The following is a 72089-nucleotide window of genomic DNA, read 5'->3' on the forward strand; positions in this document are numbered from 1 at the left end:
GTAGTAAGATCAAGCACATAATGAGGTTTAATGGTTTTGGAAAAGTTTTTTAAAGTTTTCTTAAAAAGCTTAATTTAGTACAAAAATAAATCTGTTTACTTGAGAAACAATAGGTTTATTTTTGCTCTGTTAAAAGGCTTTTCGAAATTCTGTTAGGGCACCAAAGGTAAAGCTCAGTCTGTTATTTCAGTTAAGTTGAGCTGGGAGTTTTGTTAACATTTAACCTATTGTTTTTAGAATCAATCTGTTGTTCTTATAACTACTCTGAAACTGTTTTTTGAAAAGTGGTTAAGAACTGTTCTCTATAAAATAAAATGCCTTTCTCACATGAAGATGCGTTGAGTAATCACAGTTTTAACAGAGATAAAACATTTCTTGTGTGAGAAAGAGAATTGGAAAGGTTTTGCAAAGGTTTTTCAATAGAAAATAGATGTGTGCTTGTTCTTAAAGAACCTTGTGCTGGATGAAGGTGTTGGTACTGTCTTCAAGAACCTTGGTTTATGTTCTTGAAACAATATTTCAAGTGTAATCTTGATGTGATTCCAATAGCAAAGAAGAGAATGATTCCTCATATTGTCAAATTGAACCAACAAAAAGAGGTAAAACTTAAAAACACCGAACAGAATTGGATAAGAAACAGATTGAACCGAACAAAATGAAATTAAAAGGCAAAGAACTGAAAATGATTGCTAGAAAATAAGAACAGCCGAACCATTAAACTCAAGAACACAAGACAGAATTTCAAGGAAACATGCTTAAACATGAACAATTGAAAGAGAAGGAAGGAAGGAGAAAAGAATGCTCATGAAGATGGATGTAAGGTTGGATGATCACGCCACTAGAAGGATGGTTGCTCCTAGATGAGTGTGCTGCCACCACTTGAGGACATCATGGATCCTTTAAGATAAGACTATAGAAGAAGGCTCAAAAGCTCTCCAATGCTCACTCAAAATTTGAGTATAGTTTCTTTACTCTAAATTCCAATCTGAATTTTACAAAGGGAGCACCTCTATTTATAGCCTAAGGTGCTGAAATGCAAACTACACAAATTCAAAATTCCCTCCTAAAAAGTTTCTAGAACCGGCGCCAATTACAAAGCATGAGGAAGGTGTGACCTCTTCCTTCACTTTGGCACCTCCTATTCTACTCCTACACCTATCCACTAACGCACCCCCCCTCCTAAAGCTCCTAACTAAAGCCTAAAAGATGCTATAACAAAAGAGGTTTCTAATGTTTCCCTCTAAGCACCTTCAACCAAAGAAATTACAAAAAGAGAAAATAATTGTCCCCTAGCTCCTAAAGCTTTGAACATGCTTCTTGTAAGCCTTTGAGGTGGTGGGCTTTGACCTCTATGGGCGTCCTCCATTTGTGCCTCTACCTCTTCTTGATCTTGTTGATTGGCCTCCATGTCTACTTGAGCTTGATCTCCATCAAATCTTTCCCTTATTCATTCTTGTAATAGGTATAAGTGTTAGTCACTCTTTGATAGTGTTTCTTGGAGTGCAAGGCATGCTGAAATAGTGTTTTTCAGCCTTGTTTGTTGAAGTTCTTGAAGGGTTCAAGAACTGCTGTGTATGCTGTAATTGATTGTATCTGTTTTAGTGGATTCCACCTTGGAGTAAGGTGAATTGGACGTAGCTCTTGATGAGTGAACCAGTATAAAAATTCTCTTGTGTTTCTCTTCTCATCCCTGCACTTATTTCTGAGTTTTCACATAATTTGTCAAGAAAGGAATTTGTTCTTTTGAATCTAAATCTGTTAACTCTAGATCTGATTAAATCTGCCATTCCAGCGTGTTAATCAATCTTCTAAACTGATATGAATCCAAATAGACATGACAATAAAATTGGAAATTTAGGGTTACGAAACGGAATAAATTCAAAACAGTAACAATAAAAACCTGGATAAAGGAAGGCGCCACAAACAAAGTTTGATAAGCCTAAGGATGATCGTCACAAGAATTAGTGGATTCTTAATAAGATCGCAAGATACAGGGAAAAACCCTAGCAGAGAAACACTCTCTAAAATTATCAAAATATTCGTTCCCGTAATCTGAGTTCCAATAGTGTATAAATTACAAAGGTCTTTTCTTGTTTGTAAGAAAATAAGACAATACTACAATCCTTATATTTCAAGAATGATCATTGTCCCAGTGGTTAGGTTGATACTCTGTACTTGGTCCTGAGTTCAAATCCTAACTCCAAATAAAATAATAATATTATTTTATTTTAATATTCCAATCTTGTTGTGCGTGGCCCTTGGGCTTGGATGTCCGCATCATTCCCTCCCTATTGAGAAAGACCTTGGAGGATGTCCGCATCATTCCCTCCCTCTTGAAAAAGACCTTGGAGGATGTACTTACTTGAAAGATCAATCTTGTAGGCATTGTCATTAATCATTTCTAACACTTGAAAAGGTCCATCCTGTCTAGATTGGAGCTTGGATTTTCTTTGTCTAGTTAACATTTCTTTCCTCAGGTGTACCCAGACCCCATCTCCAGGATCAAAGATTACTTTCTTTCTTCCTTTGTTAACTTGTTTAGAATAACCTTCACCTTTTTCTTCAACTTGTGCTTCAACCTTTTTATGTTGCTTTCTCACATAGTCAACCTTAGCCTGTGTATCTTTATGCTTTAAAACAGAAATGCTAGGCATAGTTAACAAATCTATTGGAGTTAAAGGATTTAATCCATACAAAATTTCAAATGGATCACAATTCGATGTGCTGTCAACAACCATATTGTAAGCAAACTCAACATGATGTAAACATAATTCTTGGATAGCCATCACCTTTTCATAATCTACATGAACTCCTTTGGCACTTACCACAAAACACAAGAACGCAATTTGTTCAGTACAAAATCTGCATTTATCAAGATTAGCATACAACTTTTCTTTTCTAAGAACATTCAAAACAACACACAAATGTTCCTCATTAATTCCAAACTAGTGTTATAGATCAAGATGTCATCAAAATACACCACAACAAATTTGCCCAAAAAATCTCTCAAAACATAGTTCATTAAACTCATAAAAGTGCTTGAGGCATTTGTTAGCCCAAATGGCATCACACGCCACTCATACAATCCGTATTTTTTTTTAAAGACAGTTTTCCATTCATTCCCATTCCTAATCCTAATTTGATGGCAACCACTTTTTAAGTCAATTTTTGAAAATATACAACCACCATACAATTCATCCATTAAATCATCTAACCTGGGAATATGGTGTTTATACTTAATGGTAATGTTATTGAGTGCTCTGTAATCTGTGCACATCCTCCAATAACCATCATTTTTAGGCACCAAAATTACTGGAACAACACATGGGCTCATGGTCTCTTGTACCCATCCTGTGTTCATCAATTCTTCAACTTGAGTTTGGATTTCCTGCAAAACAGAATCAACGCTAGGAAGAAAATTAATTTGGTTAGAAAGGTCATCAACCAAAGTGTTGTTTGTGCAATAAGGTAAATAAAGAGGTTTGCTAGAAAGTAGCAACTTCTTCACTTTATTCACCTTCAGTAATCCACTCATTTTTCTCTCATGTGTTTCTCTCTTTGTAAGTGTTTCACTCTTGCTCTGTTTAGGTGTTTCACTCATCTCTCTTTTCTCTTGGACTCTCTTTTCTCTCAATTTGATTTGATCCTCACACACCTCTCTAGGAGATAAGGGTTTGAAAATGATCTTCTTATTACTCTGCATGAAAGAGATTTTATTGGTGAAACCATCATGAATAGCCTTGGTGTCAAACTGCCACGGCCTCCCTAACAAAATGTGAGTTGCCTCCATTGGAACCACATCACACAAGACATTGTCATTATATTGTCCTATGGACAGGTTCACCTCTACTTGCTTACTCACTGTCATCTCTCCATCTTCACTAAGCCATTGAAGCTTGTATGGCCTTGGGTGCGATTTTGTCTCCAAATTCAATTTGGTAACTAGTCTTGAGCTAGCTACATTGGTGCAACTTCCTCCATCAACTATGAGTGAACATATTTTCCCTTGAATGGAACATCTAGTATGGAAAATATTTTCCCTTTGGGTTTGGTCCAAAGCTTGCATTTTGCTTCCCATAAGCCTTCGAATCATCAACAAATCACCCTCCAATGTATCCAACTCCACCTCTACCTCTTCCTTCTCTTCTTCACTTGAAGGTTCACTGACTATTTGTGTCTTTGATAAACTGATCATATTCTTTTTTGTTGGACATTCTGAAGCATAATGTCCTCTTCCCAAGCATTTGAAACATTTTACCTCACTTGTTTTCCTTTTAGGTGGTGAGTTACTATATCTATGAGGTGACTTCCCACTTGAAGATGTGACTGAACTTGAGGGAACTCCTTTATCCTTCATCGCCTTATCCTTCCAATTGAAATTTTTATTATTGTTAGAACTCCTCATGATTCCCTTCCTCTTGAGTTGTTGTTCTACTTGGTTAGCCTTGTGCAACAACTCTTTCACAACATACTCTTGCAGCTCCACAACATCCCTAATATCATGATTCAATCCATTCAAAAATCTTGCCATGATTGCTTCATTTTCTTCATTCTTTCCAGCTCTAATCATGGTTACCTCCATCTCTTTAAAATACTCTTCCACACTTTTATTTCCTTGAGTCATTCTCTGGAGTTTGAGTTGCAACTCCCTATTGTAGCTTGCTGGAATATATCTCTTCCTCATAATCCTTTTCATTTCTGTCCAAGTGTTCATCATGGGTTCCTCATATCTAATTCTCTCCCTTTGGTATTTATTCCACCAAGTTAAGGCATAATGTGAAAATTCAGCTGCTGCCAACTTCATCTTCTGCTCCTCATTGTACTCATTGCAAGCAAACACATGCTCCACTTTAATTTCCCACTCCAAGTAAGCATCAGGATCACTTTTCCCATTGAATGTGGAAATATTTAATTTTATTCCATCAATTCTCAGAGTTCTTTGTTCTCCATCATTTTCTCTTCTCCTCCTCCTATCTCCTCCTCTATTTTCTGGATTTACTTGTTGTGCTTGCTCCATTTGATCCAACCTCTCATGGAGTCCATCACTTTGTTGTTTCATTATCCTTTCCAAGTGTTGTGTTAAGGCTTGCATCTGTAGTTGAGACAATCCACTATCTGACGGTTCCCCTGCCATGCTCAAGTAAACAGATTACAAATAACAATAAGTTTGGGCCTCACACCACTTTCTCGCGTGTTTACACTCAACACTCGTGTTTCACACAATAAGGCTTTTTTTCTAATGATCACACTGCCTTTTACCACTCTTTCTCTACTTAAGGTTCTTACAAGAATCAAGCAATCAATGCAGAATCACTTTCAAAAGTAGCAATCAGAATCAATTAAAATAATAGTAAAGAACAAAATAGTGAAGAACAATTTCACTATCAACAAACAAGCAAGACAATTAAAAAAACAGCAAGCAAAAACAATATATAGAGAAAATAAAAAATATGTAGACAGGACACTTTTAGAACTTTTAACAAACACCAAGTATGCACTGAATAAGAACTATTTTTTTTTTCCTCTTGTTTTTTTTTTCTATTTCTGTTTTCCTCTTCTTCTTCCTTTTTTTTTCTCTTCTTTTCTTTTTTTCTATTTCTTCTTTTTTTTCTTTCTGTTTCTGATTTTTTTTTTAAATAACAAAATAAAATAAAAAATGAACAGTACCGTGAACAGTGACGTGAACAGTAATGAGGGGGAAAAAAAATTCAGGATGCACAATTATATTATGACTCAAACCTTTGCTCTGAATACCAACTGATATGAATCCAAATAGACATGACAATAAAATTGGGAATTTAGGGTTACGAAACGGAATAAATTCAAAACAGTAACAATAAAAACCTGGATAAAGGAAGGCGCCACAAACAAAGTTTGATAAGCCTAAGGATGATCGCCACAAGAATTAGTGGATTCTTGATAAGATCGCAAGATACAGGGAAAAACCCTAGCAGAGAAACACTCTCTAAAATTATCAAAATATTCGTTCCCCTAATCTGAGTTCCAATAGTGTATAAATTACAAAGGTCTTTTCTTGTTTGTAAGAAAATAAGACAATACTACAATCCTTATATTTCAAGAATGATCATTGTCCCAATGGTTAGGTTGATACTCTGTATTTGGCCCTGAGTTCAAATCCTAACTCCAAATAAAGTAATAATATTATTTTATTTTAATATTCCAATCTTGTTGTGCGTGGCCCTTGGGCTTGGATGTCCGCATCATAAACATAAATCAAGCTGTTGTGTGAATCTGTAATATGGCTAAAGTGTGAATTGTTTTCCTTGACTGAACTGTGACATTTGTCCATTCCTCTAGATGCTTTGTGTTAAGTAAAATTGATTAATCTTGTGATACAATCTGCAACTTTATAAGCTGTAAAAGTTAATCAATTTATTTCTGCTATTCCTGTTGGTTGATCTAAACCTTGTTGATCAAGTTCTGTTTGTGCTAAAGTCATTTGTAAAAACAATCTGTTTCATTTAAAATCAAACTGTTCTTTTCACCTCTGTTACACTGTAAATCAGTTTCTTTAGCGAAAATTTGATAAGCTCAATTCACCCTTCCCTTCTTCAACTTAGACACTGTTTAACTCTAACCAGTTCCATTGGGACGAGAGAATTTATTATTATTTTTTTTTTGTGATCAGAGTTTTTCTCGTACCTTTTTGGACCAGGTTTGTCTTCTACCATGTTTGCTTTGGCAGATAAAGTTTTGGCTTTTGCAGCAACACACTCCTTCCTGTTTGTGTCTTCAATTATGATATGGGTGATCAGATCTGATAGTGACATTTGTTTGTACTTGTGCTTCAGTTGTTGTTTGTAATCAGTCCAAGATTGCGGAAGCTTTTCAATCAAGATTTCGAACATGAATTCATTAGACAAGACTATGCTTTCAGCTTTGATATCTTCAAGCAACTTGTGGCATTCATTTATCTAGATTTTGATGTCTTTGTCTTCGATCATCTCCCAGCGGTAGTAGTTTTCGATCATGAACCTTTGTCTGACGATGTCTTCAGCAGCGTATTTAAGGATAAAGGAATCCCAAATATCTTTTGCTTCCTCGTAAGAGCAATAAACATCGAACATATCATTAGATAACGCACTTAGTAAGGTGTGGCATACCTTGTTTGCTGGATCCAAGCATCAATTTGCTTTGCAACTATGCTTGGATCAGGTTTTGAATTCATAAGTGCAAAAGAAACTTTGTACATGTCCAACACGGTGGACACACATTCTTGCCATCGTCTAAAATTATGACCAGTGATACTTCAATTTTTGAAACGTCCATAAATACTTTCGCATAAATGGTTTGTGTTGCGAAAACAATATTTGACGTTTCCAGAGCAGCGTTTTTGTTGTTGTTCACATTGTCAGTCATAAGTCCTTACAATTGTAGTAAATGAGGCTTTAAAACACAAACAAAATTGATTTTCTAAGGCGTGAATGATCATTGTTCGTAAGGACTTATCTGTGGTGTATTGTGTATGTCCCCCAGGATATAAAAGGAACATCCCAAAAATTTCTGAGTATCAGAATTAGCAAGTTACTCTTAAGAGAGTAAGAACACAATAAACCCAAAACAATATTTATAATAAAATAAAAGAATAAATGAGAGAGAGAAAGAGAAAAAGGTGAAAAGGTGAGAGGAAAAAAGGTGCACGGTCAGTGGTTGAGGAAGATGAAGAAGTGTGAGTGAGAGATGTGTTTCTAAAGTGGATGGAGCTCTCTTTATATAGGCAAAGGAACCAACAAATTTGTTGCAACTTCCACACCCACGTGCTTCCACTTCAGCATCTCAGTCTTAGAGAAAATCGGAGGAGATCGTCGTGGGAGAAGGAGGAAAACCAGCATGGATTATGGAAGAACAAGTCTAGAGGACAAGAATCTAGGAGAAACTCTAACTGCAATGGTGAACGGTTCTGTTGATTTATTTTTTTTTTTAAGTTTTTACAATTCCACAACCTCCGAATTTTCTGCAACGGCAATATCTAGCTGTTGCAATACGGGTATATGTGTTCAATTTACACACACATAAGTGAAAAAGCGTCGGAATAGAGATATTAATCACTTCATCCAAAAGTGTCATGTGTGTCAAGAAAATAAATATGACACAACTGCTAACCCGGGCCTTCTACAACCTTTACCTATTCCACAAACCATTTGGCAGCACATCACCATGGATTTTATAAAAGGCTTGCTGAATTCAAAAGATAAACAAGTCATCTTTGTGGTGGTAGACCAACCAAGCACAACTGCTCATTTTATGGCCTTAACTCACCCGTATACGACAAGGAATGTAGTTCAAGCATTTTTGGATAACGTGTTTAGATTTCATGGATTTATGGAAACCATAACTAGTGATAGAGATTCGTTTTTTTGTGAGCCAATTCTGTCAAGAATTTATGGCAGTACAAGGGGAGCAAATTCAACTTTCCACAAGTTATCACCCCCAAACATATGGGCAAACCAAAGTTTTGATATGTGCTTAAAAACCTATTTGGGGTGTATGTGTGTTAACTCATCGCACAAATGGGTTAAGTGGCTTCCTCTTGTTGAATGGTGGTATAATCATGGTTCTCAAACTCGCTAGTCTACGTAGACTCGTGGGAGCTCCGTAGACTTGTAAGAGTCTACTTTCATATTAAAAAAAAGTGTAAATAACTACATTTAGTCCTGAATAAGAATTAATAATATACCAAATCATCTAACTTCAAAGTCTCCAATAAAGAAGGTCATACAAATACTACAAAAGTTAAATTGTTCAATTCAAGTCATAGAAATTAAATAATTAGAAATTCAAATTTCTATGTCCAATCCTCTAATGATATCCTCTCCTCCATCATCTTCATCATCATCTTCATCTTCATCTTCATCTTCATCTTCATCTTCATCCACATTGACATCAAAAGTCAAATTTTCAAGATCAAATGCATCTAGAGTTGGAACTGTTATTGCCGGATTTAAGTGAACAACCCACGAGTCCGACGAACACTCTGTTGCGACCACCGCAACGCAGTACCGCGACGCCCCACCTGCAACAACCCACGAGTCCGACGAACACTCCGACGCGACCACCGCAACGCACCACCGCGACGCCCCACCTGCAGCAACCCGCGACGCCACCATCTGCAGCAACTCGCGGCGACCACCACCTACAGCAACCCGCAACGCAGAACTACCTATAGCAACCTGCAGCAACTCGCGACGCGACCACCACCACTGCAACTCACAAATCAATCTATCGCTGCCACACTCCACAGAACAGAACGGAAACACAAAACGAAACGCAAAAACCTAAGTTTTTTTATTTCATTCAGGCCCCCCATTCAAAACGACACAATTTTGTTTTTAGAAAAAAAAACCCAGCTGGACTCGCCAACTCGAACCAGAGTCACGAGTCCACACCGAGTCTACTGATTCCACACCGAGTCCACCGAGTTTACCTCAAAACCGAGTCTGCTACCGAGTTAACTCGGTAAGGCAAAGTGGAAACGTGAACTCGGACGAGTCAACGAGTTGACTCGCGAGTTTGACAACCATGGGTATAATATTGAAGGTACATTTGGCGGGGGGAGGGGGTAAATAGATAAAAATACGCACAAAATTTATGCTAGTTCACCTACAACTTGTGCTACGTCCAGTCTCCTTAAGCAACCTGCTTAAGAGCCTTTATCAACATAAGTATTCTCCACCTCTCTAGGTACACAAGTATTATCAACCTTTTTAGGTAACAAGTATTAAACACTTCTCTAGGCAACAAGTATTGAACACCTCTCCAGGCAGCTAGTCTTAATCCCCCCTTGAGACTAAGACCTCTTAACAAGTGAGAAAACATTCTCGACAAGAGAGCAAATAGTGAATGTTCACAGGGTAATCTTCACACAATGAAGGATTTACAATACAAGGCTCATTCCCCAGCTACGAGTGCTTTAAACAACAAATATGAAATATTCTCTCAACACACTAACACAATGAACGCCAAATCGTTTGTAGTAATCTTTGTATGTTTGTATGCCTCATTTTTTTACTTCTTCATCTTCAAGGTCTTTATATAGTTTTTAAATACTTATTCAATAATATTGTAATCTCTAGGTATCCTCAATTTTTGTGCATTATTCATCATCTTCATCATGTCAGATGTTAACTATGTCAACTTTTGCTTTGATTATATTCTTTTTGTCATTGAGCATATGAAATAATTTGAATTATTTCATTTATGATCTTTAATGTGAATCCTTAAATGCATGTAACTGATTCTTTAATCATATTCACTTGCTTCACTGTAATTATCTTAGACGTTTATTATGGAAATAATTTCTTTGCCATTTACTGTGTGTCTCTGGTTTCTAAATATCTTCCTTTACTTGTGATTCTTGTGAATGTTCATATAATTTATCTAATTGTCCTTGAATCACATTCTCCTCTTCGTGAATTTTGTTCTTCACTTTGTCACGTACTCATTCTTTGAATAACTTCTTTAATTAGCTTATAGTGAAAGTTGTATTGACTCGTAATTATGTCAAATGTTGAATTATGAATGTTTTTCTCACTTGAATTCTTCTTAATTGTATATTTTTTTAGATTTTTCTTCTTTGCTACAACAAATTTGAATGTCATCAATGACTTCCCATGAATTACACTTTGTTATAACGTCATTATGCTCATTTGATGCTCAATAAGAAAACTTGAGTTTGTTCTCCTTTGAATCTTGATGGTTCCTAAAATCATATTTAAAAACCTTTGTGATTACTAGTGATATTAATATTTTCAATATATCAGGCCAAATATATCTCTAAATAATATTCTCTTAATATCTTTAGAATTATCAATACATTCCATTTTTCATATATTAATTTAAGAAATATCAACATATTCAAGTTTTAGAATAAATCTTTCATAGTTTAATTTCTCTTGAATATATTCTACAAAATATATTTCGAAAAACCTTCAAAAGAAGAAGACACGTGTGTGCTTTTTTTTTCAAAATCCTTTTCAAACACAAATTTAAATATTTAATTAAAGTACAATTATGCTTGTGCAAAATATTTCTTAATAAGATATATCAATTTTGCTTAATGTATTAATGTAGAAGAATGTTTTCAATATATTTGGACAAAGTAGTCACATGAAACATTTATTGAAGTTCATTTGAAAATATTTTAAATCTCAATTAAAGCATTGTGTTTTGAAGAAAAAAAAAATACTTATATGATTTGCTTCAATAAAAAATACTTGTATGTAAAGCGAAATGATTAACTTTGGAAACTTTCCTGATTCTTGATTGTTCAGCACGTGGTCTTCGTCTGTCACATTAATTTTATCATTGTCTAGACACTCATGCTTTACAACATAACATACAATGCGTTTAGCAACATCATCTGATGTGTTTAGCTTTGAGCATATTGTGTTAGTCGTCGTGTAACACTTGAGTATGACGCTTGTTCTATTGAGTTTTGTTGCAGACTTCGTTTGATGTTGTCTCTAATATATAATCTATCAAGCCAGTTGCATCTAATACATTCTCAAAGTTTTATCATCTTAACTCAATGTTTTGGTTTTTGTCAATATAGCTTTTTGTTATCATCAAATATGAGAACGTCTAAGACTGAATCGTTTTAACAAATACCACATTCCATACAACTATAAAGGCTACTCCGTATGAAATTATGTATGGACAACCTGCTCTCCATTTACAATATTTTCCAAGGGAATCCAACATTGAATTTGTGGATAAAAGCCTTATCAAGAGAGAAGAAATGTTAAAAAGTCCTAAAATCCCATTTAAAACGCGCACAAGAGAGGATGAAACAACTAGCTGATAAACGATGATAAACGAAGATTAGAGAGACGTTTTAAAATTGGTGACATGGTTTATGTTAGGTTGCAAGCTTGCAAGCATATTTCAATTAGCTTCAAACCAAATGCTAAACTGAGCCCCAAGTATTTTGGTCCCTACAATATTCTAAACAAGGTGGGAGAAGTAGCTTACAAAGTAGACTACCAATGAATCTTAAGGTTCACAATGTCTTTCATGTATCACAACTAAAGAAACATGTAGGTGAAACGATGGTCTCAACTGAACTACCTTATCAAGCAGAGGAAATGTTAGAACAGAAAGAGCCTGAAGCCATCATGGACTGAATGACAATCAAAAGGAGAAGAATGGCCATCACAAAAGTTTTGGTGAAATGGAAGCACCAACTCCTGGCATGGGAGTTCTACTATGATTTGAAGAAGTATTACCCTCATTCCATTCTTGAGGGCAAGAATTTTGTTGTAGGAGAGGTATTGTTACATCTAAAGTTTTGGAATTTGATTAGCAAATTTGTTGCAACATGTAATTTTGGAATTTGATTAGTAGATTTGTTGGGACATTTAGCTTTGGGATTTGATTGGCAGATTTTTGGGACAATTTAGGATTTAACTAGCAGATTTGGTGGGATGATTGACTATGAAACAATTAATCAGAATATATATAAATAAGCAAACGATTGTAATGAGGGATATGAAAATTATATACATCTCATTTTCTTTCTCTCGTTCTCTTCCACATTCTCTATTGGCGTTTCTTTTTTCTTGGTGTAATCGGAATCCAATTTAGGGTTTCCTTTTCCAATATAGGGAATCCAATTTAGGGTTTCCTTTTCCAATAGGGAATCTCAAGAGAGAGGACTTAGATGCTCGCATAGACGTTTGCGTCAGACGATCGTATTAGACGTTGCTTCATCTTCCTCACGGAAGATCACTCTTATCATAGACGCAAACACAAATTATAAATCATGTCCGACCAATGAATCAAGTGAAATATAATACCATCCATCCAAAGACCACAAAAAAAAAATCATCAATTCAGCTCTCTAATTCTATCAAATGAATGAATGGTCATACAGAAACCTGTTATGAGCCACTTCATTCTGTTCTTCTCATTCAAACTATCCCACCATTTAGTAAACAGTTTCGATACCAAATGATCAATCCATATTTGTATGTACCAAAAGAGTGAAATATAAGTCATGTTCTAAACAGCTCGTGGAGTCCTATCAAAATTAGAACATGAAAGCAAGTATATTTGTGTTGAAATGTTAACAACAACTAGCCTATATTACTAACATCCTAACCTGTGGGAATAAAGGCACCTTCTATACAGTATTAAATGGAACCAAGCTCAATGAATGGGCAAGTACAGTAGGCTTGAACATGCACTGTGATTTCAGATCCTGAAGGGAGCATGCCTGAGCCATCTTGTTGTTCTTAACATCAAAGAGGTACAGATAGACACACTTCATTAGCAAGAGACCGTCTTTAAAAGCTAGAGGCTTCACCCACGGGCCATTCACCCTCTCCAACATATGCTCCTTCAAATTTATAAAGCTCTGAGGCCATTCTCCTTCAATCTCCTCCAGAGACTTGCAATACATTAGAATCCATCTATACTCATAACAATCCTCAAGACACCACACATGCACACCCTGCTCCGACACAACCACATAATGCAGCCTCCCTTCAGATTCTCCAATGCAGACTTCAGGAACAGCCATGAACTCCGACACCGGAACCGGTGCTGGAACCAACCAAGAGAGCTCATTCTCAACATCAAAAGTGAGGACTCCGTAACCATTGAGCCAATGCAAGACGCCCCCAATGTATATCCCTTCATTATTGACCCACTTGCTATAACATTGGCATGTTTCATTGGATTTCCACCATGCTCCTATCTCTGATGAGTACAGTTCAAATGTGAAGTACAATTTCCCTTCCTGCTCATCGTCATCTTCATCCCGTTCTACCTCAACTTGCTTAACTCTCACCAACTTGAATGTTTCGACAAAACCCTTTGAAGGGTCAAAATCAAGAGCCAATGCTAATGCCGTGTTTCTTTGACTATTGCTTATCTCATACTTAGAAGTGAGCCAAGGCCACTCCAACTTCACCCACTCCCTACGCCAAGGGTTACATACATATATAAAGGGCTTTTCAGATGGGAAACAGCTGCGGCAACACACTAACCCTTTGCAAGAGGCCAACATGACAACATCTTCTGGCAGAAAATCAAAAACCGTTAGGTTCACTTTGGAACCCCCTCTTGCCATCTTTTCCACAAAAATGTAGCTAACAATTTTGATATCATCATTGCACCACTTGAACTTCTCCTGCAAAATGAACCCCGTAAGCACCACCTCCGTTGTTCCCAGCTGCGTTTTCGCGAAGGAACGGCTCGTAATCACGCGATGCCACTCCTTGCAAACGAGCTTCAAAGTCAGCAACTCCTTCGCGGGAACACGAGACAGAATTTCAGTCAGAGCATCACTGTGTATGAACAAGTTAGCCTTCTTCATCTTCTGAAACAATTGAAATAATAACAAATAAATAAATAACCATTCACCATATATCAAAGAAAACAGAACAAATATCATTATTATTACAATCTAAACTTCTAACCAGAGAAAGAGTAACTAGCATATTTTTTTATCATTCATGTGAAAAACTAAACCAAAATAAGATATAATTTAGCATCAACAATGCAGATCGGAAGTAATATAAGAAATAAAACATAACAAACATCGTCATTACAATACAATACAATACAGAAAGAGGAATCCAAATATGTAATCAGAGAAAGAGTAACTAACATTTTTTGTTTTACGATTCCTAAAATATGTAAAGCAGAACATAAACGTTTACTTATTGAGCTTTATCGATGGAAATTGGAAGGAACAGAACGACGACATGGCATTTCATTGGCATAATAATGGAGGTACTGGTAGGAAGAGTGTTAATGGAAACATTGTTTGATAGAAAAGATAGGTATGCGAAGAAGATTGAGAAAAAAGGAAAAGAAATGGTTCAACACCTAAGCCATTGAAGAAAAATGATTTTGCATGGAAAATTTGTAAACGACTGAACAGATTCACTTTAATAAAATAAAGTTAGATTTTTTTACCTGCGCAGTAACCTCCATCTTCTTCTCCCTTTCTTCTTCACGCAGAGCAAGAGAAGAGCTTGGTCTTCCAGAGACTTCTTTTGCAGGGTTCAGGAAGTTTAACATTCATTGGTGATTTTATTTGTTTCTCATCCGACGGCTATGGTTCATCGAATTCCAAGAGTCCAGAGTGGATCCCCGCAAAACCGCGAAATTTATTTTTTCTTAGCTGGTTTCCATTGTAGTATACTTTTAAATTATTACCAGAATCAATAGTTATTCAACTAACTTATGACAACTTATTTAATTATTTAATTAATTAATTAATTTAAATGTTATTATTATATTATTATTATAAAAATACAGCTGTACATAAAGGAAAAATTGTCAAAACATTTTTTAATTAAATTATAATCTTAAAACTAGTGAAAAATAGAAAATTACATGGTAAATATTAAGTTTGTTATACTAAAACCAACGTAGAAAATGAGGTAGTGGTATTTTAGTAAATAAGTGGAATTAACGTAGTATATTTATTTGTAATATTAGGAGGGTAGTTGCGTGCCTGTTTATATTGCATTGTTTTTGTCTTCCACCTCCCAAATGCATGACATCCTACAAGTGTCTCTCCCAACGCCAACGCCAACGCGAGACTATACTCCGTGTCCGTGTCTCTTCCTCCACTTTTCACACAACCTTATTTGAGTACACCAACACCTTTTTCATAATTTATTAAAATATTTTAAAAAATTATTAAATAAAAATAATAATTAGTTGTTATATTAACTAAATTAGATATTATTTTAATGATTAATAAATTAGTGATATTTAAATTAATTTATATTATTAATAAATAATTTTTAAATTAGTATTTAATTAGCTACTAAAGTTTTAAGAGTCAATTATTTATATTATAAAGTTGATAGCTAATTAGATAATAATTTAGAAACTATTTATTAATAATAGAAATTAATTTAGATGTTAATATTTTTTTGGACTATAAAATAGTATCTAATTTAGTCAATATAATAACTAATTTTTTTATCTTTAACATTGATTAGAAATCAATGATTTTCTTGTAGTGTATATATTTTATAAAATTTTGATTAATTTCATTTTAAGTTGATTAACATATTTAATGGTAGTTAATTTGGTGTAATCATTTATATTTTGTGACTGGAAGACTGAAATGCTTCTAATATTTTTTTGAGATATATTTAATAAAAAATGTTGATTAAATTTTTTTCTCAATAGGACAGGGTCAGGCCTTTCTTCTTCTTTTTTTTAGAAGAGAGATATTCATGCATAACACAAAGTTCTTTTGTTTCCTAATAACACATATTAGATTAAAATGGTTGAGTTTAAGAGGGAGGGAGAGGATGAATTAAACTATCTCAAATTTTTCAAATCATAAAATGTTATGTTTATTAGATCAAGAAATTTCAAGATTTGGTTCTTCTAAAGATTTCATAGAACCATGATCAGACAAGAAATAAGAAAAAATTGTAAGATTAATAGAAAGAGAGAGAGTGAAAGATGCATAATCAATTTTATAATGGTTCCCTTTATCCAAGAACTACATATAGTTACTTAGTCACACCACCTAAGCTCACACTAATATAAGAGTTTTACAAACACAAGGAATATAGTGAAAGTAAATATACTCACGAAACCAACTCTTAAACCTTACAAGATTGATTTTCTCACCTAGTAACACCTCTTACTACACTGAATTTGGAAACTCTGTCTAGAGACACCTAAAGAACACAAAAACAAATACATAAAGTAAAACAATATCACTTGAAACAGGTTAAACACATCAAAAAAATATTTAACTAGGTGAAGAACTATGTTTCACCTCAAACACATGGTATTGATCTTGTAATCACACGATGAAAGCTTCAAAGATCGTTTTTGCAACGCAGGTATAAATTACAAAGGTTTCACAAACAACCTAGAAGACTAAATATGCTTTATAGACTATAGTAGATGTTCACTACAACTTTTAGAATTTTTAGCAAGATCACAATATATCTTTTTGTTGCTTGGCTTGCCTTTTTTTTGTTCTATACCTTCAATATCTTTATATCTGCACTTAGGAACTTAAATTGGTTAAATTTGGATATTACAGTATCTTCAACTTTTCGTGCTAGAAGCTCAAAATCGAAACCTTGGATTTGCAACCTTCCAACTTGTTTTTCCTTCGAACTTGTTTAAGGAACTAATTGGAAAATGTATTTGCAATATGGGTTAGTAAAAACAAATCAAAACATAATCAGAAAATTATTTCATTTCAGATAATGCATGAGACAAAAACAAGGTACTTGAGATTTTCAATTTATTCAAAAATGTTTTTATTTAAATAATATTAAGAGATATTGGCAATTCATTAGAAAAGATACACAAGATTTATTTGACAAACATGTTTAGGAAAAGAAGGATTTCAAATTTATACGAAAAATAGGGTTAAATAGAGTCATTGCATAGATTCAAATCTTTTTGTTTTTGGACATAAAATCTCTTTAATCGAATACAATTTCAATAGATATATGAATTTAGAAGATTTTTTTAAAAAATTATAATCAAAACCTATTATTCGTTCAACAAGTTAGTCAGACTGTCTAGCATGAACAAAAATGTAGATGCTCTAAGGGTCTACTCTATATGGTAGTTGTACAAATCATTGTTAGAACTAAGTACCACATTCAATCTAAATTTTGTTATGCATTTAACAAAGCTTATTAGGTCGTTTAATGAGTATATGATATAGATGCTCAATTCCTATCGTGAAATTACGTTATAAACACTCATATCATCTATGAGGCCATTTTGATGAATATTGTAGTTGTAGAAACATTGTTTAGATATTTCAATATACAAGTAAGCTACCAATCAATTTTTGTTATCATCAAAATATAAGAGTGTAAGTACAACATACGATATCCTAGTCATCAGACCTTCTAATGGTTCATAAACGGTCTAATGTCTCAATAGACTGTCTAGTTAGTCATGAAGTCATCTAGAGACATGTATATCAGACCGTTTAATGGCTTAATCATCAAACCATTTAGGACTCAACAATCTCTCCCTTTTTTATGATGACACAAACACTTATTCAAACAACAAAATATATCAATGAGACACCAACAATAATCATGTATACACTAACAAGCACCAATGATAAGCACATACATGACAACTAATAAGCACATAAACGCTACTTATTAAACTCATTTATTCCCCTTTTTTGACATAATCAAAAAGGGATTTTGATAAGAAATATTCACTGCGTATTTGATCTTTAGAAATCATAGAGTTTTGTAGGGACAATTGACTCTAGAAGGGGGAGGGGGTAAATTGAGGTTGAACTCAAGTACGCAAAAAAAAATTCAAACACAATGTATATCAAGTAAAGGATAGAGAGAGAAGTAGACACAAGATTTATATTGGTTCACCAACAACTAGGTATATATCCAATCCCCTTAAGCAACTCACTTAAGAGCCTTTGAAGTAAGTTACAATTTTAGTAAAGAAAATTATTCAAATATTGTTTGCTGTTTTTTGCAGATTGATTTTTGATCTTGGAGGAAAGTAAACAAGAAAACAACAATAAAGGCTAAAGTCAATCAACTTCATGCAAGATCCGAGGACAAAATCTTCTTTCAAGAGAGATGGTATGATGCAAACTCATATATGAGACTGTAATAAAAAATAAAGAGGTCATAGAGCTAGAAACTTGATCAAGAATTAATTAGGAGTTTGGATCTAATTGGGCTTGTTTGGACCACCAATAAGACATTTGGGCTCAAATTCAATGTAGAAGAAGATCACTCTAGAAGATTGGAAGTATCAAGAATACAAAAAAGAAAGTAAAAATAAGTATAAAACTGAATAAGATTAATTTTGGATATTGTTATTTTGAACAAAAAGAGTAGGAGGTAAATAGAAAAGAGAGTAATGGGTAAAATAAGAAAAAAAGAGGTGTAAGCAAACGTTAATTAGTTGATCAAACAATCTGGTAAGCTTGTGATTGTCAACTTATACCAAGTTCATAGGCATGAAAAGAGAAGATCACGCAAGTATGACAAAAACATCCATGTATGCTTTTCTGACCTAATTGTACTAAGGGAGCCTCCAAGTCTCTTACTTTGTAGTTGTTGGTTGGACATTGAAATTAATTAAGATGGGTTGGTATGTTAAACAACATGTGGGTCCATTTGACTATTAATTTTTAATTAATTATATTTAGTCCGCTGATTCAATGGTACATAACCTATCAAACCTAGTTAATTATTGGTTGAAACTATGAGAGTTTCCCTTGGAAGCAGGTACTTGCATAATAGAAAATGCATAATTAATTGGTAGCTTGTAGGTACACGAGGAGGAACCGCGTGAAGCGGAAAAAAGAATGTTATAAGGCTCTGATCCAAACCCAATCATTTTTGTATTATAGGACTTTCAAACCCGTCCCATACTCCCATCACATGAATCTCATTCCCAATCACCACAAACACTACTTAATTATCAATATATCATATATTTTTTCGAATAACAAAACCAAGTGCCTAATTTCATTAGTTCGGCTGCATTCTTTTCATTTCTGTAGTTGTCTGAAGGGTGTGTTCTTGGGTGTTCCACATTTCACATTTTTTCTTCTCATTTCTTTTCCGGTGTCATATAAACTTGCATAATAGTTATAATAATCCAGTATGAAAACCTCTTTCTGAGAGTTTCGGATAACTTACTTAATTTGTAGTTTTACAAGAAAATAATTCAGAATAAACACATTGCATTAGTTCATAAATGAGTAATCAGTATCTGGTATACAAATAATGTTATGTTATTGGTTATAATAGATATCTTATTATTCTTTCACATCGATTAAATACACTATCATTCTTAACTTCCTATATTAAATTTAGTCTTTATATCTTTTTCTAAGAATAATTCCCATGTATAAATACACCCACGCCACTTCATTTCTACATCCTTGTCTCCCATTTCCACCTTCAACACATATCAAACCCATGGAAGATCAAATCCACCGCCACGCCGGAAGAATAAACCCCAATTCCCCGGCATGCTTAAAACTCTTCGGCTTCAGCGTGGTCCACGAAGATCTCACCGAGGACGACGAAGCCCAAACAACCATCGCTCTTGAAGACGCGTCTGATTCAACCGCCAAGTCTACGTCACCGGAATCCGGAGGCGCCTCCGGGTTCCCGACCTCCTCCGGAGACCGAAAATACGAGTGTCATTACTGCTGCCGCGAGTTCGCAAACTCGCAAGCTCTCGGGGGACACCAAAACGCGCATAAGAAAGAGCGGCAACAGCTGAAGCGCGCGCAGTTACAGGCCACGCGAAATGCCGCAGTTTCTTTCGTTCGGAATCCTATCGTGTCTGTCTTCGCACCGCCGCCACATCAGAAGTGGTGGTGCCGGCGGCCCAGTCGTCGTGGGTGTACATGCCACCACGTGCCGCGCCTTCTCCCTTCCATGTATCTGTTTCACACGGATGCGTGTTCCCCTTGGCGAAGAGCGCCGTCATCAGAAACTGTAACGGTAGCGTAGTAACGGGTGCAAGATCTGCAGGTGCAGGGCTGTTGCCCTATGTTGACGGAGTAGGGGATTCGTCGTCTGCATTTTCCACGATGGGCTCCCAAGTACTGGCCCGGACCTACTATGGGAGGGTTGATGGGCCTTCTCTGAGAAAACTCTCTGGAGGAGAGGTGGGACCCAGTTTTGATGACGGCTTCGGCTTGGACTTGCACCTTAGCCTAGCCCCGCCATGATGGCTGGGCTGAATTTAAAAGTGAGTGCGTATCTCTGTATTCAAGCTTGAGTCAGAGGGCATGTTTGCCTGCTATTTCCTCTTCACTATCTAACTAACAAACGCTTTTAATTACTTATTGAAACAAGGTATGTATAATTGATTTTTCAGATCATATTTTTACACTCAACTAACAAAATATTATTATTTTTAATAAAAAAAATTAAAAAAAATCTCCTTAACAAAAATATAAACAAAATACAAAATGTTAAAATAATTTTCAAAAATTAAAAAGTTATAAATGATTAAAATATTAATGGGATATACGATAAAGCATGATATAAAAAAAACATTTTTGTCCCTAATTTTATAGTTTAAAAAAATTAGAAGGAAAATGATTTTTTTTACACTCAATGCTACACCTACATCCCAATAAATATTAATATTTTAATATTTTTTATTTTAAAAATTATTTTAACATTTTATATTTTGTTTATATTTTTATTAAAGAAATTAATTTTTTTATTATAAATATTAATATTATCAGTCGTCCATATGCATGACGAACATTTTGGAGTGGGAAGCAGATGACTCTATCTCACACAACCAACACACGGAACCCTAAACTGTGATCATTTTTCCTCTGCGTTGTAACTTTTTCTTTTCCACTGTGGTTAAGAATGTTTCAGTTTCCTAATAGCTAAAACATTAATTAATGGTGGATAAATATCAATTTAAAAATTAGTTTATAAATTTTTATTAATAATAAAAATTATTTTAAATTAATATTTTTTTAATTTATAAAATAGTATATAATTTAATCAATATATTAATTAATTATTTTTTTAAAAAAAATTAGTTGTTTTGTTGTTTAAGATTTTTATTCTGATTTCCACGTATTTTAGTGGAAAATAATAAAATATGTGGGATCAAATAGAATGTAATAATTTTCTTTTCTTAGCCATTTTCTTTGTTGTCAAATAAGGGAAATACTTTTTATCTGCCCATTTTCTTATACTAGTCATTTCCTTTTCAAAGAAATTAACCTTAAATGTTGTAACACTAGAAAGAAAAAGCTACTAATAAAACTTCTTTCCTTCATTCATATGACACAATTTAAATAAAAGGATAAATTGGAGGCATTAGTAATGAACCTTTTCTACATTATTAAACCTTTGTAGGAAGTAAGAAAAAAACATAGTAACTATTTGGCCCTTTTTAGTAAAAAATCCTTCATCTAATTAGGTGTGTGAACATATTTGGGCTTGCTTTAGCTTATGAGCTTATGGATGAGTATGGTGTATCATTTCAATTTACTCTAGATGACACTTTTTCTCTAAAGAGAGAAGAGGTAATTGGTTGGTTTGGGAGTGTGATAGATAATGTGTAGTGAAAAAAAATAGGAAATTATGATGTAAATATTGCATTGATTTTCACAATTAGAAAAGAGAGTGTTGTTGGACATCTTAGGGTATTTGTCTAATTTGTGTTTGATGACGTTTAGCTTAGGCTTCTTTTGTGTCTAAAGTTTATCTTTTGCAAAATGAGATGATGGATCCAAGATAAAAGTCTGAAAATGGTTTGGAAATGGTTTATGAAAGTTAAATTTTTTAATTGGTTAAATTCATAAATCAACTTGTTGAAAATACTTATGGATTTTCAAGTGATTTTTGTGAAAAGTTTTAATATATATGTTAAAAACTGAGTTTTCATGTATCAGATAAAGTTTGTTTTTCATTTCAAGTTTTTAACCTATGAAAAAAAATCAAAGTATACTAGTAATTCCACGTTAAGTAATTTCACTTTAAGTGAAATCAACTGGTTAATTCATGTTTTAACATATTGAATTTGACATGTGTTGTTAATTAGTTCAGTTGTTTGTCAAAATCTATAAATAGGTTTCTAGAACCTTTAAACAAAACAATTTTTTAATATGAATTTGAGAAAAACATTCATGTGTTGGTTTACAAGATGTTTGTAAAAAAAAAAAAAAAATTCTTGAAGATCTTGTTTCATCATCTTATTTTGTGAAGGATTCAAGATTGTGCTAAATAACTAGAAACCCAATTTGAGTTTCTCTGATCTTTCTATCAGTTGTTTTCGTTCCATTGTTCTTTCTTTACTTGTACTTGGATTGTATTATAGTGCAATATAGGGTTTCTTAGGTGTTGTAATCTGCAGCAAGGTGTTACAGGGGTAAAATTGATCTTGTAGGGCACAAGATTGTTGTTCTTGATTGTTATTTGTACAAGTGCTTGTGTGATTAGTGAAAATCATTTCAGTGTGAGGTGGTAATTGGGTGTAGCACTGGGTAAAGAGTGAACTAGTATAAAAATACACGTGTTCTTTGTTTATTTGCTAACTGCTTTTCAATCTGCTGAATATTAAACTATCTTTGATTTTTAATCAATTGTTTTAAAAAATAATAATCGATTATCTGTTTCTCTGATACATTCTATTAAAAACTAAATATGTTTCTGCTTAGAAATAATTGGTTTATATTTCTAATAGGTTTTCTGATTAGATTTTAATCTATTGCTTTTAATAAATAGTCGGTTGAAATAATTTTTGTTTTTCAAGAAGAGCTAAATTTGCAAAAATCTAAGTATCAATTTACACCCCCTTTTGAACTTGGTTGACTTTTATACAACATTTGCCATAAGAGTTGTTGCTTGAGAGTTATTAAAGTTTTTCTTTAAAAATGACTGAGTTTAAGCTTCCCTTTGTTGAAGGGGTGTCTATTAATAGACCTTCTATGTTTGGTGGGGATGAATTATTCATTCTGGAAGGTTAGAATGAAGATATTCATGGAGTCTATATATAAGGGTATATGGGATTATGTGGTTAATGGTCCATTTATAACTAAACATTTTGCTAATGGTGAAAGTGTTGAAAATAAATGGTTTGAATAGTCTGAAGCTGAGAGAAAAAAAGTTCAATTTGATTATGTTGTTAATAATAAAATTAAATGTGCATTAAATTTTGATGAGTTTTTCAGGGTATCTTAGTGCAATTTTCAGCCAAAGAGATGTGGGATATTCTTGAAATCACACATGAAGGTACTTTTGACACCAAGAGGGAAAGAAAGCATGCACCCATGAGTATGAGTTGTTCAGAATGCATCAAGGAGAAACCATTGTTGAAGTGTAGAAATAGTTCACTCACATTGTGAATCACTTGACTGGACTAGGAAAGGTGTTTGACGGGGAAGAGTTGAACATCAAAATACTGAAGTGCTTGGATAGGAGCTAACAACAAAAAGTGACTACATTATCTGAGTTCACAGATCTAACAATATTATATGCACCAACTTTATTTGGAAAGTTAAGGGAACACGAGCTTGAGTTAATTCGATTGAATAAACTATAAAGTACAGAGAAAAATTCCAGGAGCATAGCTCTCAAGGCCAATGTACAAAAGAGGAACCAGAGTCAATAAGAAGAGGGTTTAGATCAGGATGTGACTTTGAACTTGCTCATAAAGAAGTTCAATAGGGTTTTAAAAAAGAAAAATCGTGATAGGACTCAATCCAAGAAATGGTATACCTTTAAAATTGGTGACTCTAATACTTCAAATTATACCTACTTTGAATGTGGTAAACCAAGACATATAAATATGAAGTGTCCAAATCATCAAAGAAAGGAAAAGATGCAGTACAAAAAAGTAGAAAGAGGTAAAGGTAGAAGAGCATATGTAGCATGGTAGGACAATTATATGTCTTCTTCCAGCATATCATCTATGTAGCATGGAGGAAGGAAATTTGTGATTCATAACTAATGGTGAATTTTCTAATAGTGGCTCGAAAATAAAAGGAGAAAGGAGACAAAGTCAATGGTATCTTGACAGTGGGTGCTCTAAGCACATGAGAGGAGATTTATCTCAGTTTATTGATTTAAAGTTAAAGTATGAAGGCTATGTCACTTATGGTGACGGTAATCGTGGAAAAATCCTTGGAAGAGACAATATTGGAGATGAGGCTTCCACAATCATCAAGCATGTATTATATGTAGAAGGTTTGAAACATAATCTTCTAAGTATAATTCAACTTTGTGGCAAAGGTTACAAGGTAAAATTTGAACGAGAAAGTTGTTTAATCTGTGATGGAGATGATTTAAGAATTAAACTTCAAAGTTAAATCTTCAAAAAAATCAACTAATTGATCTAAAAAAAATCGATTCAATTACTATTGAAGGATAGACTATTGATCCAAAACTGCCTAGAGAGTGTAAGATTCCTAAGGATCGTACACTGAATAACATCATTGGGAACATTGAGAAGGGTGTCTACACTAGGAAGTCACTAAACAATTTTTGTGAAACTGTGGCATTTATCTCCCAAGTTAAACCAAAGAATATCACTGAGGCACTACTAGATGAAAATTGGATCTTAGCTATGCAAGAATAGTTATATTAGTTTGTCATGAGTGGAGTATGATCTCTGGTTTCAAGAACTGCAAATATGAATGTTATTGGGACAAAATGGGTTTACAAAATCAAGATGGATGAGCTTAGAGTCATCACCAAGAACAAGCACGGTAGGTTGTAAAAGGCTACTACCAAGAGGAATGCATTGATTATGATGAAACCTACGCTTCTGTAGGAAGGTTGTAAGTTGTTAGACTTCTGCTTGCCTTTGCTTGTATGAGTGGTTTCAAGTTGTTTCAAATGGATGGAAAAAGTGTTTTTCTCAATGGAAACATTAATGAAGAGGTGTTTATGTCACAACCACGTAGGTTTGAAAATCATAAGTTTCTATATCACGTGTACAAACTCAAGAAAACCTTGTATGGCTTGAATCAAGCTCCTCGGTAGTAATATGAGAGGTTGAGTTGCTTTTTATTATCTCAAGGCTATGAAATGGAAAAAGATAGATAAGACTTTGCTCATTAAGAGAAAGAAAGATGATATCATTCTTGAACAAGTCTATGTAGATGACATTGTCTTTGGTTTAACCAATGAAGCACTAACTGAAGCCTTTGTGGATACTATGAAAAGTGAGTTTGAAATTTCCATGATAGGTGAATTAACCTACTTCTTGAGACTGCAAGTGAAATAACTCAAGAATGGAATATTTATTTGTCAAACAAAGTACTGCAAAAATGTTGTAAAGAAGTTTGACATGGAGAGTTGCAAATCATCTGCAAAACCAATGTCAATTGGTTGTCATCTTGATCGAGATGCTTCAGGGATTAATGGTTGGGTTATGGTATCCCAAGGAACCAAGGATGTTGGGTTATGGTATCCCAACCATGTATCATTGAATTTGGTTGGTTACTTAGATTTTGACTTTGTTAGCCTAGATAGGAAGAGAACTAGTGACACATGTCATCTACCTGGATCTAGCCTGATTTCATGGCACTGTAAGAAGTAAACATGTGTAGCATTGTCAACTGGAGAGGCTGAATATATAGCTGCAAGGAGTTGTTGTGCAAAGATCTTATGGATTAAATAATGATAAGTGCTTCATTGTAGTAATTTTTATATATAAAAGGCATATAAATTATGTAAAATATGTACAAAAGATAGTGAGAGACATGCTCGAAACCTCCAACTACAACTGCACATGAAGATGAAGAAGAAAATAAGGGAATTGCAAAAATTCTTGCAAAAAAGTGCAAAAAAAAAAAAGGACAGAGCAACAGAACCAATCCGCCCAACACATGTAGAATGGCTCAGTGGATTGAGTCCAGAGAGAAACCTCCTTGGAAAACACTCAAAATGTTGAGCACATTTACAACCGCTAAGTGAATTGAGGCTAGTAAAATCACAAGATTCCAAAGACTAAAAGGCTGAGCGAAAACCAAAATGGCTGAGAAGATTACCTTACTTAATCATGAAGAAAGCTCAATTTCACTCAGAAAGGGCTCAAGCCAACATGAACCAAGTTTGGGAACAAGGTGATTTCGCTTGCAACCTAAGCCAAGCCAAACCTACTTCATGATTAAGATATGGCAGTGATTGGCTGGATCTGGACCGAATCCCTGAAAATCCTTGACTCTAGAATCTCAAGAAGCCCAAAAGTTACTTAAGGATGAAGAAAGCCAATCTACGAATTGAATTGGTCTACGATAAGTGGATGATGAATCCCCTTGAATCCCTTTGAATCCCATTCATAAAATCTATAAATAGGGACCTTGGGACAACATTCTAACCATCAAGAGGAATAAAAAGGCACATAACCACTGAGAAACAAATAATTTGAAGGATCAAGTGAGAACCTTAAAGAGGCTTAGCTATTGAGATTTTGCATGTTACGGGCATGGGTGACATAGTGTTGAAGACACCAGTCGATTTCTGGACTTTGAAGGATGTCAGAGTTGTTCCAAGCTTGACGAAAAGTTTGATTTCTGTTAGGCCGTTGGACGAACAGGGACATGATGTGAAGTTTGGAAATCAGCAGTGGAAGGTCGTCAAGGGAAATCTTGTCATGGTCCGCGAAAGAAAGAGAGGTTCGTTGTATATGGTCAAATTACCGTATGAGGGAGTGACCGTCCCAATTCAGAAGATAAACAAAGTCCGGTTCACAAAATGTATTTACAAGAGAAAAACCTAGAGCCACAGGTGAGATTCAGGATGAACAAGCATGGAAAGGTTCAGGTAGACCAGTCATAGGTGCTTATGGAAGTTAGAGCACGGGTCGTGCTTCAGCTGAGGTTCCTAGACGACAGTGGGTAAGGAGAACCAGTATTCCAGTTGTTGAAACATCTCCAGAAAATTTCTTGTTCAGTATGGAGTATGTTTGTTCTCAGGCTATACCAGGATCCGACAGTTCGTGTAAGTGGGAGCCGGTAGGAACAGAGGACGGGTCAGTGGCAGTTTCATTCATGACGAATGTGTTGAAACTCAAGAGAGATTCAACGAAGTCTGCAAGATGATTAAGAAGGTTGGTGGCAACTAGAGGTGGAACATTGAGTTTCGTCGACAAATTACAGGGGTACATGTACATAGTTGAAGCGCATGTGAACATTGTTCCGTGGCTTCAAGTGGGAGATTGTTGGGTGTGAAGCTAGGACCAATTGGGTTAGGCTTACTAGACACCATGTTTTAGAGAGTGGGCTTAATCATTATGTCTCCTTTATAATCTTTATTTAAAGAAATCATTGTGCTTGTAATTGGTGTGCAACAAGACAGAAATAAAACCTAATAGTTGCTCGTGTGGATGTAGGTTGCAGTTGGCGACCGAACCACGTTAAATCTTGTGTCGTTTATTTTCTTGCATTGTTTCATGATTATGTGTGTTGCTTCCGCGTGCATTTTTTCCATCACTCAAGTCGAGGGGTTTGGTTGCTTTTTCCATGATAAATTACCTTAGGGGGCCGAGGAAACCACTAGGGAATGGATGCTTGCCGGTATAGTAATTGGCGGCAAAGATTCTCGCACTTGACACATAACCTTAACAGGATTCACAAATAGGGTTGAGGTGTTTGAATGAGCTATTTGGGTTGACACGTCATTAATAGTTTCTGTTGTTTTCTTTTCCGGGGAAGGTTCTGTTTGGTCATTCTTTAACCTCAGACGCTTGCTCAGGCTCTATGGAATATCCTTAGCAAGGTTGACCACCCTCACGTCTTTGGAGGCCCTAAACATGGTCATCATTTTCTTCATATCGAAACCTTTGTCCATGACCTCTGTCAAAAAGAAACATAAAATCCATAAGAGTTAAACAATATAAAAATTTAAGAACATCTAAAATATACGAGCATTGCCTATAAATATTGGTGTAGGGTCCTCAGCCAGAATAGGGTTTGGCAAAGACAAAATCGACCAAAGCATCGGAGCAAACATTGAAAGAAGCAATAAACTTTCCAATCTTTGAGGTATGATTCACTTCATCGAGTACCAAAAGAGTACTCGGGATCATAAATAGGGGAAACTTGCGTTTCCTAACCCCTTTTACCATTATCGTCTTAGGGTTTTCCACAGTTTTGTCAGGTAGGTTTTATGTTTACCCTTAGCCACCTAAGCCTTAGGAACCTCACTATGGATTTTAGCCTGAGGCACGACAACGCCAACGAGAGTGGTTTCCACTGCGACCACCTGATGAGATTCAATCTACACAAAATCGCCTTCTACACAAATCGAATCAAAAGAACTTGATGAAGAACTTGCGCCAATAGGGTTTATATTTAGGGTTTATATTTGTAATACATGAGACTTTAAAACACAAACAAAATTGAGTTTTTGATGCGTGAGTGATCACTATCTGTAAGAACTTATTCTCAGTGTATTGCGCAAGTCCCCCAGGATACAACAGGAACTTTCCGAAAATTTCCAAGAATCAGAACTAGCAAGTTATACTCTTAAAAGAATAAGAACCCAATAAATCCAGAAAAATATTTATATTAAAATAAAAAATTAATGAAGAGAGAGAAAAGAAAAAGGTGTAAAGGTGAGAGGTAGAAGAAAGGTGCATGGAGAGTGTGGGTTGAGGAAGATGAAGAAGCTTGAGTGAGAGATGTGTTTTCAGAGCAAAAGGATGCGGTATTTATAAATGGAGAAATCAAAATTGTCGCAGTTTCAAACTCTAGTTGGGTGGCACCATCCCATGGTCATGTCCTGCGAAAACGGAGCAACCGCTGGTGATCGAGGAAGACCCACGTGAAAGGAGGAGTCAACCACCCAAGACTCTTGCAATGTTCTCTGAACCGCTCAAGAAAGAAGTTGTGCGTAACTCCCTTTCGTTTCTCCTTAAATTTCATGAACGTGGATCTAGGGTTCACAACCCTCTTTTGCAATATCTCTTCATTCTGTCGTTTCAGGTTTGATTTACAACAATATCCCTATTATCTAAGGAGTGAAAAAGAAGGTGTTTTTTTATACAAGTAAGACAAAACAATTCACAAAACTCTTTGGGCGCAAGAAAAGTCTTCTCATGAAGAGCTTCTAGGACAACGTGTCCCTTCACCCAAAAAGAAAAAGGTAAGATTAGTTCAAATAAGTGAAACGTCAATAAGAGTTCCTCGAAAAAACACACATAATCATGAGCTTTAAAACCCCTCATTTACATAGGGCTACACTACTATTAATTAACATTCATGGAAAGAGAAGAATCACTATATTGATTGTATTGTTAATACATTAAGTTCAGGCCATGAGTCAAACAAGCTTAAGCCACCGAATTGTAAATAGTTACAAAGATCAACCTCGATTATTTATCTAGAATTGCTCCAAATGAATTTTTAAAACTCGAATTTGCAAGCATGAGGACTTGTGTACTACTCGACTCTGAATAAGCGGATGAGTTATTAACAATATGAATATTAACCACCATCAATTAAACATATATCTCACTAGTAATCACTCTGAAACAGTTACAACCACATTAATGTGATCGTGAAGCTCAACGTAACTACTTGTAACTAAAGTGGTTAGAGAGCACACGTCATGACTATGTGAGTGCAAAATTCGATACAACTACTTGTAACTGAAGTGGTTATTGTACGCGTCATGATTATCTTTACTCTATAAATTCAATTAGAGGGAGTATTTCTCACTGACTCAATATTTGATATTTTTTACTACTAAGATATTATGATGTTAATCATGTGGGAAAAGACATTTGGCATCTAAATTTTGTTATAACATTATAATTATGTTTTTATTGAGTTTGTGGAGTTGAGATGTTAAATCCGAATTGTTTGTTGAATACTGATCTTCTTTTTAAAAGATTGTTGATTAAAGAGTGAAAATCCATCTATAAAAGATTTTCCGACACTTAAGTTTATCCTCGTAACACCAACAAAGAACCTCCTAAACCCCATAATGCCAAAAACCACCATTTATACTAAACTTCAACTATTAATCTTTCTTGAAAGAACCAACTTAAATCAATAACTAATTCCACAAACACTTTTAAAATATATTACAGTTAAACAAATGTAAATAACAATAAAAATTTAACTCTATTTGCGTTCAAATTAAATTCCAAAAATAGAGAGAATTTGAAGTATTTAGGTTAAATATATATGAAATGTGAATAATCAACTAAAAGATTTTAAATATAATTTTTGTTTAAATAATCAATTTAAAATCCTTAAATCTGTGAAACGCTATGAATTTAATTTTAAAATAATAAAAGTACAACAATTATATTTTATTGTTAAATGTTATGGAACTATTTACTATTAAAGTATAAATTTAAAGTTTTATTTGGCAATAAATTATAATTGTTTAATCATAAAACTATTATATTAAGAATCAAACTGAATTCTTAGACTCAAATAAAATCATACGTTTTACTCTTAGAACTAAATTAGCAGCATTCCACAACCAAATTAATCATCTACTAATAATTTTAACATAATTATTACAAAGATTAAAATTATATATTATTTGATAATTGAATGATAATATCAAATATTATACATTTTCACTGTATTCCAGATAAACTCCATACGAAAACTATTGCCAATTGATAATTTAAAATAATTTGCAAAGTGCATTATCCGGAACCCAAATTTTAGTTGTATATATATTATTTCATAATGGAATGATAAAATAAATATTATACATTGTCATTATATTCCAATTAAACACCATACCAAAACTGCTGTCAATTGATTATTTAAACTACTCAAATAATTGAATTATTCAGAAACCCAAATTTTACTTACCAACTCACTGTAGCATTGGAAAATCATAATTTTATGCCTATAATTAAACCTGTATCTATTAAACACAACTGTCTAAAATATTTATAAAATTTTCCATTACATATCAACTGAGCATCGAATCAGTGTTGTCAAGTTAAACTACAAATCCATGGCAGAAATGAGGGAACAAGAAACAAAGATCATTTCATTTCAGCTTTCCAGAATTGCTCTCAACACCTAAAAAGAATAATGGCACGAGGCCATGAAGCATTAAAATGTGCCCACCAACAAAACTAGTTCTTAATTTCATTCCAAAGGTCCAATATGATTTGACCCATTCTTCACAGTTCTATATTTCAATGCTTATTCAACACAGAAAATCATAGGAAAAAAAATAGTAGTCTCTCCTATTCCTTTTCAACCTTGGAATTCATTGTTTCCTTTCCTATAATGCCAAAATTTTAACATATTCTAAAGCATAGTATGCCTAATCTGTTGTCCAAGGATCAGTCTCTGTAATGACTTCCGAGGGTTCATAAACTTCTGGCTCTGAACTTTCCTCACCCGAGCTTGACTCAGCTTCAACAGATGTTTCTTCCTCTTCTTCTGATCTACCCCATCTTCCTCCCACGGCCATGGCCATCATTTCATAAATCTTATTACCCAACTCAGCCGGGCTATCAGGCTGCATTATTCAGAAACTATGTTAATCAAAACTCGCAGATAACCTATATTTGTCACAACAGAAAAAGCCTTATCCTACTATATCTTATTACCCAACTCATCCGGGCAATCAGACTGCACTATTGAGAAACTATGTTAATCAAAATTGCAGATAACCTATATTTGTTCCAACAAAATAAGCCTTATCCTACTAGATGCGGGTAGCAATATCAAGCAACGTCATTTTGGTGAGTTATAGACCATATACATGTTACATGAAAAATTAAATTTTATATTGCACTTACAGAAAATCCACTAGAAATTAGAGCTGTGTCGTATAAGAGATCGATTGCTCTCTTAGCTTCACTGCTGTCATGTGCATTCTTGCAGGCAGCCTGAAAGAAAGATAAAAATAATTAAAACAATACGTAAGATAACTTCCGTTCAGAGCATGGCCATGTATAGGTTTCGGCATTAAATAGTTATGTTATTAAATCTCGAAACATTTCTAGTGGCAGACCAGATATCAGGAGACAGGAAAATATATTCCTTTGTTTTGCCACCTGATTATCAGTATGACAAACGGAAAAGAGAAAGGAAAATAACCCACTATTTATCCTACTTTAAATTTGCCATTGTAGGGCTTGTTAGTCGACTAACAGATTTGTCTTGACACTTTTATGAACCAACATGGCAACATTACCACTCAGTTAAGATTACCCACAGGCAAGCTACAATATTTAATCAATCATAAATGGAATCCAGTTCCAAGATAAATGAACTTGAGGAACTTGTATGCTGATTCTGCTCCTTTTTCTTCTCCCTACTTACAAAAACTTCTTATCTGAAATGTGGCTCTCAATTCTGAAGAGTTTAATAACCTTCCTCACCAATTGTGCATGTTGTGTGCAAACTATAAGAAAACTTATCAATATAGTAACAACGGTTTACAGAACAATAAACTCCAAACTGAATGTCAACTCACACTCAAGTCTTTGATAATAGGGTGATCTGTATTAATCTCCAATATTCTCCTCCCCCTCATGAACTCCAAACTTGAAGTGTCCCCAAGAGCCTGTGCCTTCATTAGTCTGAAGAAATAAGAATTGAAGATTTTTCAAGCCCTTTTGTCAAGAGAATGATCAACTACTTGTGAGAGAAAGGCTAGTAAAGCCAATGAGTCAATGACTAACCTCTCCATGTTAGCGGACCAACCAAACTTCCCTGATACAAGCACACAGGGAGATGAACTCAAGCGCTTTGAGATTTGAACTTTGGCCACCTTATCACCAAGCTGTTGTTTTACCCAATCACAGAGTAGGTTATATTCTTGTTTGTTTTCCCTCTCTTTGACCTCATCCTCGTCACCTGATTTAATAATTGTTTTGAGAACAATATTCAAATCCAAATTTCCCAGAAACAAAATAGTATGAGCAATTGAAAGCAAGAGAGGAAACAATACAAACCTAATTCTAAATCCTCTTTACTGATATCAACAAATTTCTTTTCTTTATACGTCTGTAGGTTCTGGATGGCAACTTCATCAATAGGATCAACCAAATAAAGAACCTGTAATAATAGACACCCAAGTAAAAAACTGCAGAAAGAAAAACACAATACAAAATTAACTTCAGTTGAAGCATTCCAATCATTTCAATAAACAACTTTATTGAACATTATCACACAAACAAAAAGCCTAACCCTCCACGAGATAGCAGGTAATGCAGAGGGAAGCTGGAGACAACCCCCCCTTGACAACCTTGGCTATCATCTCACCTACCAATTCCCCGTCTACAAGCACAAATTAACATGTAGAAATACCTCAATATTTTTCTGAATCAGTCTCTCCACAAATGGAGCAGTTTTTGCACTCTTCAAGCTGTCAGTTGCTAGGTAAAAAATAGCCTTTTGGTTTTCTCCCATGTTTTCAACATAATCATCCAAGCTTTTAAGTTCCTCCTCACTTTTGGAAGTGAAAAACCTCAATAACGGTGTTATGCGCTTATGATTTCCAGTGTCTTCAATACAACCCAATTTTATAAACCTACCGAAGTTTTCCCAGAATTTCTTGTAGTCCTGGAATCACAAGAAACATTCATTCTATCTATAGACTCTAAATTCATATTCAAAATATAAAGAAGCTAAGTTTGTTCCTACCAACCTCTTTATTTTCACTTTCAGCAAGATCTTGAATCATATCAAATGCCTTCCTGACAAGTCTCTTTCTCATTATTCTTACCTGATTGTTAGTATAAAGTATCATTATAAGAAAAATAATTATCAAAAATATCCTTCATTCATTTTTATCAGATGAAAAAAGTTCTCTATATCAGCAGGAAAAGTGGTAGTCCTCTTACAATTCTGCTTTCTTGAAGGATCTCTCGAGAAACATTGAGAGGAAGGTCATCTGAGTCAACCACACCCTTCACAAAGCTCAGGTAACGTGGAAACTACAAAATAAAAAGATAAGTAAAACGTTAAATGTACTCTTCAATGCTCCAAGCACTTCTTTTTTAGGTAGCTGACAACAGTTGGTGAAATAAAAGCAAGAAACAAAGAAAAGCACAGATATGACACGTACAAGAATTTGAAGTTACAGACCAGAATAGAAAGTAAACATTTTTCCTTCTTTCATGATTCATAATATCAATATAATGAAAGGGAGAAGTGACATAAATTTCAAATATACAAGACAAATCCCACCAAGAAGCTTAGGGTAAAGTAGTACTCACCAGCTCCCCATCAAAATCATCTGAAATGAATACACGCTTAACATACAAGCGTATGTTCTTTGTTTTAGGGTTCACCACTTCTTCATTGTTAAGAGGTCCCATTCCCGGAACATATAGAATGCTTCTGAACTCAACCTCGCCCTGCAGGGTTTAAAGCCTAGTCAAATTGATATTGCCTAAAAGAAATGATCTTCTGCTGATACACTAAATTGTCAATATACCTCAGTAGTGAAGTGAGTATGTGCAAGTGGCTCTAAGAATTCACTAAAAGTCTTCTTGTAAAATTCACTGTACTCCTCCTTTTCAACTTCTTTTGTGCTCCGCATCTACAAAAAATTAAAAAAGGCTAAGTTAGACCAATAACAGAATGATAAGAAAAATGCAGGGCAATAATGTCCTAGCACCATAAAAGAAGATATATCTCAAACTCACCCATATTGGCTTTGTTTCATTGGCTAATTCCCAATCCCAATACTTCTCAGTTTTAGTCTTTTTCACCTTCTTTTTCTCACCCTTCACAAGGAAGAACAGACTTAGTATTAGTAACAAATTAGAAAAACAAGTACAACACCAACATTAAGAAATACCAAAGTCATTACCTCTGCTTTTGGTTCTTCCCCTTCTTTGGGTTCTTCATCCTCTTCCACCTGCCAATATTAAAATTAATTAATCAATTGGTTATTAAATTAATGGCAAAAAACCTAGAGCCAATTGATTTGCCAGTCCATGACAAACATTTCTATAAGCTTCAAGTATTTAAGAAAATAGGGAATGAGAATTCAAAGCGAATAAATTTAATCTAGATAACATGACATCACCCTAAAAGTATTATTAGGTTTTCTGAATAAATACATTGATATAACTTTTTATACTTCAATTGTTTGGCATATTGTTTATCCACAACATTTTCTATTCAATTGAAAGGAAAGGGTTGCTCCCTTCTAGATGGAAACAAATTTCTAAAATAAACCAGTGTTTTCAACTATCACTTAACACTTGGTTATAACCATCTCCTAGTCACCAGTAATCCCTCATAACAACCAACATCGATCCTCTCTGGCCTGAATTTGCTAGCAAATATAGCCCAGTATTCACCCATTCACCAAACCCAACTACAATGTAAAACCTAAAATAAGCCTGCCATCCTAAAAGGTGATAGAAACTATAGCTGATGTAGAACAAATTCACCTCAAACACAAACCCCAAATAACAAGGAACCATTTCATGTTTCCTTTCTACCCAACAACTGTCTAAAACTAAAACTTAGCCAGTCATCCTAAAGGTGACAGAAACCATAGCTAATGTAGAACAAGTTTAGCTACAGAAACATAAAACAACAAGGAACCATTTCAAGTTTCTTTTCTACCCCCTGTTGACAAGTAAATATTTTTAATTACCACCAAGTGAAGACAAAATCTCCTTATTCACTGGTAGAAAACAATGCCCAAAAAAACATGATAATCACAAGTACCTTGAGCAATACTATAATCCAAGTCTTACAGCTACGTAAGTAACTGTCATGTTCCTCCAATAAAAGAAATTAAAATAAAGCGTTTCATAGACAGTACAAAAAAGCAGGAGAAAATATTTGATAATAAATCAGCATCAGTACCACTAAACATATGTGCAAAATAGAAAACTACGACTTGTACACAGAATTGGTTTAGCACACTTCTGCCAACCCCCAACATGAACACAGGAATCTGTAACAGAAGGCCAATTTACCTCCACAGTTTTTGACTTTTCTTGCCATGTGTAGATGGGGAAGGAAACGAACTGTGAGTAATTCTTCACCAAACCCTGAATCTTGGATGGCTCAGAGAATTCATACTTGTCATCCTCCTGCCAGTAAAGAAGAATTTTAGTACTTTGACTACATATAACATGTCAGCATTAAAATAATGTTCCAAATATTATACAAGATTCATCCTTTCATTGAAACAGAACAAATAAATTGCGAAAGATTTCCAACTGAAATTTAAAATATTAGACTTATTTAATTAATATCAGTTATCTGGCTAGACAAGAAGCAAGAATTATGTGGGAGCTTAAACCACATGTCTGTAATAAATTGGTTTTACAGTTTCCAAATAATATTATCCTGAGTTCAACCTTTCATCAATAGATAGATACTTCTTAGTTCTTACATTCCATGTAACCTTTTAAAAAAAATGAAAGTAATATCACTCACTCTTAAATACAGTGTAATCTGTGTACCACGATGCAGAAGCTTTTCTGGATCAGTTTCTTCCTTTATCACATAAGAGCTACTGTCAGCTTCTGCTTCCCATACATACTGCTTATCTGATCTTGGGCTCTTCGTAGAAACAACAACCTAATGGACATGCAGAAATAGCCAATTCATGGCATAAATTAAAAAACAGTTAAAATCAGAAAAATCAACCAGCAGGATGTACTTAAGAAATCCACTCCATACCTTCTCAGCAACAAGAAAAGCAGAGTAGAATCCAACACCAAATTGACCGATCAAACTATTATCTGCTCCTAGATCCTTGTTTTCCTGCAACATAAGGGGAATATTTAAACATGATGGCTGAAGCATTAAAGCATCAATTATCAAAGAAAGCCAGATTTCAGATCATTGGCAGATTACCTTAAGTGCCTTCAAAAATTTTGATGTACCACTCTGAGCAATAGTTCCAAGACAATCAATGAGCTCTTCTTTACTCATTCCAATGCCAGTATCTCTACAGGGTCAAGAGTTAACAGTTTAATACTCCTATTCACACCACACAGAAAAGTAAAATAAAACCAAAAAACAAATCCAAAACAATACATATACATACGTTATAGTTATAGTTCCATTTTCTGGGTCAGACTTTATACGTATCTCAAGATCTCCAGCATCTCCAAGCAAAGAAGGCTCAGTCACACTTAAGAATCTCAACTTGTCCAAAGCATCACTAGCATTACTGGAAGAACAGAACAACAATCAACAAAATACATCACAATCAAGTGATAGCACACTCATAACCCGTGTTAGATGTAGATGCAAAAATCCAAAAGTGACAAAAAAAAACATGGCATCTACTAAACACTACTCAACAATAATAGCACAACCATGCAACCATAGAAACATTAGTCCGATTACCTCACAAGTTCACGAAGGAAAACTTCCTTGTGGCTGTACAGACTGTGAACAATCAAATCCATCAATCGACTCACCTGCACAAAAGAAAAACGGAATTCACATACTAAAGCAAAACTTCCTTAAGCAATAAATGGAAATCTCCCTTCTGCTTTCTTTCCCTTCCAAATACACACCAAAATTCCAAGCAAAATGCAAAAACAAATTGACATATCCCTTCATTCAGCAAAACTCATGCACACACACCCTTTTATGCACTAAATCTTTCACTTACATTACATATCAAAATTCTAAACTAAATACAAAATATATGTATGTGAGTTGTTTTTAGTGGAAGTACTAATTACTTTCTTAGTCCTCCAAAAAGAAAGTGGATGATCGTAGCAAATCTCATACAAACACAGATATACGTGTACATATATATAGATTACATGCATATATATGTGAGGGAATTCATTAGATTCATAAATCTCTCTCACAAGCAAACACACCAGTAAGGAGTAGGTCTTTCACCATTACTAGTCGAAATTTCAAACCACGTACAAAAGTAAATCGACACTGAATTCATTTTCCAAGGAAATCTGCCTCTCACACACGCACAGACTTCACGATGACGGCTTATTGACTTGCAATTACAAGCCACACGTAATAGGCAAAAGGTTGAACCTTTATCTCACTCACGACGACCCAAAACTACAAAAAGGTTAACAAACCGACAAACTCATTGAAAACACACCTCAGCCTGGTACTCAAACTTCTCCCCGGTGGTCTCCTCCTTCTCGGCCACGGCGGCCTCACATCGAACAGCGAGCTTCCTCTCGCGCCTCTGCGTCCATCTCAGGCCCGCGGTGGAGAAGAAACTCCTCCGGCGACCGAACTGCGGCGGCAGAAAAGCGGTTCTGAGAGGGGAAGCCCTTGAAAAGGAGGAAGAAGGAGGGAGCGAGGTAAGAGAGGCCGAGGCCATGGTTCTGCTGAGTACAGGAGCCATACTTTGAAGTCTCCGCACACAAGTGAGCGAGTGAGAGAGTGTTCCTTGTGATATGTTATCTCCAAGTGTGACTTGGTGTGAGGGAGAGTGACGAAAACCCTTTGCAGGGAAATGAAGAAAGGGTTTAGTGAAGATATAACCCGAGAAAGATTGTTCTAGAATTATGAGAAGGGTTTGGCACCATTAGTGTAGGAATTGTAAGGCCTAGATTCTGCCACGACATGTCATATCTATTTTTGCATTCTATTTTATTTAATCTGAATAAGTAAACTTAATCTTTTTGTTTTGAATTAAATATTGTCATACTTAAGGATAAATTGTCCTTGCAATTTGGTGCAAGGGAAACTCTTGTGACTTTTTAAGGGATGTTCATTAATCATACTAATTTTATTTAGATATATCTTAAAAGGAAAGTTAATTAATTATATTAATTTTATGATTAAATAACTTTTTATTCTTCACAAAAATTTTACTTCTTTTATCTTATTATTTATTAAGTTTGAATTATTTATTATGTAACTAGAATGAGACCCGTTCCAATATACTGTTTGAATCTTTATATTTTTAATTTATATTATTTACTCATAAGCCTTTGGTTACATTTTTATAAGTTGTGATGCATAATATTATTTAAAAAGTTTTTAGTAATTGCTTTAAATATTATTATTAATATAGTTTCAATATTTTTAATAATAGATATGAATTTACTGTACAGATAATATAATGTATATAATATGATAACAATTTTAATTTAGCATCTAATAGCTTCAAAATACCTTTAATAAATATTACATTACAAACATTAGTTTTTTCAATATATTAGAGCTTTGGAATTATAGTATAAATTTTGTAATTTGAAATTATATTTTATATTTGTTTTTTATAACCAGATAACTTATTATACTAAGTATTTCTAGTCTTCGATTTCGATAGGTGTTTAGGATTACATTATAAAAAAAAATCAATATATTAGACCCTTTGGAATTATATCATAAATTTTGTAATTTGAAATTATATTTCATATTTGTTCTTGTGGATGGATCCTTATACCTAGTGTTCTTGGTTGTTAATCTTAGTAAGGATATTTGTGATTATATTTCGATACTCAAGACAATTTTCGATTAATAAAGAAGATGTATAGTAAAGGGTCAAAGATTCATTACTTTTTTACCTTAGAGTGTTTACCTAGTTATAGTGATCGCATTGGGCCCCTACCCATGTGGATGGTTATAATAGGCCTATATAGGTCTCAATGTCCTCTTAATCATGATTTGTGAGTTGTTTATTATGGCATACTAATTAGTTATGTGCTTAGGCTTTTGATCTTGGTTGGTAGGTGTTTGTCGAATGTGTTAGGATCCAGGTGTTGGTTAGGTGTAGGGAATGATAGACTCCTCTTCTTTTAGTCTTCTTTTTTATTTAACTTTTTGGATGAAGATTGGAAGAAATGTGGTTGTGAAAACATTAACATAGTGGTTGAAGAGGAATAAAGAAATTTGTGCAAGTGAGAGGTGAGGCCAACTTAGGAACAAGTAGAATGACCAAAATTATGCAGCATTTTAGTACTAATTACAAGTTAAAAGTTTAAGAAGAGTTCACTCCTATTTATAGCTACATAGACACCTAAAAGAGAGGAAGAGTGGGAAGGAAGATTCAAATTGAATTTTGGCGCCCATGGCTAGTCATGCCTTTCGCATGAATGAAACTTGGAAGGCAAGCTACAAAACCCTAGTTTGGAGTGAACACTTTCCTTGTATGATCGACCTAGGTTTCTCTTTGGTCATTAGAAGCCCAACTGAAACCCTACCTAGATTTTAGAAAACTTTAATCTAACATAGGTATAATAAATACAAATACAAAATCCTACTCTACTTGGTCCAAATACATGACTCAATTATTCTACACTACTTGGCCCAATACATCGTGATGGGCGGATTTAAAATATTTTTCTCTGAAAGCGGACCAAGTCAACTATAGTACAACTGAGGGTTCTCATATCCACATGGAATTAAAGATTACTAGAGTAGTAATAACTTTCAAAATGAAGTTAGAAAATGGTAAAGTTGATTGCATAGATTTTGTGTAATAATTATAATAATCCTAATAAAATATTTCGCGAGATTTAAACTTTTACCGAAATAAATTAGAAGAATAACAATACATCACATGTGCGGGGGAAATAGCTTCGAAAATCTCTTTTGTTATTATTACTTTTGAATGTTATGTTTATTCAAGCTCATTGTTCCTTATGACTAAATCAAGTCAATTCCTTTATCAAAGTTATCCATAACCACAAAATATCATAATAAATTCTTTGCATCCTAAAATCTTATTTTTGTATTAGGATGGGACAATTCAAGCCAAATACTCAATTCAATTCCTAGAAATTGACATACATGGTAGATTTGAAAGGGTTCAGATACATGAACTCGTTTTTCAACCTCATTCATGTTCCATGGGCATCATTGGTCGTTCCTCACCATTAAGTATACAATCAAACCAATATAACTTAAATTTTAAAGAAAACATGCCTTCATAAATAATAATAACTCCAAAGATATTACATTGCTTTCCAATCCCAACAAATTAAGTTTAGCAACTCATGATAAATCGTACAGTAAAGTGTAAGGATGAGAAGCTAAAAACAACAAACATGGATCCCTAAATGTTTTTGGCTAGCTTGCGCTTTGATCTTCTACCTTAATGTTTGTCTCTGTTTCAGCGTCTAGGATTTGGTCTTCTACCTTAATATGTATTGTCGTTCCAGCCTCCAAATAAGGTGTTAGGACCTCTCTATTTATAGAGTTTAGTGATAAGCTCCAACATATTCAGCATACGCTCGTCATAGATTCAATCTGCTCGACAAATTGGCTATCTTCATTATGAAGAAACCTTTTGGTTTCAAGCACCTTTTTGGGCTTCAGAAGATTCAGAGGTTTTTTTTGTTCTACGGCTATTGTCTCCAAGCCAAGCTCAGTGCAATCCTTTATTAATCATGAAATCTTCTTAGGCTTGGGTTTCACCTCACGTCAAGCCTAAACGAAACTAAAATCTTTGTTCTTTTCTTCAGGTTAGCTTCAAGCCCTTTCCAAGTGCATTTGAGCTTTCTTTATTGTGAATGATTTTTTCACACAACCCTTTTGAATTAGCTCATCCTTATAAACTCTTTAATTCTTGATCCTTCTCTCAACTCAATCCGCTTAGTGCATGCTTTTGGCTCTCGTCATTTTGGAAGTTTTTCCATTCTTTCTTTTGTCAATCTGCTTATTCCATCAGCATTGAGTGGATTGGTCATTTTTTATCCCTTTTTTTGTCTGTTATTTCTTCTTATTTTTCTGCAAGATTTATCAAATTCTTCTTTTTATTTTTGAGTCAAGCTTTGCTTTGTGGGGAATTGCATGTTTTTTAGGTTGCTTTTTCATGTATTGTACTCATTATGCATGCCTAGTTTGCTATGAATTTAACCTTTATCACATGGCCCATGAAATCCTAATCTACACTATACAATTATTCAAACTAAAGTTTGACCCAAAATGGTGATAACTTGACCCTGTTGAAGACAGTCGAGTCCTAGTCTTCTTGTAGTTTTATGTCCAATGATCTAGTTGTTTTTCCATCGTATGGAGGTCTTCTCTAATATACTTTTTGCATTTCTTCATCCTAGAGTTGTCCTCTTTATTGGGCCCACAAAAGATAGACAAAAGCCTAATTGGGCCTATTGTGCAAGTAAGTTCTTCAACAAAGCTTCAGATTTTCAACCTCCTTATTTGTCAATGATGTGGTTGGATAGTTTCTATCATCCCCTCCCTCTTATGAAGGATTTGTCCTCAGATCTCCATTGTTCTTTCATGATAACAACCTTATTGTTGTTTGAGGTTTATGTCTTTTCTCCAAGATCAAACACCAACATGTAATTAACACCAACAAACAAAACAAGTGGTATATATATATATATATATATATATATATATATATATATATATATATAAAGTTCAAGAAGAACAATGTTCTCCAAGATATAATTAAGAAAATTTTGACTTTTGAAACTCGTGTACCTCTTATCAAATTAAAAAAAGTTCATGACTTCATAAACAATTTTAAGTTTTTCTTTTCTTTCTAATGTGGTTGCCATATTTCTTGAAATTGCTCAGCTTCTTCTGACAACTTATCACAAGATTTATTTAAAGAGGATGAGTTCAAATTTTTTTCTTTTATTTCTTTTTCTTTTCTCTCTCTCCTTTCCTCAAACTTTCTTTTTAATCTTTATTATCTAGATTTTATCTTCCTAAACTCTTGTCCTAGGAGAACTACCTAATTTTCTCTTTCTTTTCTTTTACCATTTTTTGATGTGTTTGTTCTTAGTACTTTATTACTTGTGAAAGTGATAAAGAACTAAGTACAAACTTATATTTCTTATAAGTGAAAGTTATTTTTATTAGTTCAACATTCATGAATGGTATTATGATCAAATTGTCAAGGTCATTCTAACAAAATATTATAAGATTCCATTGGTACAAGATCACATAAAGATCTTTCCTCATAGTATATTATAGAAAGCTTTACTTTCACTTGTTGTTTGACTACCATATTCTCAATTTTTTAAAAACCAATGAAGTTTATAAGGTTTAGGATGAGAAATGGTAGCTAAGTTCAACATTTGGATAAACCTAGTACTGCAAAGATTGTTACATGATTCATTATCCACAATGAGATAACAAGTTAGGTTAGAAATTTGACAATATGTGTGAAAATTATTCTCTTGTTGGAATATACAAGGTTAATTAGGATCTCTTCTCATAATGAGAAGTTTACTAGAACAAGGATAAGAAGCATCAACAAGGGAAGTACTTGGGCTAGGCTTTTCTTCCTTTTTATACCTCCTAGAGGGCATTTATAATATTCCTTTTGCCTGGGTATCCCTCGACGTAGACTCTTGAGTAAAATTGCTTCTACTCTTTTATGAATATTTTCTACTTTTAATTTTTTTTTTTGTATTTTTTCTTTAAGATTCTAAGTCCCTTCTCAAGAATGACAAGTTTGGTACCCCTTTCTATTTTCTCATTTTATTTCCAAATTTCCTATTGCTTTTTCCACAATTTAAGTGACTTAAGTTCTTTAATAAATTTTTCAAACTTTTTGGTGAAGAACTTGAATGACTTCCACTAAGCTGAGAAGTGTTCTTAGATATCTTAAGTGTTGTATTTAAATATGTTTCTCAAGAAGGCAAATAATTGTAGCACATGAGGTAAAATCATAGGAAAGAGAGGTGGGTCATAGTGGACACGTTTAAGTATCAAGGTCTTTTCTAACCAGAACGTATCCCAATGCATTTCACAAATCTCCTTCCAAAGAAACTTCTTCAACAGAAACAAAGAGTTTTCTAAAGAAAAAAACTAAAAGAAATCTTTAAAGACTAGAATTAAATTGCACAAATTTAAACTAAACAATTCCTAATTGTGAGACTTTTTGGAACTTGTGAGCCTTCAAGACACACTCACCATCTAAAGTGTTTTCTAGAAAGCAAGTTAAAAGAAAAATTTAGGGGATGGAAGAACACCAAAGGCTCTAAAAGTAAAGATAGTGGTCAAATTACACAAGAAATGAAAATAATACAAAAATAAATAAATTCCTTCAAAGTTCTATTCTCTTCTCGCAAGTGTTTCTTGTTGGGTTTATTAGTGTCAAAGTTCAAGAGGGGGTGAGTTGAGCTTATAATTTTTTTGCAAAGAATACTAATTTCAGAAATCTTGACAGAAGAGAACAAATTGATTCAAAGTAAAATAGATTTATTTTCCCGATTTCATAAGCATTCCTATGGGCTAATGAGGCATGGGGATCATATTGGAATTGGGATCCAAAGGAAACTTGGGCTTTTATTACTTGGATTATTTTCGCAATTTATTTACATATTAGAAAAAATAAAAAATTGGAATATCTAAATTCTTAGATAGTGGCCTCCATGGGCTTTCTTATAATTTAAACATATTGGTTTTAGAACCAATAGATTTAATTTCTGACTTTACAAATTTGAACACACACCAGATTAAAAAGAATAGTCAAGTTGAGAGATATTTAGTGCAAAGATAGATTTTAACAGGCAACCTTCTCTGATTTATTATTAAGACATATTATTACTCCAACTAAACCTAACCCTCGTACGGTCATAATTTTTTATCAAGAGTGATCAAAGGCTTTGAAGAATCCAAATCCAAGTGTTTTATGCAAGGTTGGAGTTGTTGTTGTGTTTAGGATAAGATCTAGGTAGTTTATTTGTATAATCCACTCTTTGTTGAATCTAAAGGTAAAGTGTTTTTAAAACCTTTTAAGTTTAAAGTTTTTTTCAAACTAAGTGAAAAACAACTTGTTGTTTTGTCGAAACAACCGATTGTTTTACTCTTAGGTGTTTTTGAAAAGGTTGAAAACTGTTTTGGTTGGTTGACTTGCTGTCAAACCAAAACAATTGATTGTTTCGTGATTTCAATCGATTGTTTGTTTGAAAATCCTAACAAAATTTTGTTTTGTTAGTTGAGTGTGCTTTAAATGATTTCCAACTGAATACGCTCCTCTATTAAATGCTTTGACCAATATTTGAAAGCTATAAATAGTTTGTTTATGTTTTATAACAAACAAGAAAAACATATTTGAGTTTTTCAGTTGTGAAAGATTGCTTTCAAGTTTTGAACATTCACAAAAGCTTTGGGTTTTCTCAAGAAAGAGTGGAATAGGATTACATCTCTATTGATTTCAGATTGTTCTGTAAACAAGTGTAATTCGTTCTGAATACTTTGTAAATTTTGGTGTTGTTGCCAAGGAGTGTTGTGTGCTCTTAAGGTTGTCAAGATCAACATTCTTGGTGTGTGCTGTGCCAAAGGAAGTGTGTTTCTTGAAGGGTTCAAGGTCACTTCTTTGGTGGTTTGTATGTAATCTGTTTTGATTGCTCAGTGGATTGCCAGTGGCTTCTGGGGATTGGATGTAGCTCTTGGTTTAAGAGTGAACCAGTATAAATTGTTTGTGTATCTCTTTCTTCCTTTAAACTCATTTAAATTCAGTTGTTATTGCTTTGCTGGTATAAACAACTAATTGTTTCGAAGAAACAACCGATTGTTTTTCTGATGCTTTGCTGTTTTGTGCTTTATATCTTGGCTAACTAAATTTTTTATTGAATTTCAAAAAAAGTTTGTTCTAGCTGAAAAAGTTTTCAAAAACCCCCTTAAAACAATTCACCCCTCATCTCGTTTTAGGCCATATATTCTAACAATTGGCATCAAGAGCTTGGTACTTGAAAAATACTCAAGTTTGATCCTAAAATGTTTTTTCAATTGCTGAAAAACTACCTTTTGGGGAGGGTGCTTCAATTAACAGACTACCTCTGTTCTGTGGATTGAATTATCAATTCTGGAAAGTAAGAATGAAAATCTTTGTTGAATCTCTTGATAAAGGAATTTGGGATGCAATTGAAAATGACCCTTTTATTCCTAAATTTGAAAAGGATGGATCTTCTATTGAAAAACCTTGGTCCCAATGGACTGATGCTGAAAATAAAAAGGCCAAGTTTGATTGTATTGCCAAGAATATCATAACATCTGCTTTGAATTCGGATGAATTTTTCAAGATATCACAATGTTCATCAGCCAAGGAAATGTGGAACACTTTGGAAGTCACCCATGAAGGAACAAATGATGTGAAAAGAGCAAGGAAACATACTCTAATACAAGAGTATGAGATGTTCAGAATGCTTAAGGGAGAATCTATTGCTGAAGTGTAAAAGAGGTTCACTCATATCATCAACCATCTAATGAGCCTTGGGAAAACCTTTGATAAAGAAGAACTAAACATCAATATTCTCAAGTGCCTTGATAGATCTTGGCAACCTAAGGTAACAACAATTTCTGAATCAAAAGATTTGACATCCTTGACAACGGCTTCATTGTTTGGTAAGCTTAGAGAACATGAGTTAGAAATGAATAGACTCAATGTTCAAGAAAGTGAAGACAAGCATGTGAGAAGCATTGCCTTGAAAGCTGCTAAGCACAAAAGCAAACAAGATTCAAGTGAGGAAGAAAACCTTAGCTTGTTGTCCAAAAAGTTTAGTAGATTCTTGAAGAGAAATCGCAACAAAGAAGCAAACAAAGAAAGATATGAAAACAAGAAAACTAGTGATTTCAATTCTAACAACTATACTTGCTTTGGTTGTGGTGAACAAGGGCATATAAAAGTTGATTGCCCAAAAAAAGAAAGCAATGAAAAGAAATCAAGCTACAAGGAGAAGAAGGGAAAATCAAGAAGAGCATATATTGCTTGGGATGAAAATGAAGTCTCCTTATCAAGCTCCTCATCATGTGAAGATGAAAAAGCAAATATATGCTTAATTGCCGAAGGAGATGATGAGTCAAGTAACTCAAGCAGTGTAAGTTCATGTGCTTCCCTAACTGCTGAAAATTATAGTAAATTGCTTCAAGCTTTTCAAGAAACTCATGAAGAAGCTAACCGATTGGTTCTCTCAAACAACCGATTAAAAGGGTTAAACAACTGGCTTGAAAAGAGGGTTAAGACACTTGAAGAAGAGTTGGAAAAATAAAAAATTGAATTTGAAAAAGTTTGAAAAACATTGCAAAAACTCTTCTCATATGTGTGACTCTCTTGTTTGTGAAAATTGTGAAAATCTTGAAAAGAAAGTTCACTATCTTGTTAGAACTGTGGATAAGCTTTCAAAGGGTAAATCCAACTTTGAGAATGTCTTGGCATCTCAAAATTGTGTTTTTGGAAGAGTTGGATTAGGTTTTAATCCACAAAACAAGCAAGATAAGTTTTCAAAGAGTTTTTCAAAACTGCCAGTAAAACAACAGATTGTTAAGTCGAAACAACCGGTTGTTACGTGCTTTTATTGCATGAAAAGAGGTAATTCAGTCAAATTCTGTAAAATAAAGAAATATTCTATTCCTAGAGGTTTCATGAAATGGATTCCCAAAGGTTGTGAGGTTTCAAATGACAAAAATAAATCAAATGGACCCACATTTGTAAGGGGACCAAATCCTGTTGCTTGAATTCATTTTGATGCGGGGATACTAGAGGATCATGAAGCTTTGAGTCATCTGATCAGGTTCTTGGAAGAAAGGATTAAGATTGGAACTGAATTAAGGGTGTGTACCAGTCCAAGCTGTTTCAAAAGCCAAAAGAAACATTCTTGATCAAAAACAATGACTCATTGAAGGGACTTCATAAAAGGATAAGACCTTCCTTATCTTTTCTTTTTAATTACTGATTCATGATAAAAAAAAATTCCACTTTCTCAGCAATTACATCTGTTTTGAACCTTTCTCAGTCTATTCTTGAAAATCACTTTCTGATAAACTGCTGCAGAAAAACAACCGATTGTTTCCTCGAAACAACCGATTGTTTCTCCTCTGACAGCACTGTGAAGAATTGATTTAATTTCTCTATACATTCTGTCTGTTGCAGATCTCAATAATGAAGGGATCTTGAGTCAATAAAGCAGTCTTGAAAGCCTGTTTTGGTTCTGGAGGAAGTTACAAGTTGTCATAAAGGAATATATTTCATATCTTGAAAATTCAAGAGCCTTTATGTCAAGTCAAAAGTCACATGACCATGTGCTTTTTTGCTCCATGCTGACGTTTTTTGTGCAGAGCTTGGACCAGTTTCCTTTCTTGAAGACTGAAACCCACAATCACCAAAGGATCAAAGAAGGTCTCATTCTGCTATCATGGATTCCACTCCACCTACATCCAAAAAGATCAAAACGAGGGTTGTGAGGTCAGGAGGAAGGCTTGAGGGCTGGTTTTCAGGAGATAATGAATTAATTGAGAGGTATCGTTTTGAGACAAGTACAAAAGTGATCAATAATCCAAAAGTTGTCTCCTTTGATTGGTTGAAAAGCCAAAAGTTGGACAATGTGAGAAGGCTTCTCAAGGATCAGTTGCTGAAGAGATTCTTGGAGAAGAAGGGGAGCATTTATCCAGATTTAATTCGGGTGTTCTACACAAACTTAAAGTTTGAAGGAAACAATCTTGTTTCACATGTTAAAGGTGTAGACATGGAGAATACCCATGATGTATGGGCTGCTGTAACTGGGTTGAAGTATGTTGGTCTTAGAATAAATAAAGGAAACATTGGTGTTGTGGAAGATTTCAACAAGATTCAATACTACAAAAGCTATTTGAAGAATCCACAAGCTCAAGTATGAACTTGTTCAGTTGGAGGATTGAAATTAGATGAGAGGGTGTTGGCTCTCATTGTCACTTGGATTCTAACTCCAAGTGGGAGCAACCATTCTGTTTTAACAGAAGAAGATCTTGTCTATATCTACTGATTCTTGAAGAAAGTCAAAATCAATTGGATTCATATCATCAAAGAGCATATGCAAAATTCAATGAGGTTAAATGACTACCATTATCCCTATGTTGTTTTAATTTCTAAATTTCTACTCTATTTTGAAGTGAATCTTGAAGATGAAACCTGAGTTGGTAAAATCAATACAAGAAATGAACAATGGTTCACTAAGCAAAATGGGTTTCACCAAGATAAATGGAAGATGGGTAAGCAAAGATGGTGATCATGGTGGTTCCTCAAGTGCTGCAGCTGCTGATTTTGATGAAGAAGATCAAGCTGTTGATATGGATATTCACAATGAAGAACAACCTGTAACTGACTTTGATGCTGGAACAAGTGTTGGACATCAAGGGGATGGGATTCCCTCAATGTCTTCTTTTGAAAGATACATGGTGGATAAACTTGATGGCTTCGCTGAAAATCAAAGAAATCTCCATGATCTTTGTGTTACAAATTTCCAGAACATTAACAACAAACTCCAGAGCATGGACACTCGCTTTCAGACCATGGATGAACAGATTGAAGCTGTTAAGAACTAGATCTTTGAGGTGCAATATGGCAAGGATGACTGAAGAAAAACAACCGCTTGAATGCTCGAAACAACCGATTGGTTTTGCTCTGTAGAAGTTTTACTGCTATTTCTTTTTTATATTCTGTTTTATCTGGAACAATTTATGTTTTATCTCTTCCTAAAGTCTATTTGTGAAGACAAATAGGGGGAGAATTTTGTGTTCTGTTGTCTAAAAATCTGCAAGCTCTATCTGCTTAAGTGGTTTCTAATTCTGCTGCTGTTGTTGTTGTTTTATAGCTTGAAAGTGGTTTGCCTTTTTGGCTGGTTTTCTCTGCTGAAATGATAATGCAGAAAACAAGCTAAATGTGTTATTCTAATATGATGCTATAGATGTTGTGTATTGCTTAAACTTTGTTTTGCAGGAACTGCTTCAGATTCAAACAAGTCCAACACAAGCAACCAGAGATTTGTCTTCATCAAATAGGGGGAGATTGTTGATCAAGAGTGATCAAAGGCTTTGAAGAATCCAAATCCAAGTGTTTGATGCAAGGCTGGAGTTGCTACTGTGTTTAGGATAGGATCTAGGTAGTTTATTTGTGTAATCCACTCTTTGCTGAATCTAAAGCTAAAGTGTTTTTAAAACCTTTTAAGTTTAAAGTGTTTTTAAAACTAAGTGAAAAACAACCTGTTGTTTTGTCGAAACAACCGATTGTTTTGTCGAAACAACCGATTGTTTTACTCTTAGGTGTTTTTGAAAAGGTTGAAAACTGTTTTGGTTGGTTGACTTGCTGTCAAACCAAAACAATCGATTGTTTCGTGATTTCAATCGATTGCTTGTTTGAAAATCCTAAAAAAAATTTGTTTTGTTAGTTGAGTGTGCTTTAAATGATTTTCAACTGAATACGCTCCTCTATTAAATGCTTTGCCCAATCTTTGAAAGCTATAAATAGTTTGTTTATGTTTTATAACAAACAAGAAAAACAGATTTGAGTTTTTCAGTTGTGAAAGATTGCTTTCAAGTTTTGAACATTCACAAAAGCTTTGGGTTTTCTCAAGAGAGAGTGGAATAGGATTACATTTGTATTGATTTCAGATTGTTCTGTAAACAAGTGTAATTCGTTCTGAATACTTTGTAAATTTTGGTGTTGTTGCCAAGGAGTGTTGTGTGCTCTTGAGGTTGTCAAGATCAACATTCTTTGATGTGAATGCAATAGCAAGAATACATGATTCTTTGACATTCTTAGGAACAACTTGAGTTGGTCATGAATTGGCACTTTAATTAGAATTGGATCAATGTTCTAATTCAAGAACTCACCAAGACTTTGCACCGAACCAAAGCTCACATGGAAGTCCATGTATTGTAAAATTGAATCAAGCAACAAGAATGGAAGAAAGCACAATGGAATACAGCCAAAGAACATGAACTACCGAACAGAATTGAGAAATTCAGCGAAGTACCGAACAGAAATGAAGAACAAATTAAGCTAGAACATGAACTAGAAAGAAGGAACAAAGCTTAAGAATAGAAAACTTATGGAGATGGAAGGAGAGGTGAGTGATCACGCCACTTAGAGTGTGGATACTCCAAGATTAGTGAGCTGCCGCCACTTGAGGTTCACCATAGACACCCAAGATAAGACTTGATGAACGCACCAAAGCTCTTCCAATTTCTCTCTCAAATTGAGTAGAGTTTTCTTACTACAATTTCCAAATCTCCTTTGTACAAGGGCAACACCTTTATTTATAGCCTATAAGGTGCTGAAATGCTATGCTAATCAAATGCAAATGTGCCCCTAATGACATACAACTTTTGGCGCCAACTAGTGCATGTAGGAAGTGTGACTTTCCTTCCTAGTTTGGCACCTCCTAACTCAAATCTACACTCCCCCTAGCATCCCTTACTAAGTTCACACCCCCCTAAGCTTCTAATATTTCTAAATTACAACTAAGGATGCTTTTACACAAGAGGTTTCTTATGTTTCCCTCTTAAGCACCATCTACCAAAGATATTACAAATAAAGAAAACAATTGTCCATTATTTCCTAAGGCCTTGAACATGCTTCTTGTAAGCCTTTGAGAAGGATGAATAACGTCTTGCACATCTACCTCTTGATCCTCTTCCTCCTCTTGTCCTTGTTGATTGGCTTCTATTTGTCCTTGGCCTTGATCTCCATCATTCTTGGTGTGTGTTGTGCCAAAGGAAGTGTGTTTCTTGAAGGGTTCAAGGTCACTTCTTTGGTGGTTTGTGTGTAATCTGTTTTGATTGCTTAGTGGATTGCCAAGTGGCTTCTGGAGACTGGATGTAGCTCTTGGTTTAAGAGTGAATTAGTATAAACTGTTTGTGTATCTCTTTCTTCCTTTAAACTCATTTAAATTTAAATTCAGTTGTTATTGCTTTGCTGGTATAAACAACCGATTGTTTTTCTGGTGCTTTGCTGTTTTGTGCTTTATATCTTGGCTAACTGAATTTCTGATTCAATTTCATACAAAGGATTTTGTTCTAGCTGAAAAAGTTTTCAAAAACCCCCTTAAAACAATTCACCCCCTCTCGTTTTAGGTCAAATATTCTAACAATAATAAACCCCATCGAACCATTGAGACCATGGACTCGACCTGTGTATTTACTCATGTAAAATCAAGTTATCAAGGATAACTCAAAACATGATATCTATCGTTTATAATGACTAGAGTAGTTAGCAGAATTCATTGGGACGAACATCGTTTACACGGTCTATATAGAAGTTTTAACTCCAAACTTACTTATTGATACTAGGCCTCGACCCACATCTTTTTTTTGTTATTTCAAGTTATAAAAAACAATTATGAAAAACTTATTGTCGTACGCAACCAGTATTTATCATTCAAAACTATCGAAACCAATGCATTACTTAAAGTAATTAGAACAAACATATGAACACTTCTTAGTGCGGTCGGAATAAAATAAATAACATCCTAAGCAGCTCGGCAAGCCATTATTACCATCTCTCTTCGACTCTTAAGTATAATTAAAACAGAAGGCATCCAAACTAAAATTTATATTTCAAATTTAAATACTCTTTATTCGGCCAGTTAACATATTAAAAACATAAGAGTGAAGAAATTTAATTTCTTCAAAGCCCAAATGTCAGGTCCTAAATAAAACCACTTAAAATTGTTCCAATATTTCCTCAAACGACGGCTCCGGTTCGGCTTGGGGGGTGACAACCTTTTCCCCACTTGCATCCTCTATAGAAGTATCGGCATTCCCACCGATTGGCACCAACTTGTCGTCAACAACATCTTGGTCTAAGTCATATCGAGGGTCTTCGGTAGGTATTCCATGATAAAAAATCGTTTGCGAAGCCCTTGGTGAAAGCAGTCTTCTCTTATGCGCAACATAAAAGTATGACACTTCTCCACAACGACCGATAGTTCCTTCTCCCTTTCTTCGACTTTGACTTTCCCCTTGGCAAGTTCAGCTTCTCCGCCTCAATCGCTGCCAACTCGCCTTTTAAAGCTTGTTGGGCCTTCTCAGCTGCAACATTGTCTTGGTGTATTTTCTCCTTGAGAGCTTCCATCGCCTCTAATGTTGCCTTTAACGAACTCGCAGACTCAGCTAGATCATTCTTCTGCTTGATCACCACTGCAGTGGTTCTTTCTAACTCTTCCCTAAGAGTTTGGCCAACCACCAGCGACTGGCTTTGCAGCTGCATCCACTCTGCAACTCCATCCACTCTGCGACCAAGTTGTTGGTTGGAATGACCGCTAAGACACTCTCATCCTCTAGAGTCATGCCAATTCGAACGTCAGGCACCACCTCCAACAGGGAGCTCAACATGGACGGTCGCCTGGCGGATGACCCTACTTCTGCATTAAGTTGTGTCGTTTTGGAAGGCCATACGCGTTTTTTGGCCACAGGAGGATCAATGGCTTGCGGAGGCACGACATCAATCGGCACGACCGAATTCCCCTTCCCAACTGCCTCAAAGCTACTTATCTTCTTATTAGTTGTTTGACGTCTTAAGTTGGTCATGAGATTCCCCAGAATTGGATTCATCTGAGTCATGATAGCTTTAAGACACAAATGAATTAAACACCATCAACATGATGAATACAAACATATACATAAGAAATTTACATACAAGTAAAATCCGTCCACCTTTCGGACGACCCGTACAAAGTTACCAACTCCAGGTAAGCAACTTATATGAGAGTTGGTCGAAGAAAACTAAAATCGCATTATCTAGAGGTGACATCGACGACCACGGCCAAGCGGCAATTTCACAAGGATTTCGGGTTGAATGAAAAGAAAATTTTGTTTGACCCTCCGTGTTATAAAAATAATCTCGGTCGTTAGGCTCCACAAATATTTTGAACTTTTCTTTTAAAAAATTTATAAGAGGTAGTGAATGCCGCAAACCGAACACTCTCTGGTCGACTTGACAAAGACAACCAACTAACTGGAGTACTTGGACGGGAATAATAGTAAAATAAAAACGTTTGAGGTGTGGGAATAATCTTAAATATATCACAAATTATCTTGAACACCTGAAGAGACGTCCACGAGTTAGGGTGCAATTAGGTCAGCTCCATATTGAGGATTCGAAGAACCCCCATAGTGAAGTCATCAAAAGGAAGGATTATGTGTAAATAATGGAAAAAGTTATTATAGACAAAAAATAAATCGTGGGGCACATTTTCTCGCCCATGACAGACTCGGTCGATGTAGCCACAAATATCAGCCATCAACGTGTCCGAGGGAGCATCGAGTTTTATAAACGATACTTTGGATAAAAATTTATCCAAAACGTTAGAATCCTTAAAAAAGGTTGGAATTTTCAATATAGATGGATTGACCCATTTATAACTCAGACCTTCCAACCTCCGATCGAATGAATGGTCTGAGTTACTAGTCTCTTCTGCACTGCCAGATGCAGTACGAGTAACTTTAGAAGACTAGATATTAACCAAATTATTCGAAAATCAACAGAAGAAGACATTACTCGACTGAGAATACGACAACTAAAGAAGAAAGTTGGTAGACTCGAAACAAATGGCACAAGTTTTATAAGCAACGAAGAAAGCATAAACCTTGCCACGTTCAAATGATGCCCTATTTATAGGAAACTAAACAAGAGAGAGGTTATCACATCCCTCATTCGGAGTCGTTGGATCTACTTCCATCCAATGCTTAATACCACTCGACATACGAAACGACACATGATTCTTGACATTCTTAGGAACAACTTGAGCTGGATTTGAAAGGCACTCTACTTTAGAATTGGATCAATGTTCTAAATTCAAGAACTCACCAAAACTAAGCACCAACTAAGACTCATATTGAAGTCCATGTATTGTCAAATTGAATCAAAACAAAAGGAAAGAAGAACAAGAATTAAAACTGGACAGAATTTAAATGATAGCTATTGAACCAAAACAGAATTAAGAACACAATGCTGGAAACACAAAAATAAACGGTAGAAAAAGAAGTAAACTCTAGGAATCAAAACTACCGAATGGAAAATTGAAGAAAAGGGAAGAAGAACACTTATAGAATAAGATGCTTGCTGGATTTTGAGGATTGGAAGAAGCCATTCACGCCACTTGGAACCTTGACCCAAGATAAGTGATGGAGTGCCACCACTTGAAGCTCACCATAACTCACAAGATAAGGCAAAGAAGAGGAAGACTAAAAACTCACAAATTCTCTCCAAAATTGAGTATAGTCTCTCTACTATAAAATTCCAATCTGAATTGTGAATGACCTAAGCCCTCCTTTTATAGGAGTAAGGGCTGGTCATTTACATAGCTTATTCCCTAAGCTACCCAAAAAACTCCTAAGATCACACCCCCCTTACTAAGCTCACTCCCCAAGCTTCTAAAATTTGCTAAACTAAAGCCTAAAGATACTTTTACAAAAGAGGTGTCTCATGTTTCCCTCTAAGCACCTTTCTAAACATTATTCTATATTATTTACAATTTAAAAGAAACTATAAAGAGAGATATTTAATATGAAGCCTATTATTTGAGAGTTTGTAGACTTCTTTATCTTTAGGCTTGATCTTCTCTTTGACTTCTTTTAATTTGTGAGAAGACTAGAAGGAAGAACTTCAAATGTGTAGGTGAAAATCCTCTTCCTTCATTAATAAAATCCTCTCCTAGTGGATATCCATCAAATCTCCACCGTTAAACTCGTCTGATTAAATAGTGCATATCAAAATGACAGCTTTTTCCTAAAAGGAAAACGTCACATCCCTACCAAGCATTAAATGCTTCCAGTGCTCACATCTCGCCTTTGGAACTCTATCAGTTATCTTCGGCTCTCCAGAAATTAATCTTTTTGAGCCTGGGGGCAAGTGTACCGGCCGGTACCACATGAGCTAGTCAGAATGAACGACTCTCAGAGTCAACTAACATATAACATAACGAATACAATAAATAACAGTTATCACTAACATTGAATGAATCAATGCACATCCCGAAATATTCGGGAAATATCTCCAATATAATGGATAAAACAGATTAAACCGAATATACATTTCCCTAAGATTAAGGAACCGCTACACATCACTTAACAACTGATCTTCAACCCATTAAGGCCAAAAGGCCACAAAGTAATGTTATAAATAGAGCTCTCGAGAAAAAAGTAAGGTACGTTTTTTCCCATTCACTAAAATATACCTAAAGCAGAGCACTGACTTGAGCGTCAGAGTGCAATTGCAGGTACCCCCCCCCCCCCCTTCAGCTGACCGAGCATCAATATTGAGGAGAGGAGATTTGAAGGAGACACGTTGATGTGAGTTGATTTTTAGATGGTTCCATTTTATGGTGACACTTTACTTGGAGTTGGGATTTTAGAAATTTAATGGTGAAACGTAAGGAAGATTCTCAATGGACATGAACTTAACCAAATGGTTAAGTAAGTGTGAAGGTTCACTTACTTTTTGATTTGCATATTGAAATTGATTGTCATTTCATTCAAGAAAAGATTATATCGGGAGATATCAAGACTGAGTTTGTTAATTCAAGTAATCAATTAGTAGATATTTTAACTAAACCCTTACGAGGGCCTAGGATTGATTACATTTGTAACAAGCTAGGTACATATGATCTATATGCATCAACATGAGGGGGAGTGTTAGATATTATTAGACATAATTAGATATTATGAGATATTTTTAGATATTTCATATTTATGTAATGGACTTAGCCCATATGTTTCTTTTCATATATAAACATAATCATAAGTGTTCAATATACACAAGGGATTTACCCTATTCTTTCTTTTCCTTTAATAGTAGGTAACCCAAGTTTGTCTACCACTCTTGTGCTTGCCACGTTTGCACAACTCCCCCCATCCACAATTAAGGAACATAACTTATCATTAATGAGGCACCTAGTGTGGAAAATGTTTTCCCTTTGACTTTCATCAAAAGGCTTTAAAACTTGGCCTAGCATGTGCTTCACTACTAATAAGTCTCCTTTACATGGAATTTCACTTTCTTCCTCACTTGGGGATCTAGAAGAGGTAGGGGACCTGGACCTTTGTGAGCTATGATCACTCATGACAACCCCCCCTTTAACCATCATATTTCTCTTAGAAGGGTAATTGGATGCAATATGCCCAAACCCTAAACATTTAAAACACTTTTTACTTGAGGTTTTGGTAGATGACTTAGGTGTAGAAGTGGAGGGTTTAGAATGTCTAGGATTTTAAGTGGAATCTTTCTCAACATTTGAAGGAAAAGTTTTGGAAGAAGATTTGTTTTTTTTTTTCAAAGATGATTGGTAGTAGCCATCATTATGAGAGTTTTTTAAATGAGTTTTCATTGAAAGTTGGGATTCAACCTTGATGGCAAGGTGAACCAAATTTTCTAATGATGAATACTCATAAAGTTCTACCACATCTTGGATTTCCCTTCTCAATCCACTTACAAATCTAGCAATTTTGGACTCCTCACTTTCATGCATGTCAATTTTAGTTAAAATTGTTTCAAGCTCTTTAAAGTAATCATCTACACTACTAGGTCCTTCTTGAAGTCTTGGAGCTTCAACAAGAGTTCCTTCCTATAATAGGGAGGAACAAACCTCGTGCACATGCATTCTTTCAAGTCATACCAAGAGACCACAATTGGCCTCTTGTTTAGCCCAATGTTCATTACAATCTTATGTCACCACTGCATGGCATAGTCTAAGAATTCTAAAGAGGCTAATTTTATCTTTTGGTTCTCTTGGACCTCATGTACATTAAAAATTTGTTCTACTTTAGCCTCCCATCCTAAGTAAATGTTGGGGTCACTTTACCCACTAAAACTAGGCAATTTTACATAGGGAAAAGAAATTTTAGAATGATGGTGTTGATGTTGGCACCTTTCATCAAATTGATTCATTCTCCAATCTTCATCTTCCTCATGGCTACCGTATTGAGTGAAGCTCCTTTTAGCTCTCCTATGCTCTCATCTCCTTGGTTGTCTTACTTATGCAGTTTCAAGCCTTTGGAGTCCCTCCTCCAATTGCCTAAGCTCTTCCTCCTTTTGTGTTAGGGACCTTTTTGCCGCCGCCAACTCACCCATAAGGAAAGCTTTTTGTGGAGATTGAGGTTTTGATGATTCCCCTAAAAAAAGATGAGTCATAAAATACAAAGAATGAACAAACAATTAGTTAAAGAAAAGTTAGATCACTCTCCCTCAATCTTGCATCATTCTTGTGTAAAACAAAGAGGAGAAGACACAAAGCACTCAAAAAGAAAGTTTCCCCTCAACAAAGGTCTATCTTGGTGTTGAAATATATCAAATGAAAAAGGACAAAACCCTTATCACTTTATCTCAATAGGACCACAACAAAACTTAAGGAAATTTTAAAGGACAAACAAGAAAAGCACAAACACAAGAAAGTTAAACCAAGTTTGAGAAAAGATGTATCACAAAACTTTTAAAGAAAGACAAGCAAGAAAAGGCACACAAAAAGACTCAAAGATACTTACTAAAATTTTAACAATGAAATTTTCATTTCTTTAGAAATTGTTAAAGCAAAAGGATAAAAATTCCACAATGTTGAAATCAATTTGTCAATCAACATGAACCCACTATTTGAAATGTTGCTCTTTGAAGAGATTGGAACCAAAAGCTTGCGCCCTTCTCTTATATATATATATATATATATATATATATATATATGTGTGTGTGTGTGTATGTATATATTATACTTGATTTTGTATTATGGAAATGAGCTGTCCATAGTTTCGATCATGCATATTTTCATAGACCTCCAATTATTACAAAAAGTTTGGGATTCAAATTAATTGATCACTCGAAATCTTTTGTTTGGAACTTAAATCTACTTCTACTAAAACAAATTTCCAATTACTTTTAAACTTTCACAATTAAAAGCAAAGTAAGTACAAGCAAAATATAAGGACTCCTGTAAACACTAAAGAACATATGAATCAAAGCATAAGAGACAATAACAAAAGAAGACACAATTTATCATCCAAAAGCGAAAACAAAGCTAATTGATAAGATAAATGTCGAATTGAAAAGCGAGAAAATACAGGGCTGAAATTAAATGTGTTTGAATGTAAAGACAAGAAATTAAAGGTGCTTGAATGTAAAGACAAGGAATTAAAGGTGCAATAAAAGTAAAGTGTCAAATCAACTCAAAGCAAAATAAGCTCAAGAACCTAAGCTCTAATAACGACATGATGAGAGTTGATTTTTATATGGTTCCATTTTATGGTGACACTTACTTAGAGTTTGGATTTTAGCAATTTAATGGTGAAACCTAAGGAAGATTCTCACTGGACACGAACTTAACCAAATGATTAAGTAAGTGTAAAAGTTCACTTCACAAAGGCAAAGATGAAAAATCAATATAGAGTGATAGATGAAATGCAATGTGGAATGGAAATGGAAATAAGGTGAACATCAATGGCGGTCATGGTCGAACCAATGCACCATAAGCATATAACAAAAACATAACCACAAGTAAGAATTCAAGACAAAGACATGTATGAAATGGAAATGAATTGAAAAGAGTGGAATAAGAGTAGCTTATGGAGTGGTTGTGAGAGGGATTCACACCACTTGGAGTGTGGTAGCCACCAAGATGAGTGAAGGGTCGCCACTTGAGAGTCTCACACCACCCAGGATAAGACCTAGCTAAGAGGATTCAAACCTCACACACTTCTCACACAACTTGTACAAAGTAACTTTTCTATTCAAAATTAATATGTCATACATGGAGTAAGGCATCCTATTTATAGGAATGGGTGCCTGGTGGCCAAGAAGGGCAAGAGTAGGATGGGAAATAAGGGAGGGGCGACCTAGGAGGGTTGACTAAGGTCAAAACCACACCTTTAGCCTCTCCTTTTAAAAACTAGGTCAAAAACCCTAATTCTATGAGCTTTGTCTTGAAAAAGTGGGCTTGGATCAAGCCCATTTCGCTATGAGCACTCCTATTTATGCTAAAGGCACCTATTCTATCCTATCTTGCTATTTGGACCCCTCAAGTGAGCCCAATTTATTTACAACTTGTTTTATTCTTAAGAAGACCAGTAGGAAGACCATAAGATGCTTTGGTTTGTGTTCATTTCTCCCTCTGGTAAGGTCTGCTAGATCCTTGGTGAGGACTTCACTTGATTGTTGAAATCATCTTTGGTCATCTCCTTGTTGGCTTGGTTTGTATCACACGTCAACAATTGTGTTACCAGTTATAGGTACTATCTAAGCCCTTCTTTACCCATATTGATACAACAATTGGTTTCTCAAAACAATTATGCAAGAAACCAAAAATTAGAATAAATACATAAAGTACAAAATGCAGAATATTTAGGAAGTCTTTGTGTTGCTATTTATATTACATTGGTATTAACCTATCGTTTGAACGTGTGCGACACAAGGGTCTTTTTTTAGAACAAATTTAATATTTATTAATAAAAATAAATTTTATATTATAAAAGAAAATAATTTTATATATTATATTTGAATAATAATGATAATATCATTAAATAATTATAATAAAAAAGTACTATAAATTTGTATATATTAATTTGAATTATATTTTTTTTAATGATTTGATATAATGTAATATGTATATTGTGGAACATGTTAAATAAATACCAAGTGTAAATAAATCATTACATATTAGTTATAATAAATAATTCAATAATTTTAAAATATAAATAGTTCAAATTTTCAAATAAATAAATTCTTAAAGTAATAAGTGGTATCAATGTTTAATGCAACAACCATTTTTATTTCATTAATAATGAGTTTTTATGTTTTTTTAGTAGAGTATGTAGAAGTAACACTAATTTTAATTTGTGACTTTATTACATTTGTTGACATATTTTAATAAATACTTTCTTGAATTAGACCTGGTTGCAATATTTTGTATTAATGTGAGCTTTATTAGAGAAATAAATCAAAAGATGATGAAAAAATCATTATTTTGTTTCAAATATTGTGAGATACTAAAAATGAGTACATGAGATCTTCAATTTATTAAAATTCATTTTGGTTAAAAAGAAGATTAAGAAATATTTGCAATAGATTAAGAAAGATATTTGCAATATTTATTTAAATAAATTTGTTTAGAAAAAAATGAATTTAAATGATAAACATAAAATAATGACGAATGAAGTATTCCATAAACCACACACATTTAATTCTTTTAGTCTTTGGATAAAATATCAATTTGATTGAAGGTGTTTTGAAAAAGTATATGTATTCATAATATTTCCTTTAACTGTTATGATTAAATAATTTGTAATAACTAGTTAGAAATGTATAATTATTTTCTAAAATTATTTTTAGACATTGTTTTTAAAAATTAAAGTCGGTGATTTAAGTAATTTTTATAATTAATTAAATTTTAAAAAAATTGAAAAATATTTATGGTAAAGTAAATTTAAATTTTCTTATTTTATTTTATAGAAATAATCTTTATATATGTGTATTTCAAAAAGAATGTTTTGTTTCATAAATTAAGTTTAAATTTAACTTTCTAATTTTTTTAAAATTTATTTATTATTTTAAAATAATGTTGAAAAAAATGTATAAATTATACAAAATTTACACATTTTTGTATGAAAAATATAGAATCAATTAAATCATTACAATTACTTTTATATGAATGTTAGGTTGAGTTTCTGATGTGAGTTGATTTTAGAATTGTACATTTTTATGGGTTGCACTTTGTTTATGGTTTTTTTTTTATTTTAAGCAGAATATGGTGAAAAAACCCAAAGAATTCCAAGTGGTTAAGTAAGTGTGAAGGTTCATTGCTAGAGGACAAAAAGAAAACACAATTATATGGTGATGATGATGAGGTGCAGAATTTGAAGACAATAAAAGGTACAAATGATAAAGATGATTGAATGGAGAGGAACATTAAAGAACATGAAATCGAAAGGAATAATGGCGCAAATAAAGAAGGAAAAGAGAAAAAGTAAGAAAAGCTTATGGATGATGGAGGGGTGGTCACGCTACTTGGAATGGTGGAAGACTCCAAGATGAGTGATGAAGAGCTGCCACTTAAGGTGCACTACACCCAAGATAAGACCCAAAAAAAATTAGGAGACAAAGCTCATTAATCACTCAAGCAAATTTTCTCTTCTATATTCAAATTCAAGTGTAAAAATACATGAGGCAAGACACCCTTTATATAGGAGAGAGTGACTTGTGGAGCAAGAGTGAAAGGGGTAGGGGTGTCATTTGTGAGAAACCTTCTAGAAGGTAGGTCAAAGAAACTCTAAACCTAGGTGCACATATCATGAAAGGTGGGCTTGACAGAATCCTAATTTACTAAGCACACCCTACTTGAGCTTATTCTTCTATTTGGACCCCCAAAGTGAGCCAAATTTATTTACATAAACTTGTCTTTTAGAAAGACAATAAGAAAGAACATTTGATGTTCTGACCTATGTTCAGTTCTTCTTCTGCTGAGGTTCTTCTGAAGTTTGATGGGGCCTTGTCTTAGATGCTGAGATGACTGACTTAATTGTGAAGTATTTGTTGTGTCCTTAATCATTTGTTTGTCGAGATGGTTTGTATCAGTTTATGTGTTCAAAAAATTTAAATCTTGAAAATTATATTTCTATATTTTTCAAATATATTCTAAATGAAACAGAAAATTTGCAATAGTCATAAAAGTCCTTAAGTTCAAGTTTTACCTGCTCAACTTATGTCATCTCAATAAAACGTGGTCCCACTACATTTTAGATTTATGGAATTAAGTTTGTTTTTGTTTGTCTTTTCGATTTCAATAATGGAGTTGCACCCGTAATCAAATTTTACCTTGAACTATTCTGAAAAAAAAAGGGTTATTTCTTTCCTTGACATATTTGTTGAGTGAAATTAAGCAATGATGCCTTCCCATCATTATTCTCACCCATTTATTTTCTAAACAATGTTTATAGTTGTCATGTTCACCTATTGTCTTATTAATCAAAAGTTTTGGTCTAGTTGATTTTTCATGTTTGAAGAGATAATTATTGAGAGAAATTGTATTAAGGGCATGTACCTCGATATGAAATTTATGATTTGATTATAATCAATCAATTTAATAATCAAGGAATAATTAGATGATGTTTATAAATTAAATTGCAATCTAATTATCATGACTAATTAGGTATTGATGTGCATAGTATCGTGCAAGAACTTAAATATTTTAAGACTAAAAAATCTTCACACACTTTTATTGATATTGACAATCTTTACATCCAGGAATTTTACAAATTAATCTGAAAACAAATAAAAAATAAAACTACTTGTGAATTTCATAATCACCCATACTTAGTTAAAACCTGATGGCAAATTTCATGAAGGTCTTCTTGAATCATGTGAGATATGGTGCGGAAGCTATGAATGTGTGTGTGCAAGATCCTCCTAAGAGTGGTGTTGATCTTGAAGGTGCATGAGGTGTATGAATATTGGGAGGTTCGGCCAGCCCAAGGAGAGGTGAAGGATGTGAAGTTTAGAGCCTAGAGTTCTAGGGAGAAGCAAAGCTTGGCACAAAATGGCAGCATAACTTTACTCACAATAAACTTGAAAATACAAGGTGTAGGCTCCTCCTTTTATAGGCAAAGGAGGACCATAATGCAACCCTAATGCTAACCAAATGAAATGTAAATGTGAAGCACATGGGTGCACATGGCACATGGGTGCACAAATGAGCACATGGGAAGGGGTGTGTCTAGTTTTTATGCTCACCCCCTCCATGGGCTTTCTAGACCGGCCTTGGTAAATTTAGAGGTTTTTTTAGAAACTCTAAGTTTACCTAGGTTGGTGTTTTAGGTGCCAAAATTAATTCTAAGAAAATTACAAATAAAGTTCCTATGCTAATTTTGACAAGAAATTAAAGTCTACTCTACACTAGAGTTTATGGCATTTGAACATGTAAAAGAACGTCTTCTTGGATCCTCTTGGCCATAACTCTATGGTTGGCCCAAATCTACCCTTTGGTGGGCTTGTATGTGGGCTTGTGCTTGGGCCTCTTCCATCATCCCCTCCCTCTTGAAAAGGATTTGTCCTCAAATCCATTGCTTCTTCTTCTTCATGGCTAGGGGAATGGATGTGGCTGGATGGTGTCCATCATCTCCTTCTCCTTGAGAAGATCTATCCTCAGATCTAGAGATTTGATATCGGATAGCAGCCTCTTGCTTCTTCAACTATGCTTGCCCTCCCGGATCAAACGTCCACCTAGGGGAATTATCAAATAAAGCAAATGAGTTAGTTGAAGCAGTTATATACAAATCAATTTTATGAAGTTGCCATTTTTGTTTTTCTTTTGTTTTTGGCAACTTTTTACAATATTTCTCTTTTGATGGTTGCATGTGTTCTCTAATCCTCTCATGCTTTGTAAAATTTTCAATAGTGGTTACTTGTTCCTTAGGCATAATTCCTTTAGGAAGTGGTAACAACGCAAAAAGAGAAAGAGGACTATGTTCACATACAACTTCAAATGTAGAAATATTAGTAGTCTTGTGGACTACTCTATTGTATGCATGCTCAATAGAAAAAGGATACTCATCCCAAGAATTGTGGTTGTCTTTCATGATTTCTCTAGGCATAGTAACAAGAGCTATGTTTTCAATTTATTTTGACCATTCTTTTGAGGATGATAAGAATTTGAAAAGGACAACTTAGTTGCAAGTTTTTCCAAGAGAATCCTCAAATGATGGTTTTCAAATTTTGGAGCTCTATCCAACACTAAGTTTGAAGAGAAATCATGAAGACTTGTCACTTCTTTAAGGAAGAGTTTATCCATGTCCATGAAAATGGAATCAAAACCTTTTGTTGTCCTAGGAAGATCTAATATGAAATTTAGGCTTATGTCTTCCCAAGGATCATTTGCAAAAGGTGAAGGAGTATAGAGTTCATGAGACATCGCCTTAGATGTATTTTTAAAACACGGAATGTATCTAGGGTAATGTCTTTGAACATCTTTTCTCATGGGTGACAATAATTTTCCTTTTAAAAGCTCTAGAGTTTTATCAACTCTAATTTGACCCATGAGTTCTCCTTCATGAAGAATTTCTCTTTTATGTGTGAAGGTAGTCTCGTTGATACAACCTTTGTTCATGGAAATTTCAATTCTTTGCAAAGATTGTCTCAATAAGACATGACAAGTTTCTTTAGGCACTACTTCACATAAAAAATTGTCTTTGTAGATGCCTATAGATGATTTGACCTTCACTTGGTGATATCTTGGCATGTATGTAAAATAATCTACTATATTTTTATCTATGCAAGCCTTTTTTAAGGATTCTTTTTTTTTTCTAGGCTTGCAAGTGTTCCTTTACAAAAGGTAAGGCTAGGTTGTTCAACAAGAGGTATATTTTCAAATGTATTTTCAACTTTTCCTTCTTGTTGAATGACCTTGTGGGAAGGAACACTCTTCTCCCACGCCTTTTGTTTCCCAAGGGTTTTCTCTTGCTTTTCTATTTTTACATTTTCTTCACTCTCACTAGCTTCTTTTTCTTGGCTACTATTCTCATCTTTGTCCCTTAAGATCATAGATCTTTCATTGAAACATTGAGATGCTAATTGATCATTGCCAAGGTATTCTAAACATGGAATTTCTCTAGCTTGAGTGTGAGAGATATGCTTGGTTAGGTTTTCTTGTCTCTCTTTCCTAGCTCTCCTAGGGAATTGTTGATGATATTCATTTTTCCTAAGACTTTCTTCCCCAAGATAATCATGATGTTTAGAGCTAGATGCATGAGAATGTAATTTTTTTGAAAATTGAGACTTCTCATTCTTTGCTTTAGTCAATTCATTAGTTTTGATCTCATTCTCCAATTGTTTAGATGAAATCGATTGAATATCCTTAGTAAGTTGTTTCAAAAGATATTTCAAGGATTTCACCTCACTTTTAAGAGATTTAGAGGAGTGAGAAGACATGACTAAAGCTTTGTGTGTAGAAGTATTTTACCTTGAGAAAAATTTAGGGAAGTCAAAGAAGGTAGTCTTCCAGGTAAGGGAGGTGTGTCACAGTGGACTACTTAAATACCAAGCCTTTGCCTTAGCCAAAAACTATCCCTCAATGTCTTCACACAAAGCTTTCTCTTAGTAAACCACTTGGAACACAATTAAGTTGAGAAATCAGATTTTAATGCAAGAAAAAAATGCAAGCTAACTAATTAACCAAGCAAGAGTTAACAAAACTTAAACAAAGCAATACAATTAAAAACGTAACTAATTAAGCAAAGAAAAGCAATTAAAAACAATTAACAATTGCTAATTAAAGAGTTTTATACTAGTCGGCCCTAGGTGAGGCTTTTTGGACACTTGGAGCCCTTGAAGACACACTCACCGTGTAATAACGTAATTAAGAAGTAATTAACACAAATTAAGTTGCAAGGAAATTAAGAGAACTCCCTTTGTTGATCCTCTTTTTTTTTTTTTTGCTAAATGCACTTCCTTGTTGTCTTTACTTGTTGGCCCTCCAAGTGTTTGTAGTGTTTTTCAAGAAAGCTTGATTCGGCCTTGGCTTTGTTTCCCCTTAGAATGAAGGTCTTAATTCTCCAATTCCAGCACCTATCAAAAGACTAGACCTTACCCAAGTCAAGTTTCCATTCAATTAAGCACCAAAGGAGAATAAATTCCAGCACCAAATTAGAGGTCAAAGAACAAAAGCAAGAAACAATTTAATTGAATAAAACAGTACCACCAAAAGGAGTTAGATTATGACAACTAGAAAGAGGTCCAAGAAATATTAAGCAAGCAAATAAAAGGTACCAAAATAAAGGTAGGCACACAAAAGAATCCTAAGAATGGCACTAGAATTAGATGACCAAATAAAAAAAAAAACAGCACCACTGGAAAATGTTGTGGGCCAGAAACGTGTTTTTCCCCAATTTATGCTGAGCTGTGTTTTTAAGATATGATTCTGAAATTTGATATGCAAGATATTCAAGATCTTAGCTAAAATCTGGCTTTGGAATCACTCAAAACGCATGAACCAAATTGTTTTAATAAATTTTGCAATTTTGGTGTTCAGTTATGCCAACTGTAGCGCCTCAGATTTGCACACTGATTTTAAAAGATTTATCATTTTTTTTCTGTTGATTCTTTTGAACTAATTCTTTTTTTGTCCTTTCTATAACACTTCAAGCTTGCATATTCCAGAGAATCAAAATTTTCCTATGAGTGAAAATATTTTTCTGGAACAAAACAGCCAGCACAGAAAATTTGAAACAGGGGATTCTGGAAACTGGAAACAAAAACAGCAAGATACCAAAATTTAAACACAATAGAATTTGTGAAATAGAATTTGTGTAGGATCTAAACACAAATGGGAACTCAAACTAAAATTAAAAAGGCACCAAAAGATCAAAGAACAGCAGATTCAAAGCAATTAAAGATACCCAAAATCAAGAAACAATCAAGCCAAATAAAGGACTACTAAGAATTGTTGACATTGTGGATGAACATGACTTGACAAAACATATATGGATTCAGAAATTAAAGACTCAAAAGCATAATATGAACCAAATAAGAAAACAATAAAGACTCAAAAGCCTAAAAGAAAACAGCAACTCAAAGGTGTATGGAATCCTATCACAAATTGCACAAGAAATTGTTCAAGATCAATTGAACAAAAGTGCTTCGGTTGGATCTTCCAAATAGCACACCAAAACAAATTAAAATGCAAAAAACAGCAAGACAATTATGGAAATAAGATGAACAACATGAAATAAAGAAGAACTAGAAATGAAAAGACCAAAAGCAACTCATCTTGAAGAACCTAAGCTCATAATACCAAATTATGGCAAATTTCATGAAGGTCTTCTTGAATCATGTGAGATATGGTGCGGAAGTTATGGATGTGTGTGTGCAAGATCCTCCTAAGAGTGGTGTTGATCTTGAAGGTGCATGAGGTGTATGAATATTGGGAGGTTCGGCCAGCCCAAGGAGAGGTGAAGGATGTGAAGTTTAGAGCCTAGAGTTCTAGGGAGAAGCAAAGCTTGGCACAAAATGGCAGCATAACTTTACTCACAATAAACTTGAAAATACAAGGTGTAGGCTCCTCCTTTTATAGGCAAAGGAGGACCATAATGCAACCCTAATGCTAGCCAAATGAAATGTAAATGTGAAGCACATGGGTGCACATGGCACATGGGTGCACAAATGAGCACATGGGAAGGGGTGTGTCTAGTTTTTATGCTCACCCCCTCCATGGGCTTTCTAGACCGGCCTTGGTAAATTTAGAGTTTTTTTTAGAAACTCTAAGTTTACCTAGGTTGGTGTTTTAGGTGCCAAAATTAATTCTAAGAAAATTACAAATAAAGTTCCTATGCTAATTTTGACAAGAAATTAAAGTCTACTCTACACTAGAGTTTATGGCATTTGAACATGTAAAAGAACGTCTTCTTGGATCCTCTTGGCCATAACTCTATGGTTGGCCCAAATCTACCCTTTGGTGGGCTTGCATGTGAGCTTGTGCTTGGGCCTCTTCCATCAAAACCCATAAAAGTAGGAATTCTAATAATGTTATAATAAATTGTAATAAACTATATTTAGATATTCTTTCGGATTCCCAACACTCCTTGTAGCACTTGCTATTGACTCCAAGTTTTTTTTGGATGCATAAAGTGTTGAACCAAGTGGTGTTCAAGCTTTGAAGAATCCAAATCCTTTGAAGGATGTTGAAGCCTTGGTTGTGCTTGTTGTTGCTGTGCTGGTTTAGTTTAGTTCTAGGGTAGTTTGAGTGTTGTAATCCACCCCTTGATCGAATTTAAAGCATAGGCATTCTCAATCTTTGTGAAAGTAACATGTTTTTCAAACTAAGTTAAAACAACCGATTGTTTTGTCGAAACAACCGATTGTTTATACTTAGATGTTTTGAGAAAAGATTGAAAACTGTTTTTCAAATGGTTGAGCTGTTAAAACCAAAACAATCGATTGATTCGAGGAAACAACCGATTGTTTGTTTTGGGACCATAACAGAAAAACTGTTTTATCTTTGACTGAGCTTTAAATGATTTAACTGCTTACGCTCCAGTCATTAAATGCTTTGACCAATCTTTAAATGCAATTTAAGAGTTTGTTAAGATTTGATAAAGAACAACATCTTTGAATAAATTCAGAAAAACAGATTTGAGTAACAATATCTTTTTACAAGATTTTGAAACGAGTTTTTGAGTTTTTCAAAGAGCTGAGATTGCTTAGAGTTTGTGATTGATCAAAGTGTGTGTAATAGGATTCTGCTTGTATTGATTTCAGATTATCTTCTGTAACAAGTGTAATCATTGTACTTTTTGAAACAAGTTTCGTTTATGTGTTTGCTGAGATTGGTTGTGTGTTCTTGACGGGATCAAGATCAACAATCTTAGTGTTGGTGTGTTGGCCAAGAAGAGTGTGTGTCTTGAGGTATTCAAGGTCACTTTCTTGGTTGTGGTGTAAGTGATCAAGTTGTGATTGCTTAGTGGATTTCTTCAGAGGGTTTCTGAGAAGACTGGATGTAGCTCTGGATTTGGAGTGAACCAGTATAAACATCTGTGTGCATTCTCTCTATCCCTAACTCTTTAAATTCAATTTTGATATTTGTTAACTAGTATAAACAATTGATTGTTTCGGTAAAACAACCGATTGTTTTTACTAGTGTTGTGCCTTTTGCTTTATGTTTTGAAAAACTGATTTCTTAATCAAGGTTTTCTTGAAGTAATTTCATTCAAGGCTGAAAAGTTTGCGAAAACTCTTTTTAAACAATTCACACCCCCCCCCCTCTAGTTTAAAGCCATATATTCTAACAATTGGCATCAAGAGCTTGGTTCTTGAAAGTTATTCAAGTTGATCCAAAAATCTTTTTTCTATGGCTGGAAAACTATCTTTTGAGGAAGGTGCTTCAATCTACAAACCACCTTTATTCTGTGGATTGAATTACAAATATTGGGAAGCAAGAATGAAAATCTTTATGAAATCTATTGATCAAGGAATTTGGGATTCAATTGAGAATGGTCCTTACATTCCAAAGTTTAAAAAGAATGGTTCTTTCATTGCAAAACCTTGGTCTGAATGGACCAATGATGAATGTAAGATGGCCAAGCTTGATTGTACTGCTCAAAACATAATAGCTTCTGCACTAGATACTAATGAGTTTGTCAAGATATCAAAATGCAAAACTGCTAAGGATATGTGGGACACACTCAAGGCTGCTCATGGACACAATGAACCAAAGGAGGCAATGACAAAGAGTCAAGTAAGAAGGAAAAGAAGGCAAAATAAAAAAAGCCTCAACCTTTGCTTCATGGCCAGAAAGGAGGATGACTCAAGTAGTATAAGTTCATCAAACTCCTCAAACTCTGAAAATTATGGTCAATTGCTTCAAGCCTTTCAAGAAACACATGAAGAAGCCAACTGATTGGCTCTCTTGAACAATCGGTTAAAAGAAAAGAACAACTGGCTTGAAAACAAAGTAAAGACACTGGAAGAGGAATTAGAAAATTCAAAAACAGATTTTGAAAATCTTGAAATCATTTACAAAAACTCCTCGTGCAAGTGTGATACTATAGTTTGTGAAAATTGCGAAAATCTTGAAAAGAAAGTTCACTGTCATGTTAAAACTGTGGATAAGCTTACAAAAGGCCAATCCAACTTTGAGAGTGTTCTAGCATCTCAAAACTATGTTTTTGGAAAAGCTAGATTGGGTTTTAATCCACAAAACAAACAAGATAGATTTTCAAAATCATTTTCGAAAATGCCAGAAAAACAATCGATTGGACCATCGAAACAACCGATTGTTACATGCTTTTATTGCATGAAAAGAGGTCATTCTGTGAGGTTCTGTAAAATCAGAAAATATGTTGTTCCTAAAGGTCTTATGAAGTGGATTCCTAAGGGAAATCTTGGAGGAGAGCAAGCAATTGTGGTACTTGGATAGTGGATGCTCCAAGCACATGACAGGGGATAAATCAAAGTTCCTGAGTATCTCCTTTAAGCAAGAGGGTCACGTCACCTATGAAGACAACAACAATGGAAAGGAAAACTTGGGAAAGTTTGATGAGAAAGCGGACCTTGGTATCTTCATAGGGTATTCACTCACAAGTCATGCATATAGAGTCTACAACAAGAGGTTGATGACTGTAGAAGAATCAGTTCACGTTGTCTTTGATGAGGTAGATCGCAGAATCAATCAAATCCCAAAGACCAGTGCTGAAGAAGATGAACAGAGCATCAGTTTGGAGAAGCTGGAAATCTGTGCAGAAAAACAACCGGTTGATTCGCAGAAACAACCGATTGAAATTCTGCAACAGAGTGAGTTGCCCAAGGAGTGGAGGATTCCTAGAGATCTGTCAGTGGATAACATCATAGGGCAGATAAAGGAAGGTGTCTCCACACGTAGCTCCATCTCAAACTTTTGTAGGCACACAACTTTTGTCTCTCAAATTGAACCAAAGTCAATTGAGGAAGCTCTCAAGGATGAGAAGTGGGTTGAAGCTATGCATGAAAAGTTGAATCAGTTTGCAAGGAATGAGGTATGGTTTCTTGTCCCTAAAACTAATGAAATGAATATTATTGGTTTGAAATGGGTTTTCCGGAACAAGCTAGATGAGGATGGTGTGATCACAAGGAACAAAGCAAGGCTAGTTGCCAAAGGCTACAATCAAGAAGAGGGCCTAGATTATGGTGAAACCTTTGCTCCTGTTGCTAGATTGGAGGCTATGAGGCTGCTGCTGGCTTTTGCGTGTATAAGTGGTTTCAAACTCTTCCAAATGGATGTCAATAGTGCCTTCTTGAATGGCTACATCAATGAGGAAGTCTATGTAGATCAACCACCGGGCTTTGAAGATCATAAGTATCCCAACCATGTCTTCAAGTTGAAGAAAGCTTTGTATGGACTAAAACAAGCTCCAAGACAGTGGTATGAGAGGCTTAGTAACTTCCTGCTATCTCATGGATTTGAAAGGGGAATGGTAGACAAGACTTTCTTCATCAAGAAGTCAAATGCAGAAATAATTCTTGTGCAAATCTATG

At 34.5% G+C, this 72089-nt stretch overlaps 3 protein-coding genes and 1 pseudogene across 3 annotated transcripts in view; 1 reads left to right on the forward strand and 3 right to left on the reverse strand.

The window, feature by feature from the left end:
- Positions 1-4711, reverse strand: part of LOC137809060 (uncharacterized) — a 7216-nt gene extending 2505 nt beyond the window's left edge. Inside the window, exons 1-2 of the mRNA XM_090297888.1 lie at positions 3216-4711; positions 2549-2862 (exon numbers count right to left, since the gene is read on the reverse strand). Of these exons, the coding sequence (XP_090154014.1) occupies positions 2549-2862; positions 3216-4696 (1795 nt within the window). The 5' untranslated portion in view covers positions 4697-4711. The remainder of the gene's footprint in view (positions 1-2548; positions 2863-3215) is intronic.
- An 8246-nt stretch (positions 4712-12957) lies between these two features.
- Positions 12958-15116, reverse strand: LOC137810730 (F-box protein At5g07610). Its single transcript, XM_068612140.2, has 2 exons — positions 14944-15116; positions 12958-14341 (listed from the first exon to the last, which is right to left on the reverse strand). Exons 1-2 carry the CDS (start codon positions 15046-15048, stop codon positions 13142-13144), a joined length of 1305 nt encoding a protein of 434 aa, XP_068468241.1. The 5' UTR covers positions 15049-15116; the 3' UTR covers positions 12958-13141.
- Positions 15117-19851: 4735 nt separating this feature from the next.
- LOC137809624 (zinc finger protein GIS3 pseudogene) lies at positions 19852-20874 on the forward strand (annotated as a pseudogene).
- Positions 20875-31461: 10587 nt separating this feature from the next.
- On the reverse strand, positions 31462-38925 carry CR88 (Chaperone protein htpG family protein). The gene is made up of 19 exons (XM_068612141.1): positions 38523-38925; positions 37790-37863; positions 37485-37610; positions 37292-37385; positions 37115-37198; positions 36869-37012; positions 36403-36519; positions 35277-35324; positions 35110-35190; positions 34899-35003; positions 34678-34818; positions 34303-34395; positions 34107-34184; positions 33767-34021; positions 33412-33514; positions 33139-33313; positions 32931-33036; positions 32251-32340; positions 31462-31967 (listed from the first exon to the last, which is right to left on the reverse strand). The coding sequence occupies exons 1-19, from the start codon at positions 38772-38774 to the stop codon at positions 31770-31772; spliced, it is 2364 nt and encodes a 787-aa protein (XP_068468242.1). The 5' UTR covers positions 38775-38925; the 3' UTR covers positions 31462-31769.
- Positions 38926-72089: the final 33164 nt, after the last annotated feature.

The sequence above is a fragment of the Phaseolus vulgaris genome, chromosome 2 (genome assembly GCF_051622355.1).
Source record: "Phaseolus vulgaris cultivar YP4 chromosome 2, ASM5162235v1, whole genome shotgun sequence".
Classification (NCBI taxonomy): Eukaryota; Viridiplantae; Streptophyta; class Magnoliopsida; order Fabales; family Fabaceae; genus Phaseolus; species Phaseolus vulgaris.

Coding starts and splice junctions, on each gene's coding strand:
- CR88 (XM_068612141.1), bottom strand. CDS start 38,774: ATGGCTCCTGTACTCAGCAGAACCATGGCCTCGGCCTCTCTTACCTCG. Junction 34,819..34,898: donor ATACTCACTTCACTACTGAG/GTATATTGACAA, acceptor TAAACCCTGCAG/GGCGAGGTTGAGTTCAGAAG. Junction 33,515..33,766: donor TGATTCAGAAAAATATTGAG/GTATTTCTACAT, acceptor CTATTATTACAG/GTTCTTTATTTGGTTGATCC.
- LOC137810730 (XM_068612140.2), bottom strand. CDS start 15,048: ATGTTAAACTTCCTGAACCCTGCAAAAGAAGTCTCTGGAAGACCAAGC. Junction 14,342..14,943: donor AGATGGAGGTTACTGCGCAG/GTAAAAAAATCT, acceptor CAATTGTTTCAG/AAGATGAAGAAGGCTAACTT.